Source organism: Dioscorea cayenensis, chromosome 18 (genome assembly GCF_009730915.1).
Source record: "Dioscorea cayenensis subsp. rotundata cultivar TDr96_F1 chromosome 18, TDr96_F1_v2_PseudoChromosome.rev07_lg8_w22 25.fasta, whole genome shotgun sequence".
Classification (NCBI taxonomy): domain Eukaryota; kingdom Viridiplantae; phylum Streptophyta; class Magnoliopsida; order Dioscoreales; family Dioscoreaceae; genus Dioscorea; species Dioscorea cayenensis.
In genome coordinates this window covers 24,193,944-24,266,032 of record NC_052488.1, presented here as the reverse complement: position 1 = coordinate 24,266,032, position 72,089 = coordinate 24,193,944, and the positions used below count along the sequence as shown (strand labels likewise).

At 36.6% G+C, this 72,089-nt stretch overlaps 4 protein-coding genes across 4 annotated transcripts; 2 read left to right on the top strand and 2 right to left on the bottom strand.

The window, feature by feature from the left end:
* The first annotated feature begins 27,804 nt into the window (after nt 1–27,804).
* On the top strand, nt 27,805–33,989 carry LOC120281928 (mannose-specific lectin 2-like). The gene is made up of 2 exons (XM_039288620.1): nt 27,805–27,861; nt 32,829–33,989. Exon 2 carries the CDS (start codon nt 33,517–33,519, stop codon nt 33,985–33,987), a length of 471 nt encoding a protein of 156 aa, XP_039144554.1. The 5' UTR covers nt 27,805–27,861; nt 32,829–33,516; the 3' UTR covers nt 33,988–33,989.
* Nucleotides 33,990–35,137: 1,148 nt separating this feature from the next.
* Nucleotides 35,138–36,359, bottom strand: LOC120282378. Its single transcript, XM_039289184.1, has 3 exons — nt 36,319–36,359; nt 36,141–36,245; nt 35,138–35,426 (listed from the first exon to the last, which is right to left on the bottom strand). Exons 1-3 carry the CDS (start codon nt 36,322–36,324, stop codon nt 35,235–35,237), a joined length of 303 nt encoding a protein of 100 aa, XP_039145118.1. The 5' UTR covers nt 36,325–36,359; the 3' UTR covers nt 35,138–35,234.
* Nucleotides 36,360–38,455: 2,096 nt separating this feature from the next.
* Nucleotides 38,456–38,803, bottom strand: LOC120283007 (mannose-specific lectin-like). Its single transcript, XM_039289832.1, has one exon. The coding sequence runs from the start codon at nt 38,801–38,803 to the stop codon at nt 38,456–38,458; it is 348 nt and encodes a 115-aa protein (XP_039145766.1).
* Nucleotides 38,804–49,226: 10,423 nt separating this feature from the next.
* On the top strand, nt 49,227–50,030 carry LOC120283006 (mannose-specific lectin CEA-like). The gene has a single exon (XM_039289831.1). The coding sequence runs from the start codon at nt 49,227–49,229 to the stop codon at nt 50,028–50,030; it is 804 nt and encodes a 267-aa protein (XP_039145765.1).
* The last annotated feature ends 22,059 nt before the right edge of the window (nt 50,031–72,089 follow it).

Genomic DNA, 72,089 nt, shown 5'->3' with positions numbered 1-72,089 from the left:
CGTTTCTAAATCAAATTACTACCTGTCACATGAATAAAATTTAAGTGTTCGTTTATTAAAAAACATCGTTATATATTCTAAGTTGAAACTTGAACCTTTGTTTTAATAAAGCGGCCGTTTCAGCAAACAGCCTGCAGATGAAAGTTTGCTTATACATCGTTAATAATACAAAACTGTGTATACTAGCATGGGGGGGTTAAAAGAACATACGTTAAGGGGCGTTCGTTTCCCTCTGAAGTGGGGAAAGAGTGGATTGAAAACTTCATTTTTATGTTCTTTTCCTCTGAAGTGGAGGTGGCCACTTCCACCACTTGATCCCAACAAATGCAGGTGGGTTTTAACTCCTGACCGCGGAAATTTTTTACAATAGAGTGGGGAAGTAGGCCTATAAAGCCCCTTCAGCTGGCTTCGAAACCCTCTTGAACTCACATTGAAGTGGAGCTCTCTCTCGCCACTCCAGCCAGGCGGGCCCTTTCGTTGGTGAAAGGCAGTGCCGTGATCCAGGATCCACCCGACGTGGCGGAGACATTCTCTCACTCGGCAGCAGCAGCTAGATCTCTTTTCTCCGTGACCTTACTCAGGCGCGGGCTGCGTGACGGATAGATCTTTCCTCAAGCGTCCCTTTATTGATTAGGTCTACATGTTGGAGCGAAACAAAGCGAGAACAGAATATAAAAGAAACCGAGTTCATTGGTTCCGAGAGCTAGGGGTTCGATCGCGGCCCCGTAGGAAATTCGGTGTTCTTCTCTCCACAATTTTACAGGATGAATATATATATATATATATATAAGAGGCTTGAGGAAAAGGAAACTCCCTATTACAATGGAAATTTCTACAAATACCCCTCACAAATTTCCAAAATAACACGAGGATGTTTAATATATTCGAGGGCTCCACCTTTGACTCAACAATCTCCCACCCAGGTAGTCTGTCCAATTCTGACTTGATCTTGAAAGGAAACACGGTGAGCAATGGCGACGAGCCGCCAATCATGATTACTCAGGCAGTGAAACTTTCGTAACGGTTTATCGGCAATAACTACCTTGGTTAACACATACTCCCGTTTGGATTTTCTTGCTGCGGAATCTTCAGTGACCTTTATCTTAATAAAGTGAGATGAAATGATACATAGCTATATATGCGGTTCTTGAATGAAATCTTTAGATTCTAACAGATAGATATACGCTTTATTTTGTCATAATCTATTCTCACACTCTCTGATTACGCTACGAAATTTTGTAACGGATCGTCTCCTTTTAAAACACATGTGTGACGTACTACTGCTTGACATGAAGGCTGACTGACTTTCTGATTAATCAGTAGCGGTCTAGTTGATGTATAGATATACAGCCAGTACTTTTCTATTATACATGTCTCAATGGAAGTGACATCCTAAACGCCCTAGGTTTCGAAACTTGGCATGTGAAACAAATCGTGCTGCTCCCGTGTTGCTTCGAATATCTTAGATCCATAGCGCTTTGATCTTACATTTCCAGACTACTAAATTGAATCTACCATTCATTTCGTGGCAAATGTCGGCTTATACGCTTTCTGTATCAATTGCCGATACATTTGAAGCGTAGGTAGCCTTCCTCATATAATCTCTTCTTACATCTTAATTGGTATTCTTTTACTCGATTTAAAATGACTTCCCAAAGGGTGTACTTCCTGATTTGGCTTCGTTCGTATTGAATCTACTTTAGAACTTTCTTCACACGTCTCCATTGTGAGGCTTGATATACCACATTAGCCGCTATCTCTAATGATTCTCATACGAAGGATTTGATTTTGTTTGGAACTCCCAGATCTAACCATTTACCATTGTTTTGACAATTGTTTCTTGAATGGGTGATCTCACGATCTTTAGACCACGGTGGGCATATCATCTAAAATACGCCCATTAAGATGATGTAGGAATTGTCGAAGAACTTGATAGCAACAATGATCGACTTCGTCTCTTGGACTCGATTTAAATGCATGCAGCCCTCCAATTTCTTGTACCGTTATCTTGGAACATTTTGAGGGCCATCTGACTCTTTCTGGGATGGACCAGTTCTCACCTTTGAACAACCCAGACCCTTACAGTTCAGGCATAAATGTCTTCATCAGTGGCCGCGAAGGCTGTTGTCTTCACGTCTAGCGCTCAGAGATGTAAATTCTCTGCAACTCTGATTCCAAGCACTAGTCTAGCCGTTGATATCTTCCTGGCGCGGAGAAAATATCTACGAGTGATGATACCCTGTAAACTGGAACCCGCTTTATGCTTCTAATCATGCCCATATCGTTTCTACCATCCTTGTTCATTCTCTGTTCAATTATACCCACTTGTTGTGCAAAGCCTTCTTGATTACTTTGGTAACTCGATCAGTTCCATGTTTTGATTCCCTGACAGGAATCCATCCTAGTCCTCCATTTAGCTAACTCAGCTTCCTTGAATTCTTGTCTTGCAAGCTTAAATCATAACATTGGTTTACCACCATCGATTGAAGTTATTTGATGATGGTGAATAGCATTCAGAATCTAATGTTCTGGAGGATCTGCAGACCCATTCTTGGTGTACTCACAGTATTGACTGTGGATCTGCAGTCTCACTGCTCTTCTTAAACCATTTTGAATAGTACTTCCCGATTGATTCATCTAAGTTGACAACCTCAGTTTCTTGATGCATGACGTGTGATCGGTTGACTGTCCTTATAGCCGGATTCGTTAGATATCACATTTATACTTGATGATTTTTACATTTTGTTGCATTCAGAATATAATAGCATTCTCATCATGTATCGATGAAAAACATTTTTAGACATCGAGTTTACTTGAGCTAGAATCAAGTAGCAGACATAAGATGCGCTTAAAAACTTTTAGATGCTTAAAACTAACTTCTTTACGCTCAAACCTCCTCGGAATTCTAAACTCTATATGGGCCAGTACTCGATTTATTAAATTAGCGGCGATTGCTATGACGTATTAAAATTTTGGTAACTTGACGTAACAGCCTCACTACACCCTACTTTGCTTTCGTTTGAGGTTACATTCATGCTACGCCACACCATTACATTTGTGGTGTTCCGAGGGAATAGTCTTCTCCATCTTAATTCCTACATGCTTATGATACTCACTGAACCCTTCATTCGTCTCCTCCATTGCTCGATCTTAAGCATTTTTGCACTCAGAACTGTTTACATCTCAGCCATGGCTTACATGTGAGTCCTAGATAAATCCACGATTTATTTTTCAAAATAAACCCACACCTTTACCGCAGGTCATGATAGTTATAGTACCTTGAACCTCAGTGATCTGATCGGTGGGGAGTCCCCATAAATCCCGGTGTGCACTAATTCTAATTTTCGTGTGAGTCACCGCGGTTTTCAAAGAATAGCACTTCCCGCTTTCCCTAAGATGGGAATTTTCACCACGTATCAAAATTAATAGACTTTATTTACGGTAGCTTCCCTGCGGCATCAACATCTTGATCCTTTCCTAACTTTCGTATGACCCGAGCTGTGATGCCATAGGTTTTGCATCAATACTTACTTGATGCTTTGCAAGCTATCTTTTTGGACATGAGGGTCATATATGGGGTCACCGATCTTTTCCATGAGCCCATTTTCTGGCTCACTTTGTAACTGCTTCGGTACCACCGGCCAGCGAGGTTGTGTCCTTCATCGTGTTTGCTCAGCAGTCGGAGGATTCCTCCTGATCACAGACCTTGTCACGAACCTTCTCCAATGACGGATAGATCCATTTGGTTGATGATATCCGACTTCTCCCCACTTACAACATCCAGAAATTTGAACCATCGATCCAAATATACCTTCAAAATCGCTGCGTTATGTACAATTTTGCTTGTGGGATATCTCGGTGTTGAGTGGTATGAAATGAAGGCTCCCAGGTCAAAACCCAATCATCAAGTGGGCTATCTATTGCAGTAATCGTCACATGTATCTCTTACATTCTGACGTTACCAGCGAGAATCATCTTAAATTCTAACTTCTTTTAGGGCTTTTCGTTGGTTCTGAGGCCTATTTTCCACAATTCGACGTATTTGTACGGGGCGGACTGATCTAGATTTGCCTGTTTTACAGTTGAAATTTTGGATTTTTGATCTACCCAGGTTACAGGCTTTTGTTAATATTTCCTCTTGTCGAGATTTAGGGGCGAGCCGGATCCACGAAGTTTCACTGCATCTAACTGCGAATCTACTCGGTACGAAACTAGATCCTAGTATATCATTGTACTTCGAGCTTTTCCTTGTGGTGCTTCTTATCGTCCTCGACACTTCCATTCGGCAAGCGGAGGCATTGACATTCGTCCATCAAAACCAATTTTCCTGGGCAATGATTGATTTGTGATATTTGAGAGTCGTTGGTGTTACTTCTTGGTCGTTTCTGCCCGTCTTAATTGACAATTTCTTCGCCGGATACACGCTTTGTTGTTTGCGGCGGCTTTTCCTTTTTATACCGGACAGCGCCCGGCCGGATGCTGTGAGATGTACTCATGGCGACGGTATATACGGCGGACCCAGCCAGGTGTCGAAGCAGCTCCAGTTGCACATGCAGCCGAAGAACCCAATCTCGGCGCTGTCGTCTACGGTTTTATCCCCGAAGGGTGATGTAATTTCTTTGCATCAGGATAATCTTCATTCTGCATTATCGATATCACAGTGTGCCATCGAACTTTCTACTCGGATACTTTCCTGCTTCCTACCGTTTCCATCAAAACAAAAACAAACCTTTCTGCAATTTTGACTGGAACTAAGAAGCAAGGCAAGAATAGAGATAACAACGAAAAACAGTTGTTGGTTCACTGGCCCAAGGTTCGTCCAGCAGGTGTAGAAGTAATTTGATGTTTTCTTCTCCCTCAAAGGAAATAACTTTTTCTGAGGATGAATATATATATATATATATATAGAGAAGCAGGGAAAAAAGAAAAACTATTACAATGGAAATTTCTAAAATACCCCCTAAAATTTCGAATAACCACAGGGTGTTTAATATAATCGAGGAGCTCCGCCTGACTCAACGGTGTGTTCTTATTTTCTTTGGATCGAGGTTTCGAAGGTTAGGACTTTTTGAATGAATTATTATAATGACTTTCTTCATTGGTACATCTCTCGCTTGATGCGCAAATTGTATTGCTTTTAATTGTGTTCCTTTTTGAGATTTAAAGTTGAGGTTTTGATACTTTGTGGTTTCAGACTTTTAATCGGATCTTTAGTTTGTGGAATTTATATTTGTATTGTTACATTTATAATGTACCGAGGATGATAATTGAAGTGGAATTACTCGCTTGGGTTTACTCCGTGAGGAATCCTGCTTATAAATTTGATATATTGATGAGTACATTTGGATAGATATGATATATATATATATATATATGCTATTCTCCTCTTTACATTTAATTGAATGCTTTGGTGGTGCTTATATCTTCTAGGAATGGGGGTGGGGCGGGGAATCACACGTTCCAGGTGGGGTCCCAGTGCCACCCCGGCCAGGAGGCGAGTTCCCATGAAGCGGGGAGGCGGAAAATTCCTCGCTAAGCCCAGAGTAGGCAGAGACGAGGAGCCAAGTGGGGCCCATGAAGATTCCTCAAAGAATATATTATATATTTTAATATATTTATTAAAGATTTATTCGGCGTTAACGTATGTATATTATATATATATATAATGATAAATATTTATTTATTAATATTTTGTTATTATTATGGGCTATGATTATTTAGTGTTTTATTAGCTATTTAAATTTATATATTTCATTAAAACATATTTATTTAATAAAATCTTAAATTATTTTAATAATTATTATATAATATATATCTGAAAATTAAAATTGGCTTACAATTTTCAAATTTCTAATATTCACAAAACTAATTATTTATTTAATTTAAATAGATTGGATAATCTAGGTAATTGTAATTTATTAATTTTTTTATTCATCCATGTGTTGCTACGTATAAGCATTATATTTTTTTATTCAAATATGGGCTATACAGATTTTTCATCGTCGTTATATTTTTTATTTCGATTGTATACTAACGTCTTTAAGCGTGTATACTTATTAAATCGTTAAATGTTATGATTATTTATAAAAATTTTATATTAATGTTTTAGGCGGGGATTAGTGGGACTGACGATCCCATGAGGAGGATTTCATGGGAATTTTAGAATCACACTTGAAGTGGAGAGGGATGGGGACGGGATGCGTTCGCCCGCCCGCCCTTTGCCCCATTCCTAATCACTACTTGGTAATGGTTGAATTGGATCAAACTAATCTGTCTTGAGCGCAATCCTTCTTTAATATAATTAATACTTATCTCGATTACTCAGAAGGAACTAAATTTTAATATAATCCTTGGCATAAAATTAATACTCTATGATCTCATTTATCCCTTGTGGTTTCTACATTAAAAATTTCTACTGTATTAAAATATTATAAACCGACAATTCTACATTAAAATGGGATAATCAACATATAGTTGTGATCAGATTTACTTTATCTTTAGCGGTTGGAATTGATTCTTCTGCTCTGTCATGACCAAACAATTTGCTAACTTGGGCATGCATTAGCCTGAAACGGCCACCTCGATTGGTTATTAATTATTGGAATATTGAGCAAAGACAATCTCTAAACACAAGCCGTGGACATTGTATTACCTTGGTCTATTCTTCGAAAATACTAAAATACTCAAACTTAGGTTGATGGTCCTACTTTTTTTTTTTTTTTTTTTAATTCCTCCGATACATTAATGAAAATAAATGATATGACTTCTTTGACTTTTCCATTAGATTCATGCATATAGTCGACAGCAGAATAACATATATATATATATATATGCCTAATTTAATTACAGATTAAGTGCATGTTTACATCGTTAGTTCTTATGTGGTTGGGGTTCGGACATGCATGTTGATTAGTTTCTGATGAGGAGAGCTCTATTTAGGTCTTGTATTTAGTTTTATTGCTAATTAGTTTATTTTAATGACATTTTTAATAAATAGGTTTATAATGGCTGATAACAATCTATCAGTTAATTTACATGACATTCTGTATTTGGTAACCATGAGTGCGTCATTTCGTCCCATGTTATCTAGCAAGCCAAAATGACAGATCTTTCTGCCGGGAACCTTCACTTACGTTAGAGATATTACAATGAAAGCGCGCCGCATGGCGGAATATTAGATGGGCATGCCTGAATTCCAATGATGAATATCACGAATGTCTAAGGATACTTTTCCTCGGTTTGCACTATATTAAGGGGCGTAGTGCAGCCAGGGGATGCCATCCACGTGTGAGTACAGAGGAACAAGTGGCACTTTTTTTACACATAGTAGACTTCATACAAAAACAGGGCAATTCAAATTGATTTCTATTAGATCGATCTGAGCGGTGAGCAAATATTTTAATGATGTCCTCCAAGCTATTTGTAGCATCCGACATTTGATTGTGAAGGAAACAACCGGAGACGTCAAATACACTGCGATAGAGAGATGGGCACGATTTTATCAACCTCAAGGTGTGATGTATTTCTTTCCCATTAAATTCAAATTAGTAATTATTTTATCCAGTCATCCTAATTAACTTTTAGTCTCGAGGATTGCATTGGATTTGTTGATGGCACTCGGCTATAGATGCATGGGTAAGTGCAGGATCTCATGAGTAAATTCGGAGTCGCAAAGGGCATCACACAAAAGCGTTCTTCTGCGTGATGATTTGGATTTAAAATATTTACAAGAAAGCATTATTAAAATTTAATAAATAATATTTAACATCAAAATATATGAACATATATAATTATTTAAACTTGTGGGTTTAAAAATTAAAATAAAATATAAAACATAAAAATTAATTTAAATTTGATATTTAATAGTAAAAATATAAAAGTTTTGGTGATTTTTAATTATAAAATTAATTATAATATTTTTCATACACTTCCCGCATTTAGTCGAAATGAGCAGTATTGTATGGAAAGTCGTTTGGAGTGGCATCGCTCCCACACGAAATGAGACGCATGAAGTGAGGAAAACTTTGTCAACACGTGGAGTAATCTCTGTCTGAGGGCTCGGGAAGTGGTGGAAGTCATATCACCTACCACTTCGGGGAGTGATATTTCCCACTTCCTTCCAGTTCACATGAATGAACACCTATATTTCGAAAAACATACTACACGTTACATGATATATAAAGAGGAAGGGCACTACGGCAAACTAGGATCCCTAATCACGTACATGCTGCACACCTAAAACTGACTACTCCTGCCAATATTTGACTTTGCTACTACCATATTGACGTGATAAGCATGAAATTAAAAGTCCTAATCAGTGGCGGAGCCAAAAATTATGTAGATGGGGGAAGGGGGGGGGTTGAATTACAAATTTTAAAATAATTAATTAATAAAATTTTTAAATTATAAAATACATTTAAATTTTTTATAACAATAAGTAAAATCTAAGAGAAATAATTAAAGTTAATTAATATATCAAAATATATATACTTTTATCAAAATTTGGATTTTTTTTATGATTCTGACTCAGAGGCGGCTTAAGATAACTAGAGGTTTTGAAATGTTTGTTTATCTTTTCATATACTACTAAACTCATAAAAAGTACAAGCTTTTATTTATAATTAAAAGAAATAAATATTATATTAAGTTTGGAGAAATAAATGTATAAAAAGCCATTACAAAGATCATAATAGAATTTTGAAAAGTTAGTTAAAGAAGATATGACTGATTAAGTATTAAAATAAAATATTTAATATTTTTAAAATCTAAAAATTAACTCAGATTAAATTACATTGATTAAATATTAAATTAAAATATTTTTTTTATAATAATTATTGATAGTCTTTCAAAATTTGATTTGTTTAATTATTATTAAAAATATCATTCATTTAAATAATTTTTTAAAAATTTAATTTTTATAAATTATTTACATTTAAGATCTTAGTAATTACAAAATAAACTAATATTTAAATATTTTTGAAAAATAATAATTTTCATGTAAACTTCTATATAAATTAATCATAATTTAAAATAAAATAATTTATTTACTAAATGAAAACTTTAATATTTCTCCAATCCCTAAATCAATGCACATTAATCAATTATACATATTTTTACAAATTTTCTCAAAATATTTAAAAATAGCAAACTTAACATAAAAATATCTAATAAATGAGAAATAAAAAAAATTAAATCAAATCATTCAACTGAAAAAAATAAAAAATAATGAAATATACAAATATACAGATATATAAAGATAAAAAATTATAAAATATATTTATATATATCTAAAAAAATAAAAAATAAATAAAAACAAAAACTTCGAATTAATGGGCCGCGGAAGGGAGGGGCCTAATCACGTACATACTCAAGCACACTTACACTGCCTGCAACAACCTACTAAATAACAAATGACTTTACTGATAGGCATGAATGGTCTTAATCAAGCACACTTAATTAATTACACTGACTGCAACAGTGCAACCAGCTACTAGCATACAACTTTACTGACTACCATACCGATTGGATACAACACAGTAGGATTTATGCGTATACTCCATGTAGCTGCAGCTCCATACAGACCCATGCTTCGGTGTGGTACCATGCTTTGGTGCGGCTCTTTAGTCATCTTCAACCTGATAGTCTCCTGGGGGTTTACTTCACAAGTTCAGTGCAAGAGACTAATGCAGAAGGAGAATACTTGTTCTTCTACTGTCTTTCTCTCAACTATTAAAAGGCTTTCAAAAAGAAACATATATGCTAATACTAGATGTTCGTGCACTACATGCACGTATAAACAGAACAGACCTTTTAATAACTATCCTTAAACACCAAAACGAGACAGCCAATCCTAAGTCGACACAGCACTGGAGTGTCATGATGCACTTCTTACGGTGCATCTTGATCCATCCCTTCAGATATCTCTCTCTATTATGTCTTCATTTAACTCGCAGCCGGCATTGCTTCACAGCTACTAATCACAGCCAACACAACTAACATTGAAGCCCATCTGTAGTGTTGTATAACGATGAAAACGTGGCTTGGGATGGGACTATGACATGTAGGTTTTGCATCCCCGCTTTATTGTTAAAACCTAAGCACATGCGCTCTATATGTCTGTGACTATGAAATTAATAAATCAATTTCCTGCGTTGGTTAAGTGGATCTTTTCCACGGTTAGTTTGCCACAAGTGCACCAAACTTGAGTAAACAAGCACGAACGGTCATGCAGGGTTGGGGAATGCATGTGGGGCAGGTGGGAAGAGAGGGATCACGTGGAGAAGTCACCAGAGTTTAATGAGCATGAAGCTATTGCATATAAATATATAATAAATGGACGTGCTGGTAAATGCAGAAGCAATTTAACGCGGAAAGATTATTTTTCCATGTGCGCTTGTCCGTTGTCTGGCTACCATCTTAAATTGTGATTTTTTTTTTCTTTTCAAATTTTCAAAATATTTAATAAGTGTGTTGGTTAACGAGTAACCTACAGTTGGAGCTACGCACACCTCATATATATATATATATATACACACACTATACTATTCCTCATATATATATATATAATGGATAAGCTAATCAGTTATTAAAACAAAAACACAAATAATACGTCTATCACACAACTACAGCTGGAAGTTAAAATGAAGTATTTACGATGACAAGGAGAGAAAATTAAAATAAAGTAAAATACTATTCATCAACATGGTATTTTTATATTTGGTAATACGTCGAGATTCCCATTGAATTATTGTAAGAATTTATTATAAATTTATAAGGAAACAAAATTAAGAAGGGCAAAGAAGTTATCATAAACTCTAAATTTTTTCAGAGATATTTAATAAAATTGAAACAATACAGATGTGTCACTAAGATGCCGTACTATATCTATAGTCTTGTCAGAGATATCGGATAAAATTGGAGCACTGATTCGTGAGTGTCCATGAGATGTTACTAAGTATACTATATTTAGAACCATTTATAAAATTGGATTAATACAATTATACAAAGATGTCAGTGACTCTAGGCTGATTCACTGCCTACCATTAATTGATAATTTATGAGGGCTAGAGAAATCACAAGATGGTATGGCCCCAACCCAATAGATAAAGGATATGGATGATTGCCATAAAGGGTTGTAAAAGTCGCAAGAGATCACTTCGCCCGGAACTCCATATATGATTTTTATACATCAGACCATGCATGTGCTTCTTGATTTGAATATTATTATTGGGACTGTATTAGGTGGACATGACTTGCATGCAATGGTAAACCATATAAAAAGAGAGAGAGAGAGAGAGAAGTGGTTTGTAAATCAAGCAGCAGTCACAGACTGTAAGTTAAGAAGCTCTCAAGAACAATGGCAACAATCCAGCAGGTCCTCCAAATCCTCCAAACCCTTCTGCTTCTCTTTAGCATTCAGCTCGGCTTCCTCATCTGCTCTGGTTTAGGTTCCACTACAAGAAAATTTTCAAATCGGCACGGTAAAATTAGCACGGAAACAAAATCTTGACAAATTTGTTATAACATTTGATACGGAATTAAGAAACCGTGTCAAATATGTGAATTTTTTTAAAAATAGTTTTTAATTCCATGCCTAATACCGTGCCAAATATATAAATTTAATAATTTTTCATACGATTACTAAAACATATTTTTTTAAAAACATAATTATATTATTACCATGTTAAATATCGAGTCTAAAACCCATGAAATATAATAATATATTAATCTGAGTCCAAATACTAGCACTAATAATATAATATATAATAATATACTAAGATGGTGCATGAAATACTGCGCTAAATAATATAAAATATAATAATATACTAATATTGTCATAGCTAAAAATATAAATATAATAATATATTAACACCGTCATCTAAATACTGTGACTAAAAATATAAATATAAGTAAATTATTAATACCGTGATAAATACAGATACAAAAAAATACAAATATAATAAATTGATTAATATCGTATCAACATAAGTATTAAAAATTAAAAATATATTAATATATTAAAACCGTCCCAAATACGGTGCCAAAAACATAAATATATTAATATATTAAAACCGTCCCAAATACAGTGCTAAAAACATAAATATATTTATATATTATTACCGTGCCAAATTCGGTGCCAAAAATATAAATATAATAATTTACACTATTCACACCAAGCAAGCTCTAAGCCCTCTTTAATTAATCTTTCCACTAAACCCTTGTTATCTATTTAATCTCCAAATTATTTCCTAAGCATGGCATGAATAATGGCATGTGGTGGTAAAAGGATAAGAAAAGAAGTGCCCGGTCTTTTCAGTGACAGTCTTGTTAATTTATTATTATATTTTTCAAACACTTAAAAAAAAAAATCGAAAGCGCGTCAAAGCAACAATCCCAATTTTCTAAAATTTTAAATTTTGTGGAAAAAAAATACATGCATATTTTGCATGATATATAAAGAGTCAAGACTTAAGAGATGGATGGGAATTATCAACAAGAGGACCAAGTACCTAGTGTCCAGTGAATTATTGCAAACCCTATTTACGTGCATTAAAAACATATGAATTGGTTCGTAGTATATGTTCCCAGAGAAGTTTACATCAATAAGTATATATATGTATATATATATAATCATATTCATGCCAACAGTAAAAAATTGTTTACTTTCCAATTACATAGGGAATGACAATGTTTGGTGTTGACTTTCTTTCAAACACTCACTCTATATATTTCTCCTTTAATGTTTTAATATAATATAATATATGTTTGAGTGAAGAGTGAAAAGAAAACACAGCTTTTAATATAACACAGCTTTTTCTTTTTCTTTTTCTTTTATTCTTCTTCTTCTCTCCTGTCACGCCCCGAGCCCGAGGCATTGACAAACGACCGTATACCCATAAGGTCGAGACCCAATGGACATACAAGGCCTCAAAATCTGTCTCACAAAAATAAGATATAACAAGGTACTAACATCACAAGAACATAAGAATTTAAGGGATATAATAACTAGGTTCACAACTAAGATTCATGAAAATTAAAAATGCAAGGTTCAAAGCTTAAACAAATAACAGTTCGAAGTTTTCGACAGAAAGACTATTTACATGATAACCAACTGGTGTTTCGCTCAACGGTCCCCGCTAAGCTATCCACCACACACTTACTCCTAATCTGAAAAAGATAAGAACCACTATTTATGAGCTTGATGCACCTCGATGAAGCAACCACTAAAAAAATATAGGGATCACAAAAACTCAATAATTTCACAAAACATGCTTAAAGTGTAATATTGTACAATAATAATAGAAATAAAAACTTCGATGTCGTAGTATTTTAAACAAACATAATTTTTTTCCAAGTGAAAGAGTATATATGTCCCCCAAATAACTAATGCTGAAACAAAACCACGAATTCATATATTTAAACTCGGTGACTCGAGTCGGATTGTCGAGTTCATTTATTTACCCTCGGTGACCCGAGCAAGATTTTTCGGAGGCCGTTATTCTCCACCGACGGAACGGTGCAAAACAAGTTTCTTATCGAGTCGAAATGCACAGTCGACATGGTCAATGTTTAACCCCCGATGCGACGAGTTGTGCAAAGTTAATTTGGGGACTATACGTCAATATATCAAAATATGTCATATCCAAAAATCATTGTCAATGCAAAAATAGAGAAATTCGGTGATCCCCTTTTTCTAATGAAAAATAATTCCAATTATTATCAAATATTAATAACTTAACCAAATAGATAACTAAATCACAATATCTTCCTAATTTAATCCATAAAAACAATTAAGGAATATAGTTTACGTAAGCCTAGATGACTCACCCAATAATTAATCAAATAATTGATTAAGTATAAAAATAATCCATCATCGAGTTCATGGTTAAGAATTTGAATAATAATTATGAAAAACAATTTAATAATTCTCAAGTAATAAATGTTTCGTATTTTCAAAAATAAAAACAAAATGAGTAGATTATATAATAACTAATCGAATGGTTGTTGACTGAGCATGACATCCTTAATTAAATTATCGATATTAATCTATTAAATAAACAAACAAATACATGCAAAAATTTGTAACCTTTTGCCAAGTAAAAGTATTCACGATGAGTTAAAAATCAAAAAAATATTGAATTAATACATCATCAAAGTAATGGCTCTCAAATAAATCTTAGATCCGTAATTAATTAAGTATAGAATCAAATAAGTCGCAATTAGATAATTAGAAATCTAAGTTTTGAAATAAGGATAGATATAGTATTTTAAATCCCAAAACATTTAAATATAATATCATGAATGGTTTTAACAATAAAACCCAAAGTTATTAAATAATTATGTTGATGATTTACAAGAATCGTAAATTATATATATCTATATATATAATATAGGTTTATACGTGATTTACTTACCCGAAAATCCCCTAAGCTATAGAACCCAAATGAACACTAAAAATCAATCGAACAAAGGCCCTAAAACATGAACATTACACTTTGACTTAGATATCCCAGCTTGAATAAAACCCAGATCATTAACTAGCAATTCACATGGCTTTGAGATACTAAACAAGCAAGTTTCAAAAATAATCTATGACCAAAGTCAACCCTGCTAAGAAAATAAAATTATAGTTGCTAAAAATTTCTATTCCCAATAGGACTGTACTAAGAATTAAATCTCATAATGACAGTAAAGCTTATAGCTTATAACCACCGACCATTACAGCATGTATATATGTACATCTACACCCACAAATAATTGGACGTGGTGACAGGATTGGAGAATCATTCCAACATTCATTTAATATATATATATATATATATATATGCATGTAAACAGAATGCAAGGCTTTAACTAAGTATGTGCATTCAATGGATAGCATGGTTATCCTTAACCTAATAATAATCTTATTGACAAATTCTACTTACCTTGAACATACAATGCGATTGCTAGAATTGCTTTTCAGAAACTTTTCCATTCTTCCATCAATCATTAGTCAACAATAAAATTAAGCAACCAATATACTAACATCAATGTAAAATTCTGACAATTATGCAATACGTCTAATTCCCATAAAAACCCACTTTTCCATTCTAAACACTGAAAATAGTTAAACCCTAAGAAAATATCAAGACATACAAACTCTTATGCACATACAGTATAATCTATCGATTCAATGGATTAGAGTGTCATAACCACTTAAGGAAGGGAAAATACCTGATGACTTTTGAAGGGTAAAACCAGGTACTCTTCTGACTACTCTTCAAACCCTAGAACCATTTAACCCAAAAGGAAACCCTAAGAATTACGGAATCAAAACAAGAACTAAAATAAATAGATCAAAGAAGGGGAAAAACTTACCACAAATACTTCTAGATGAGTACTCGACATGGAAGATTTCCTCGCCCTTGCTACACACCCCCAAGGTTGGACAACGAACGAAAGAGGAAGGCTACGAATTATCTAATTTTAGGAATTTTAATTTATCCCGTAACCACTAGCGGTTGCCAGGAACGTGGGGGCTCACGATCTCTGAAAGATAAGGTTGGTTTCGGACTTTAAATTAAATTTAAAAAGATAAAAAATTTAAATAACAAGTGGGGTCCACATCTCCCCTGTAAATCCCTAACCCTAATCTTCACCATCACCATGGACGCTGCTCCTCGAGCTCCCGACCCCGGCCCCAACTATCTTGCTCACCAACCCTAATCCCCAACCCTCATTGAAGCTTCCTCACAGTTGGCATTGTCTCTTTCCTGTTTTTTTATCTCACTATTCGCTTCTCTCTTCTTCGAAGCCTCGAATCTCTCTCCATTTGGCGAGCGAGCGAGAGAGAAGGCACCCGAGAGAGAAGGCACCGAAGGATTTAATCTATGCTTGCATCTCCGAATGTGTTGATCGGCCTCTCAGGCTCCAAATCTTTCTCATTAGTCACTAAGGTATTCCCCCTCCAATCATTCAATTAGCAAGCTAAGTTTCAAATTCATTCAACATTTTATTGCTCTTGAAGAATCTTAAATGAAGCTTCCAAACAATTCCAATCTATCAAAGATTTGATTGTTCGTGGGGTGTGTTTATAGACCTTTTGGTTTTTGCTTTTGTTTGTTGTTACCAAAAATCCCATTGTTTAGAATTTGCTAATTTACAACCGATGTATCTACCTTTTTTTATATCTCGTAGCTTCGGTTAGGGTGCTTATTCTCTTGGCATCGGATAGCATATTCTATTTGCTACATTTAAGTCCAAGAAAAGAGCCATTTCAGCATTTTATATTGGATCCAGCTATTCTAGATGGTATAAGTATCAATGAATTAATTTTTGATCCCTTTTCTTATAAACTTCACTATATTTCTTTTCGTTGTGTTGCAGAATCCAATACTGTGCACATAGGGTGCTGCCATCTTAGCTCTTTTTATGATATATCATGAGAGTGGCCGAGTATTTACATTTGATCTTGCTTTTCTAAAAACTATATTATTGAATTAGTTCTTTTCGAAGAACATAAAAAATAGTCTTTTGGCTTAGTGGCTGGAGCCCGACAACCACTAGTAGACCTTGTGCTTGTTGCTTAATTCCTTTTAGTGGCTTTTGCACGGTTTGTGCTTAAATGTGATATTGTTATCTGGATGCATTCAACCGGCCATATTAAGTGTGTTTTATTCAACAAGCTTGTGGTAACAACTCATATGATGTGGCAATAATGTGGCCAGTGTCTTAGCAACTCTTCTGGAGGTTGTTTGTTTCAAACTTTTCTTCTCATTAGTTATTCTAGTTTCTTATTTAAGTTTGTAATCCATTTTCCTACTTCTTGTTGTAGTGACTACTTGATGTCTTTTATATTATTTTATTTTTGTTTTTTTTGCATTTGTGATAGGAGTTTAGGTTCCTCAAAAATTGCATTAACCACTATATTTTCTTGGAAAATCCTTTTGATAAAATGTCATGTCCTTTACTTTATTGTAAATCTGAAAAGAAATTTTATGCCTTGAGTTAAATATAGGGAGGCAATGGAGTAGCATGATGCCTTTAAATAAACTGTCTTTATGCCATTTATATGTCTGCCCATATGTCTTCAATGTCATTCCATCTTTCCTTCTTGTTATGTCTCTTGAAATCGTGCGTATCAAACAGACACTTGGACTCTTTCTCAAACTCAACTACTCAAATGTCAAAATTTCAATCGGGATCGATCGGAGTTCAATCCGGGAGTTACACTAGACTCAATAATATGATATAAAAAATATTACAATAATGAACAACGTGATATAAAATATGATTATATTAGTACAATTGTATAAATAACATAATTAATTAAATATAACAATTAAAGTTATATCGTACTCAAATAAAAACGTATCAATCAAAATAAAATAATAATAATAAATAATTAAATGATAAGAATAAATAAATTTATTATCCCTTTATTTTTAAGAAAATTGTGATTTATTCATTTTATTTAAATAAATAAATAAATTTAAATATAGTTAGTGAAATATATAGTATTAAAATTTATACCATATTTAAATAAATACATATCAATCAAAATAAAATTATTACAATTAAATAATAATCATAATTAAACTACAACAATTCCATAAAAAATAATATTACTCAAAATAATACCGTTATTTCAGGCAGCAAATAACAGTAGCTTTAATCCTCACTATTAGTGAGACGCAGACGCATCAACCATTCACCGTCTAATATTCCCCTGTATGCTATTCCAATTGGTTTATCCAAGTTGAGTTGGTCCGAGTCTAATAATTAATTAACACTAGCGACAATTTTTAAATTAGAGCGGATAGAATCGGTCAAAAAACAAAATTTGAGAGAATAGCATACAGATTTGAGGGGTGATCACAATTTCATACTAGCATTCAGATAAATTTAGAGATAACACAACACAACCATAACTAATGTCTACGTGCCTTGCATGAAGGCTTACATTCGAGGACATGAACAACAAAAACACCATCACTAATTCAAAAACCAGGGAACCAACTCAACTGAACAAAGACCATGTCAAATGCCACTTCATACTCCATGTCATGCTACCATAAGTGCGACTTCGAGTTATGAAAATTTTACGATCATTGTTGAATGCCCGTTCATTTTGCACTCCTTCCTCTGCCTATAACTCGGCTTCTTACTCGACCTCTGCACGATACTTAAACACCTTCTTTAGCATTTGATGTCTCCCCTTCACTTGAAATACACCTTCAAGCCTCTCAACCGATCTATTTATGTTTAGCCTTTCTTCATGTGCCTCGTAGAGAACGACTTAACTCGCCAATTGTTAGAGTTGTTAGGGTCTCTAGATTCCACAATCAGCTGCCACTATGTGATCAAATCGTGCAGTTAAACTCCTCGGCAGTTTCGCTACTACGATCCGGTCGGAAACATTGTCTCCATAAAACCTCATCGGTTAACAATTCCCACCATTCTTGAGACATAATTATGCAGAGTCTCGTTGCTTCTCATGTATGACATTTCAAACTCTTGCCTCAGAGTTCCAAGCCTCACCATTATCACCTTCGGGGAGGGTCGAAATGCATTCTGCAGGGTAATCATGTCCACGCTTTTTTGGACGTAGTGGCAGAAGCTATTCTTGAAAGTACACTGTCGAGGCAAGGTTTGTTGGATTAAATATAGTGCTTTTTGCATCCTTCTTCGTATTTTTCCCACGAGTCGAGTTTTCTTCATCCGGATCGAGCATAACCCTTTTCAACCAGGTCCCATAGGTCCTCTGCTCTAAATAGGGTCTTCATCATAATGCTAGGCGCATGAACAACTAAATACTAAGAAGAATATTTGAACTCCAGAATCCTTTACTACTTCTCTCTCTACACGTCTCTCTAACATTGTGGTATCCGAGCTGGGTTGTGAGCAACCATGTCGAGAAATGGCAACAACATGAGCAGTTCACAACCATCTTTGCCAATTTTTAAAGGGGGAATGCTATGAGTATTGGAGCATAAAAATGAAGACCTTGTTTAAATCCCGGGAATCATGGGATCTAGTTGAACAAGGGTATGCTGATCCAGATGAAGATGAAGGCAGGTTGAAGGAGAACCGGAAGCGTGATTCGAAGGCACTCTTCTTCATCCAGCAGGCTGTGCACGAGACAATTTTCTCTCGAATTGCAGCTGCTGCCACGTCCAAAGAAGCGTGGACAATACTCCAGACAGAATTCCAAGGCTCGTCTCGAGTAATTGCTGTGAAACTCCAAACATTGAGGCAGGAGTTTGAGACCTTACAAATGAAAGCAAATGAAGCAGTACATGATTTTCTGTCAAGGGTGTTGGTCATCGTCAACCAGATGCGTGTGTACAGTGAACAAATGGCTGATCATGTAGTTGTAGCCAAAGTGTTGAGGAGTCTCACATCTAAATTCAATCACGTAGTAGCTGCGATAGAAGAGTCTAAGGACCTGTCGCATCTCACCCTTGATGAACTGAGTGGGTCTTTGCAAGCTCACGAAGCTAGGATCAATAGGCATATTGAGAAATCCGAGGAAAAAGCATTTCAAGTAAAGAGTGAAGTTTCAACTACGAAGGAAGTTGAAAAGAATACAAGCAGAGGATATAGCCGAGGTGCATTCAGAGGCAGGCATCGTGGCAGAGGAAGAGGAAGAAGTATGGAGTCAAGACAATCTTTCAATAATCACCGAATTAATAGAAGCAATGTTCAGTGCCATATATGTAAAAAATATGGACACATGAAAACTGATTGCTGGTTTAAAGACAAAAGCGCAAATGTGGCTGAAGAGAATGAAGTAAGTAATTTGTTTATGGCTAACTATGATGCTAATGATGAAGCAGATAGTATATGGCTTGTGGATAGTGGTTGCTCAAACCATATGACAAGCTTGAAGAGCTTGTTCAAGGAGTTGGATGAAACACAAAAGCAAACGGTGAGGCTTGGCGATAATAAAGAAGTGCAAGTCAAAGGAAGAGGGGTTGTGGCTATCAAAACAACTCAAAACACTATCAAGCTCCTACATGATGTGCAGTACGTGCCGAGCATTGCACACAACCTATTAAGTATAGGTCAATTACTATCAAATGGATACTCCATTCTATTTGATAATGAAGCTTGCATCATTCAAGACAAGAATACAGGGTGCAGTTGGCAAGTGTGCGAATGACCAAAAATAGAATGTTTCCCTTGGAAGTCTCAAACATGGAGGCTCACAGTTTGGTCACAAGTGGAACCTAGCAGCTAACGGATTCTGTTCGTTGGCATCTGCGTTATGGCCACTTAAATATAAGAGGATTGATGTTGTTGCACCATCGAAATATGGTTAAAGGGCTTCCCAACATTAACAAGCTTGATCTCTGCGAAGGGTGTGTCTATGGAAAGCAAACAAGACGATCATTTCCTTCTGGAGAAGCCTGGAGAGCTGCCTCTCCACTCGAACTTGTGCATGCCGACTTGTGTGGACCCATGCAGACTCCCTCTCTTGGTGGAAGCATCTATTTCTTTTTACTTACCGACGATTATACCCGGATGAGCTGGGTGTACTTCCTCAAGGCCAAATAAGAAGCCTTAGATCATTTTAAAAAGTTCAAGGCACTCATGGAGCGACAGAGTGGGAACTACATTAAAGTCTTGCGCACCGACAGAGGTGGCAAGTTCATTTCAAAAGACTTTCAAAGCTTCTGTGAAGAACAAGGGATTCACCGAGAGCTCACTGTACCCTACTCACCTGAACAAAATGGGATGGCAGATAGGAAGAACCGTACAGTTGTTGAGATGGCGCGAAGCTTGTTGAAGGGGAAGGAGCTTCCGAATCGTTTCTGGGCCGAAGCGGTTGCTAGTGCTGTGTACCTTCTTAACATCTCTCCAACCAAAGCGGTAGCAAATCAAACCCCTTTCGAGGCCTGGCAAGGTATAAAACCTTCTGTAACTCATTTAAAAATTTTTGGTTCAATTGCATATGCACTTGTTCACCAGCAGTTGCGTCAAAAGCTGAATAAAAAATCAATCAAATGTATCTTCATGGGTTATTGCACTGAGTCCAAGGCGTACAGGGTGTATGATCCTCTCATGGATAAAATACTTGTCAGTAGAAGTGTGATATTTAATGAGGAAGCCAAATGGGTTTGGAACATTGATGAAGAAGCATCACAGAAAATACCTCTAGATGCCATTCCAAGTCCTAATGCAAATGATCCTGTCCCAACTTCATCATCAAATGGCCCAAGTTTAGCAGATTCTTCATCAAATGGTGTAAACTCATCATCAGAAGTTGCAAGTTCAGCAAACTCACAAAATTCACCAAGCATTGAAGCAATTGAAGAAGCACCAACAAGAAAAGTCCGATCCTTGAGTGAAATATACGCATCCTGCACCTTTGTGTTGAATGTTTCAGACCCAGTGATGTATGAAGAAGCAGCAGAGAAGACAGTATGGCAAGATGCAATGAAGGAGGAGTTCTTGACTATCCAAAAGAACCAAACGTGGGACCTTGTAGATCTGCCGGAAGGAAAGAAACCAATTGGGTTAAAGTGGGTATTCAAGACAAAATATAATTCTAATGGGAGCTTTCAGAAACACAAAGCCCGCTTAGTCGCTAAGGGGTATTCACAGCTCCAAGGAATTGATTTCGAAGAGACATTCTCACCTGTAGCTCGGTTTGAGCAGTGAGAACCTTCATAGCTGTAGCTGCTCAACTGGGATGGCCAATGTATCTGTTAATGGTGATGGGTGATTGAAGGTGACTAGGGGCGCCGGCATGGAGCAGCAAGGACGGCCGGCGACCATGCTTGGGATGGTGGATGCGTGAGCAGGAACCATCGTCGAAGAATGGAGAACGAGATGGGAGCACTCTGATCTTGAGGGGTATGAAGGTAATTTCATATGGGTCAGTGGGGATTATAATATAGTATCTTAAGTTTAAGGATTCAGACCAATGGGGTTTGAGATATTGTGTGTTGACTGGCCAATAGGGTGGTGTTTAATGAGAGACTTTTTGGTTGAAGTGTGTGGTTGCTATTAATATGTAAAAGGGCATTTTGAATGAAAAAAGAAGAAGGTTAAGAGTCAGTAAAAACTATCATCTCTCTCTCAATCTGTGTGTATCTTTTTGGTCTCCAAACTCTTCTTTCTTCTTGTTCTTCTTTGCAGGACCCTTCAAGGTGGTGCTGGTGAGGCTTGCTACTCTCCAACAGTGTGGTATCAGAGCGTTTATTGGAGACGATGGCAACTGAGAGTCCGGTGAGCCTGTCACAGCCTTGTGTTCCCGTCTTCAAAGGAGAAGACTATGGATGATGGTAGCTGAGGATGAAAACCGTTTTTCGGTCTCAAGAGCTTTGGGAGCTCGTTGAGAAGGGTGTGCCAGAAGGAGAAGATGAAGCAAGAGCGAGGGATACCAAGAAGAAGGATGCAAAGACACTTTGCCTCATCCAACAAGCGATCGAGCGAGTCTATTCTCGACCGGATTGAGGAGGCGGAGACAGCCCATGCTGCGTGGGAGATAGTGAAGAACCTGTATCAGGGAACGTTGAAGATGATGACCGTGAGAAAAGCGGTGCTGAGGCAAAGCTTGAGACACTCCAAATGGAGGATGGTGAGGTATTCAAGCTTACCTATCGAGAGTGGTGGTGATTGTGAATCGGTAAAAAGCCCTTGGACACAAACTCTCGAGGTCGAGTGGTGTCCAAAGTTCTCAGCGACTTTGGCTCCAAAGTTTGACTATGTGGCAGTAGCCATGGAGGAGTCCAGAGACATGACAACTTTAACACTTGATGAACTTGGTGGTTCTCTCCAAGCTCATGAAGTCAGAGTGAATAGATCATTGGGGGTGAAAAGGAGGAAAAAGCACTCGCTCAGAAGACCCGAGAGCACAACCTCGGGTGTCAAGGAGAAAGGGTTGTCTTGTGCTAGCCTGTGATGGAGTCCCACCAGAGGAAGGGGGAGAGGCTTCATCGTGAGGAAGAGGAAGGGCGAGGGAGCGCACGAGGATGGAATGGAGACAACAAGAGCAACATATGGTGCTTTAAGCAGTAAAAATTTGGACACATGAAAGTCGAATGCCGAGAGAGAGGGAAGCAAGCAGAGACCGGAGCCTCTATGGTTGCAGAAGAGCAAAGATCTAATTACTTGTTTATGGCCAGTTGTGCAACCATGAAGCCCTCAAATGGTGTGTGGTTGGTGGACAGCGGGTGTTCTAACCACATGACGGGAGATAGAAGTTTGTTTGTCAATCTTGATGAGTCTCAGAAAACCTTAGTTCGTCTTGGCAATGACAAGGAAATGGTTGTGCTTGGAGTGGGCACGGTGACTCTAGTTGCAGGTGACGGGAAGCTCAAGCAACTGCAGGGGGTGCAGTTGGTCCCAGGACTCGCTCACAACCTACTAAGTGTAGGACAGCTTCTGTCCAGAGGGTTCTCAGTCAACTTCCATGAAAGAAGATGTGAGATCAAGGATGAGAAAACCGATGATATGGTGACTGTGATACAGAAGGGAGACAATAACTTGTTCCCTCTGGATCTCACCAAAATTGGGAGAATTAATGTGGCTCTGAATGAACATACTTCGTTTGAGCGCTGGCACCAACGATTTGGGCATTTGAACTATAGAAGTCTGGGGTCTTTGGCATTGAAGGAGATGGCTGTGGGATTGCCCGAAGTAAAGGATGGCCCTCAGTGTGAAGTTTGTGCAATTGGGAAGCAAGCAAGGAAGGCATTTCCCGCAGTGAAGACAAGGAGAACCTCAGCCTGTTTGCAGCTTGTTCACATGGATTTGTGCGGCCCCATGAGTGTAGAATCTCTGGGAGGTAACAAGTTTTTCTTTTTACTTGTAGATGATTTTAGTAGGAAATGCTGGGTATATTTCTTGAAGACAAAAGGTGAGGCTTTTGAGCACTTTCGGAAGTTCCATGCGCTGGTCGAGAGGGAAACAGGAAGGAAGCTCAAGGTGCTAAGAAGCGATCGGGGGGGAGAATTCACGTCGCAAGCCTTCAATGGATACTGTGAGGAGCTCGGCATTAGAAGGGAGTTCTCAGCGCCCTACACACCACAACAAAACGGTGTGGTGGAGCGCAAGAACAGAACGGTCGTTGAGATGGCAAGGTGCTTACTCAAATGTGGTGGCCTCCCGGCTGCTCAAGTGGGCAGTCGCTACGTCGGTATACTCGATCAACCAGGCGCCAACACAAGCAATGGGTGACAAAACTCCTTATGAATTGTGGCATGGAGAAAAACCAAATGTAAGCCATCTAAAAGTCTTTGGTTGTATTGCTTTCGTTCTCACCCCTTCACGAAGCTGCAAAAATTGGATGAGAAGGCTGAGAAGCGGTGTTTGTGGGCTATTGTCCAGAATCTAAAGCTTACAAAGTCTACAACCCCCTGACATCCAAGGTTACTATTAGTCGAGATGTAACATTCCATGAGAGTTCTCGATGGGTGTGGGATTCAAACAATTGTGGACCCGTTATGACCATTGAAGATCCAGAAGACAAAGAGAGTGAAGACACAGGCAATGAAGGTGGTGGAGAGGCACAAGGAGGAGCAACATCTAGTGGAGGTCTTTCAAGTACCAGTGAAAGGATAACAAATTCTATTTCACCAGAAGAGTCCACAGATAGTTCACCACCAAGGAGAATGAGGTCCCTAACAGATATCTATAACAATTGCAACTTCGCTCTCCATGTGACTGAACCTCATAATTATAGGGAAGCAACAAGGCATCGGGAGTGGCGAGGAGGCCATGGATGCGAGCTGGCGACCATTCGAGAATAACAATACGTGGGACCTGACTGAGCTCCCAGTTGGGAAGAAGGCAGTTGGACTGAAATGGGTGTACAAGGTCAAATACAATTCTAATGGTGAAGTACTGAGACACAAAGCGAGGTTCGTGGCCAAGGGATACGTCCAGCAGCACGGTCTAGACTACGAGGAGGTCTTCTCACGGTTGCAAGACTTGAGGCAGTAAGACTTATCCTTGTTCTGCCGCTCCAAAACACGACGACCAAAGTGTACCCGCTTTGATGTTAAATCAACATTTCTCAATGGAGAAATTGCTGAGAAGGTCTACGTTGTACAACCTGAAGGATATTCAATTGAAGGGAAAGAACACATGGTGTATCGATTGAGAAAAGCTCTCTACGGGCTTAAGCAAGCGCCGAGAGCATGGTATGGGAAGATCGATGCTCATTTCAAACAGCATGGGTATGAAAGAAATGAAACTGAGCATACATTGTACAAGAAGAAAGCACAGGATGGGAATTGTATACTGATCAGTCTCTATGTTGACGACATTGTGTATACAAGTGGGTCACAGGACCAGATCAATCAATTCAGAGAAGAAATGATGAAAACATTCGACATGTCTGATCTGGGTTTGATGAAGTTCTTTCTTGGTTTGGAAGTACATCAATTACCTGATGGGATCTTCATTACACAGAGAAGATATGTAGAGGATTTGCTAACCCAACTCAACATGAAGCAATGCAAGATAGCTGATACACAGTTGGGAGTTAATGACAAGCTATTTATTGCAGAAGAAGGAGAGTACACTGATCCTAGAATATACAGGAGCCTAATTGGGAAGTTATTGTACATTGTGCACACTAGGCCAGACATTTGCTATTCTGTTAATCTTTTATCAAGGTTTATGGGCAAGCCTGCTAATGATCACCTAACAGCAGCAAAGAGAGTTGTCAGGTACCTTGCAGGGACATCAAATTATGGCTTGTTTTATCCTCAGGAGAATGATGGATGCTTGGAGGGCTTCACAGACAGTGATTGGGGAGGTTCCTTGAGTGACCGAAAGAGCACTTCTGGGATGTTCTTCAGATTGGGTTCAAGTGTAGTAGCCTGGGGATCTCGGAAGCAAGATGTCGTGGCATTATCCACAACAGAGGCGGAGTACATTGCTGCTACATCTGCAGCATGCCAGCTGATATGGCTCAGAAGAATTCTCAATGATTGTGAGAAAGATCCGTCTAAAACGAGTGTCCTGTGGTGCGATAATCAATCCACAATTGCTGTGGCGAAGAATCCGGCTCTTCACGGAAGGGCCAAGCACATTGATGTGCGGCTTCACTTCATTCGAAGCTTGGTAATGGAAGGGACGGATCACCCTCCAAAGACTCAGCAACACCAAGGACCGACTCATGGACATCTTCACAAAGCCCTTGCCGCCAGAGAAGCACAAGGAGATCCGAGCTCAAATGGGAGTTCGCACGCTTCAATCAAGGGGGAGTGTTAATGGTGATGGGTGATTGAAGGTGACTAGGGGCGCCGGCATGGAGCAGCAGGGACGACCGGCGACCATGCTTGGGATGGTGGTACGTGAATGTAACCATCGTCGAAGAATGGAGAATGAGATGGGGCAATCGTCATCGAGGGGTATGAAGGTAATTTCATATGGGTCGCTGGGGATTATAATATAGTATCTTAAGTTTAAGGATTCCGACCAATGGGGTTTGAGATATGTGTGTTGACCGCCAATAGGGTGGTGTTTAATGAGAGACTTTTTGGTTGAAGTGTGTGGTTGCTATTAATATGTAAAAAAAGGCATTTTTGAATGAAAAAGAAGAAGGTTAAGAGTCAGTAAAAACTATCATCTCTCTCTCAATCTGTGTGTATCTTTTTGGTCTCCAAACTCTTCTTTCTTCTTGTTCTTCTTTGCAGGACCCTTCAAGGTGGTGCTGGTGAGGCTTGCTACTCTCCAACAGTATCAACTCGATGTGAAAGCTGCCTTCTTGAATGGGGAGTTATTGGAAGAAGTTTATGTAAGCCAACCTGAAGGATTCATTGTTCATGGAGATGAAGACAAGGTTTATCGATTGAAGAAAGCCTTGTATGGTCTAAAACAAGCTCCAAGAGCCTGGTTTAGTAAAATTGATGAGCACTTCATACATATTGGATTTGAGAAATGTGATAGTGAACCAACACTATACAAGAGGAAGCATGGTGATGATTTAATGATAGCATGCTTGTACGTGGATGATATTGTATACACTGGATCATCACAAGCTCTTATAGATGAGTTTAAGTGTGAGATGATGAAGGCTTTCGAAATGACGGATCTCGGGTTGCTGCATTATTTCCTCGGTTTGGAAATCAAACAAGGAATACATGGTGTGTTTATCTCTCAACGTAAGTATGCCGAAGACTTGCTTAAGAGGTTCTGTATGCAAGGTTGTAAAAAGGCCATAACACCCATGAATACAAGTGAAAAGTTAGAAGCAAATGATGGTTCTGGTCATGCTGATGCAAAGAAGTACAGGAGCATGGTAGGAGGCTTGATTTATCTTGCACATACTCGACCCGATATTATGTTCTCTGTTGGAGTTCTTTCAAGGTTTATGAACTCTCCATCTAAACACCATCTTGGTGTTGCAAAGAGGGTCTTTAGGTATATAGCAGGAACCACAGAGTTTGGCTTGTTTTATAAACAAGTTTCAAGCTTCAAATTGCTTGGCTTCACGGATAGTGATTGGGGTGGATCGTTGGATGACAGAAGTGTTAGAGAATACTCAGAAACTTTTTATCAGAAGTCTCGAGGAGAAGATTGCTCAGGAGTCTCAAGGTTTTGGCTCAAATATTGAGCTTTGGTGCAAGCTGTTCACGTGCATGGAGTTGTATGAAATTGTGTGCTCAGATTGGACATGGGAAGCTAGTTGTTTCCTAGTGCATTATGTTATCCTAGCTAGCATTTGCTTTTTTTACTTTTTAGTTGTATGCGTTGTCATCTTCTGGTTGGGAGTGTGTTCTTTTGCTTTTTGCTTTTTCTCTTCTTATATGTAATGGTAGTGGAGTAAGAAAGGTCAACAAAAAGTTATTTTCATCGTGTTGAAGTTTGTTTTCTGGTTATCATCTTCTAAGAGCTGTGAGTGTAAACAAGTGTGAGGTTTGAGTGTCCGAATTTTTATCGGTGGTATCGTAGATACGGGATGGCCGATCGTAGCTCATCTTCACACAACTCACAAGCCAACGTTCCTATTTTTCAAAGGTGACAACTATAACTGCATGGAGTCTCATGATGAAAAACCATGTTCGGGATCAATGAAACTTTTGGAATGTGGTGGAGGACGGACTCAAAGAGGAAGAAGAGGAGAATAGGAACAATGATAGCATTGACAAGGATGCCAAAGCTCTATTCTTGATTCAGCAAGCCCTTGATGCGAGGATTCTCATCCGAATCTCCTCAGCTTCAACAGCAAAAGAGGCTTGGGAGATATTGAAGACAGAGTTTCAAGGAAACTCGATGTTATCTCGATGAAGGTACATGCACTACAAATGAATTTACTGAAATGAAGATAAAGCATGTCTGAAAATGTGCAAGACTACATCACCCGAGTCTTGGACATTGTCTACCGTGATTAGATTGCTTGAAGAGGAGGTACCGACAAGGTTGTTGTCTCCAAGATCCCTAAGAAGCCTTGCACCTAGGTTTAAGCATGTGGTCTCCCTCAATTATTGAAGCTAAAGGATCTTAAAAACACTATCGGTAGAAGTGTTGAGTGGTTCTCTCAAGACACATGAGTCCATGTTAGCTTTGACTCCGGATGATGAAGAGGAAAAAGCATTTCATGTCTGGTTCCAAAGTGAGGTGAACTCATTCAATGGAGGACGAGGACGCGGGAGCAGCCCTTCGGAGGGCTGTCGAGGGACGAGGAAGGACTGGAGGATGGCATGGAAGCTCAAGTGAAAGCTCAAATCAAGCACTTGATGACACTAGAAGATATAAGCAAGGAGTGCAATGCCATATATGTAAAAAGTACGGGCACATGAAGGCACAGTGCTGGTTTAGAAACAAGGGGGCGAATGTTGCAAGTGAAGAGGAAAAGACACCAGAAGAAGGCTCACTCTTTGTGATGAATGCCGGGCTTGGATGTGAAGAACAAACGGCGGCAATAATAGTCCGCTTCTCGACAGTACATTCAAATCACATGACCGGGAGATCGAGACCTTTTCAAACAACTTGATGATACACCTAAGCAAAAGGTTCGACTTGGAGATGGGAAGACTCTTGAAGTTGAGGGAATAGGTACCGTTTCTCTTCATGCAAGTTGTGGAAGAAAGAACGACATCAAAGGAGTGCGTTTGTGCCTCACCGGCACACAACCTTCTTAGCGTAGGGACAACCGATGTCCTCTCGGATATTCCGTGTTGTTTGAAGATGAAGAATGCATTATTAGAGACAAGAAGACCACCAAGGAGATTGCAAGGGTAAAAATGATCGCTGGGAGGCTTTTTCCATTTGATATGGAGGATGTTGGTGCGACTCAAGTGACTCAAGGGGTGATAGAGAAATCCAAGCTATGGCACAAGCGGTGTGGGCATATAAATTCAAATAGTCTCAAACAAATGGCTCAATGAGGGCACTTGTTGAAGACCTTCCTAATATATCACATGTTGAGGCATGTGAAGCGTGTGCACTAGGAAAAACAACACCGAATCGCATATCCAAAAACATGAGGCTAAGAGAGCACAACAACCACTTGAACTCGTGCATGGAGATCTCGTCGGACCCATGCAGGCACCTACACTTAGGGGTAATGTATATTTCTTCTTACTAACCGATGACAATACTCGCTTTCAGTTGGGTATATTTTATGCAAAACAAATCAGAAGCCTTGGAGCACTTCAAAGGATTCAAGCAACGTCTCGAGAAGCAGCTCGGACTTCCACTCAAGGCCTTTCGGAGTGACAGAGGTGGAGAGTTCGTGTCTCGAGAGTTTGATGGTTTTTGTAATGATCACGGGATCATGCGACAATTAACTGCTCCATACTCGCCTCAGCAGAACGGTGTTGCCGAGAGAAAAAACCGAATCACATGGGAGATGGCAAGGACCATGCTCATGGAGAAAAAGATGCCGGGTTGCTTTTATGGGGAGAAGCGAGAGCTCAGCTGTTCATATTCTCAACCCAGAGCTCCTACTATCGCACTAGAAAACCAAACACCATATGAAGTATTGTTTGGGAAGAAGCCAACCGTGAAACACTATCGGGTGTTCGGTTGTGTTGGGTTTATGTTAACACTCACTCATTCTCGTAGGGAAGTTTGACCCGAAATCAACCAAGTGCATTTTTCATTGGCTACTCGGAGGAGTCAAAAAGCCTCATGTAATGTTGGATCCTACCACTTGGAAAGTCTTCATCAGCCGTGATGTCTCATTCCATGAAGAAGCCATGTATGATTGGCCAGATGTTAACACATCCACTCAAAAACTAGTGTTCCTTGATAATGAGACTGATGACTTGACTTATCTACATCCATCCAACCACTCAAGTGACTCAACTTCTAGTTCACCGGAGTCATCACTCAATCAAAGCTCGGGATGAGACAACACCAGATGAGGTATAGATCCTTGGATGATATTTATACTTCATGCTCTTTTTGCTCTAAGTGTCACGGATCCATACACATACAATGAAGCCATGAAAAGCCAAGAATGGAGGGATGCCATGAGTGAAGAAATCAGCTCAATTTTAAAGAACAACACTTGGGAATTGGTTGCACCACCGGAGGGAGTCAAGCCGCTGGGTTTAAAGTGGATTTTCAAATCCAAATATAACCCGGATGGATCATCGAACAAGAGAAAGGCTCGAATAGTTGCCAAAGGTTATTCTCAACTAGAAGGAGTCGATTTCACTGAAAGTGTTCTCACCAGTAGCTCGCATGGAGACAATCCGATTGTTTCTTGCCGTTGGAGCTCAACAAAGGTGGCATGTGTATCAACTAGATATCAAATCGGCATTCCTAAACGGTGAGCTAAAGGAGGAGGTGTTTGTGACTCAACCTGAAGGATATGAAGTCGAAGGAAAGAAAAACTATGTTTATCGTTTGAGGAAGGCTCTCTATGGGCTTCGTCAAGCTCCGAGAGCCTGGTATTCCAAAATAGATGAGTTCTTCTTGCAGTTGGGCTTTGTGCGCAGTGAGAATGAACCAACTCTGTTGGGGGGACTTAATGCTTCACTTAAGACCCCTTTCGAAAGCACTAACACACCCGTAGATGTCCCAATAACCTGTCAAGGTTAGTCTCCAAAACACATGCAAAGATAGGACTATAATAGAGAAAGAAAGATAAACACACACAAACCACGATGATAGAATTACGTGGAGTTCAGCACTCTCGCCTTACGCTCTCACGTGGGTCGGGAATTGAAATCCACTATGAAGAATATCTCTGATGGCTTGAACAACTCTCAAACTCGTCTCAAGAAGAAAACAATAAGAAAATCCTGAGTTATATATACCTCATATCCAACTCGATGAGAGATAATCTTATTAGCATATATTATATGCTAATATATCCTTATATACTAACATAATAATATATGCTAATATATCCTTATATACTAACATAATAATATATATGCTAATATATCTATATAACATAAGTCAACATGTGACTAACACGCACATGCCCACAAAGCCACTCATAGTTATTTCTTATCATTGTTTCTCTTCACAAACTCTCTACAAAAAAATGAAAGGAACTAGTGATGTTCTACTCCTGTGCATGTACGTAGACGACATTGTCTACATGAGCTCTTCAGGTGAGATGTTAGCTGAATTCAAAAGTGCAATGCTGAGCACATTTGAAATGTCGGACCTTGGGTTACTTAATTATTTCCTTGGCTTAGAAGTCAAACAGCAAAAGGGGTCCATTTTCATCTCACAGAGAAGATATGCTGAAGGGTTGTTGAAGAAATATGGAATGCTTCATTGCAAGTCCATCTCTAACCCTATGAACACTAACGAGAAGTTGCGTCGAGATGATGGCTCAGGTATTGCGAATGCTCAACGTTATAGAAGTATGATTGGAGGTCTTCTATACTTGTCGCACACCCGACCTGACCTCACATATGTTGTAGGAGTTGTGTCCAGGTTCATGCAAAGCCCTACTATGCACCATCTAGGAGCGGTGAAGCGTATATTTCACTATGTCTCTGGAACGATGGGACATGGTTTGCTATATGAGTGTGTGAGTAACCCCAAGCTCACTGGCTTCACAGATAGTGATTGGAGTGGTTCGTCAGATGATCGAAAGAGCACAACTGGATGGGTATTTACTATGGGTTCAGCGGCTGTTTCCTGGTGCTCAAAGAAGCAAGACATCATAGCATTGTCAAGCACCGAAGCCGAGTACGTCTCAGCCACCTCCGCAGCTTGTCAAGGAGTATGGATGCGTCGGGTTCTCGGAGATATGAATCAAGCTCAAATAAGTCCAACCGTGATATATTGTGATAATCGTTCTGCCATTTCAATTGCTAAAAATCCAATCTTGCACGGAAGGACCAAACACATTGAAACAAGGTTCCATTTCATCCGTGGACTTGTGAACGACGGTTTAATTGAGTTGATCCATTGTCGAACAGAAGAACAAGCAGCTGATGTGTTTACAAAACCACTATCAACCCAAAAGCACGAGGACTTCAGGGGAGTGCTTGGTGTGAGGAGTTTCTGAGTATAAGGGGCATGTTAGAGAATACTCAGAAACTTTTTATCAGAAGTCTCGAGGAGAAGATTGCTCAGGAGTCTCAAGGTTTTGGCTCAAATATTGAGCTTTGGTGCAAGCTGTTCACGTGCATGGAGTTGTATGAAATTGTGTGCTCAGATTGGACATGGGAAGCTAGTTGTTTCCTAGTGCATTATGTTATCCTAGCTAGCATTTGCTTTTTTTTACTTTTTAGTTGTATGCGTTGTCATCTTCTGGTTGGGAGTGTGTTCTTTTGCTTTTTGCTTTTTCTCTTCTTATATGTAATGGTAGTGGAGTAAGAAAGGTCAACAAAAAGTTATTTTCATCATGTTGAAGTTTGTTTTCTGGTTATCATCTTCTAAGAGCTGTGAGTGTAAACAAGTGTGAGGTTTGAGTGTCTGAATTTTATCAAGTACTACTGGCAATGTTTTTAGCTTGGGTTCAGCAGTTATTACATGGTGTTCTCGGAAACAGGAGATCACGGCTCTCTCGACGACCGAAGCGGAGTATGTTGCAGCAACAAGTGCAGCTTGTCAAGCTGTTTGGCTTAGAAGATTGCTCTCTGATTTGGGGCAAGCACAGACTGATCCTACAAAGGTATATTGTGACAATAGATCAACCATTGCAATTGCAAAAAACCCAGTCCTACATGGGAGAATAAAGCATATAGAAATCAGATTTCACTTCATTAGAGATCTGATAGCAAAAGGCTTAATAGTTTTGAACTTCTGCAGCACTGAAGATCAAATGGCCGATATCTTCACGAAGGCGCTCTCAGTTCAGAAGCATTCTTATTTCAGAACAATGCTGGGCGTATGCAGCTTTAATTAAGGGAGAGTGTTGAGGTTTAAATAAAGCTAGTAATGTTGCAGTTATGCATGGGAGTTTGTGTTAATAAGCATGTGTTTTTTATATTTGAGTCTATGTCAATAAATTGGTCTCATAAGACTTAGTCTAGTACTGTTAGAGAAACTTGGTCAAACGTTGTTGGACTGTTGCCTTGTAATGCGTGTAAGCATCCCTTGTTTTGTGTGTGGACCGTTCCAAGATGAAAGCTATATGAAGGCATAGTAATCATGCAAATAATAAGAAGAATATTTGAACTCCAGAATCCTTTACTACTTCTCTCTCTACACTTCTCTCTAACAGTTGGTTGGACTTGGACGAAGACCACTGAGTCAGTGCTCTACTCCGGTGATGTAGCACCAATCGGAACCACGATCGTTAATGGGAACAATGAACTCACACTGCTGGACGACTGCAACCTGGTGCTCAACGGCGACGGAGCCACAAAATGGCAGACTGGTGTCACTGACAGAACCATGCATGACTGTTACGCTAACTTGGAAGCTAATGGTGAGTTGAGAGTGAAGCATTGGGGTGGTGATGTTCTCTGGACTAACAGAGTGGCTTCACCCAGCACGTATTCGGAGTTTGTTCTCGTGCTGCAAACCAACGCCATGCTCACTGTCTATGGCCCTGTAATCTGGTCTAATGTCATCTCCAGCGCTGTTTCCGGCAAGATTGACACGGTCACTGCCGACTAACTATGGGCTTTTAATGTGTCCAACAACCTCTGTATGCCGTGGCTACCAATTTTCTTTTAAGAAAATAAGGATGTTAAGAATGTTGGATTATTTTACTACCATATATGTGCGTCCATGGCGTCAACCGTCTTTTTTAAAGTACAAACTGCAAGAAATAAACAAGATGTATTTACCCACAACTCGTATATTTCAGGGTTTTTTTTTTATATGACTTAATAACACTAAAATTTACAACAAAATAAATTCTCTCAAAAACAAGCATTTCTTGACAATTTACATTATTTGACAAGCGTCCATTCCCTGATTTTTGGCCAGGTAATGCACAATGAACTGTGGTTTGAAAATTAAAGAGAAACAAATGCTGCTTTGGGAACACTGTTCACAAGCACCACAGTAACATAGTAATACATATTCATAATTGGAAAATTCTTGAGCATGCTTAATATAAACTGTCATTGATCTGATCCCGTAGTAGAAACACAGAGGATGAAGATTGAATGGAATCATAGGAAACTTACAGCTGAATGGAGACAAAACTTTCTTGCTTCATTTTCATAAGCTCGTTCTCTATATTTCGGAAAACTGGTCTATACCTGCACGAGGAAGACATGGTTTAGTCACCCATGACACAGCCTTTACTAACAATCAGACGACAGGTTCAGAGGATGATAAAAAGCATTACAGTCTCGCAAGGTTGTTATAAGATTGCACTGAACGTCTGAGTTCGGCTGTAAGTTTCATAACCTCCGCTGACAGTGTTTCCGCCCTACTCTGTTCTTTAGCAATCTGGCCCTACAAATGATCACCAGATAATATACAAGCATATGATCAGATAAATGTTGGATTCCATGCACAACTAAGCTTCAAATAGTACCAAACACCAAACTTTCCCTCCAAATAGCTCAGAAATATCATGCCAAAGTTTCTTTGAGACCTTTAGCAGAACTATAGATTGGCCACACAATACCATTCCACTTCAACATATATGTAGCTGTTTTTATTGGCATACACATTAATATTAGGTGGGTCAGAGATCACTCAAGTCCGCATATACGGCCATGAATAACAAACATATGACATCCGCACAACATTTCTACATACACTACCGATCAAATAAAAGGAAAGTTGGGAGCAAATAGAATATAATTTAATGCAGGAGAAGAAAAACAGAGTGCTGAAATTCATATAAATTAAACCAGCAATACGTTACGTTGAGAACAATTAGAATAAACTTTCAAGCTTCAGCTCTAAAAACTGACCTTGAGTAACTGATATTCAACTGCAGATGCAGGAGAGGTGGACATGTTCCCAACAATTTTCTCAGTATCAGGATATGAAGGGATATTTCCATCACTTGATTGCAATGGGTTAACTTGCTCTGATCTCATTTTATCAAGAAGGTGGCGAAGCTCTTCATTCTGCTTCAGGCAATCTTTCACCTGTCAATTTCAATATTAAAAACATCCAAGTGTTGATGAATACCTCCCATCTAGCCAACATTATTCCATTCTAAACCATAGCACCAAATTGAATGGCATTAATTCTTAGAACCAAATAAACTGAGGCCTTCTCCAAGCAAGCATGGGGCCAGAAGGTAAGGTGAAGTTTCAAGGTCCTTCATCACAAAGTAGTGGCAGAAAATTATTTTCATGGACAACCCACCCTAAGTTATGCTAACTGAATGAAAATTAAGATCATAAAGTGAGCCATGGCAGCAAGTAATTACATTATGTGATTATAGATTCATATAAGTGGACCAAATAAATAAATTTTGTTTTAAAAAAAACAGTATCCATAAATGTCCAGAAGACAACATAAAAGGGGTAAATAATACTTTTGCACATATATCAACCTCAAACACATTACAAAACAAAGAATGATGCATGCTTCTATGACTATTGTCTAAGGCACAATCGGTGAGAACTACCAAAGGCACTATTTGCAAACTACCTAATGATAAGTATAATTAACTACGTTTACCAAGTGAGCAAGGCTGTGATACCATAGCATAAGCTTTTGATATGGCATAAAGTAGATAAACCAGATAACAACAAAAAAAGAAAATGAAACGGTCAACAAGATATCGAAAAATGATCCCAAAACCAAAAGTAATTACTTCAAATCAAGCTATGCCAGCATGCCAAGTAGTGTACCTGATTTTCCCATTGCATGGCAGCAGACATGGCATCCTGATATGAAGTTGCCATATTGGAATTCTCTTCAAAGAGCCTTTCTATCTCTGATGATTGTGAGTCAATCTGCCATATATGAACCTGAGTAGTCCTGTCACCTCTTTTCTATTTTGCAACACATTGATGAAGGATAGCTTACCTCCATTAGTAATTTTTGTCAACTGTTTTCAAGTCTTTCAACCATCGCTGCCATATCATGTAACTGCTGGTCATATCTCTCCTTGTATTGCTGCAGAGGATGGCATAACAGTCCTGATATATCATACATTAATCTTTGAAGACCAAACTTGGAAGATTGAAGACTAAGTTTGGCAAGTTTCATGAAAACGCACAAGGACGTGCGCCCCTTGCGAGGGGACTGCGTGATGAGGACCTGAGGAGGTAGACTAGTTGCCGGCAATCGGGATCGGGAGATTTGGCTGCATCGACTCGGACTAAGCATGACCGAGAGGTTGATGGGTCTTGAGGTCGTCCATAGCGTAACCATAACTCGATCAAGTCGCTGATCGGTCATGTTGCAACTTATGTTACAACAGGAGTTGCAACAGCTAATTTCGGAAGGTTTTAAATTAGTAGCCGCGGAGATTCTAAAAGAGGTATGTGCTATACTTGGGACGTTCAGGCGTCTATATAAGCTACCTTGCTCGTAGATTGTATGAGTGACTCTTGACTGACTCTTGGAGGAGAGTGTGTGAGCACCAGACAATCTAGAGAGGGTAGTGATCTTTATTGTTGAGAGTGTGAGTAACAAGTGTTTGTACTCATCTATTTTTACCTCTTTTAGTGGATTGTTTATCTCCGAGCTTGTCCCCCAAACGTAGGCGAGTGGGCCTTGACCCAGGGTTACTCAACGTTGTGTGTCTCCTTGTGTTTGTTTGTGTGCTCTTTCTTTATTGGTTGTGTGAGACTTCTATGAGTGCTTAAGTGTTACCTAATACCCACAAACCACACCGGAGGAACTAATAATAACATTCAGAATAGGTTCATAAGAAGTATTAGATGACCTTTGGCTTTCAACAATTTACGGAATCAGATCTCAAGGTGTTTGTTCCCCGATCCGAAAAGAAGGTATAATTGTAACAAGCTATAGATGCACATGGAGCATCATATGGGCAACTACATAATTAATAGCAACTAACATGCCTTCAGAATGATGAATGTTTGTGTGTTTGATTAATATAGTTTTTTTTTTGTTGATTTAATTTGTTTCAATTGTGATTTTAAACCGTATTTGTGATGATTTTAGTAAATGTTATATTCATTTGTAGGGAACATTGAAGTTGAAACAAAGGAAAAAGGATAGTAATAAATTTCAAAAGTTCATCAATTTTCATGTTTGAACTAGGATTTGTCATTTGTTTGCACATAATTTGTACAATTGTCTTTAAATGACAATAGACTTGAGGAACAATAGTTTGGTTCGGTGTAATTAGAAATTTAAATGCCAAACAATCATTTAATAATTGATAAGGTAAATATCTAGTCCATTCAATTTTAGATATAATAAATATAAGGGCCTATGAATGATCTTGTTCTTGTTTTATAAACTTTAAAAGATATCCAAAGAGAGTTTAGCCTAGTGGCACCCAAGTTCTCCTACATACGGCAAGATAAGGCATCAAGTCTCTTCAGAATGAGGGTGTATGAAATACTTTAAAAAACCCACTCACACAGATAACTTATACATTTATTCCCACTGGGGAAAAAAAACTTTAAAGCCTCTAAAGCCTCATATCTAACTCTTGCCAAGGAGGGATTCAACTTAGATTGATTCAAACCAGAAACAACAGACCTAAATTAAATTAAATCTTTTTTCAAAAGAACTTAGACTACTATATATGAAAATTCAAATAATTAATTAGAGTACATAGAGCCATCTTATTATTTCCCTGTAAAGAAAAAAAAAATATGAATGACAACTTCATGAACTCATATATGATCTCAGGATTACAGATTTAACTATATGTTTATGCTTTTGTAATTAAATATTACCTTATTTAGTATTTATTTGACATATATACCTCTGCTATAATGTGAAATTACACATATGCTTTTGCAAAGCTTGTTCTTTTCACATAGATATGTATATCTGAAAATGTGAGAATTTTGTGTAATATAACTTTTATTATAATTTAATACTATTTTAATGAAAGACAAGTATGACTTCCTTTATGCCTTAAATATTTTTAAGCATTGAGGGCATCAGCTACGACGTAACGTGCTTATTTATCCGTTAATACATGAGGCTCTCGATCAGTACTGATCCTCATCATCACTTAATTGTTGACAACCATGGATATAATACCAGATGCCTTGGCTTCTTTGGTAGGTTTATTAGCAGGCAAAGCACCGAAGATGATGGCCTTACTTTCGATGAACATAGCACCAGAGAAACCGATGTTGGTGTTGGTTGCCCAGTGTGCGGGGCCATAGAGAACAAGATTGCGATCTTTTTTCATGATGAGGACGTAGGTGGCTTCTGCTAAGTTGGGGTTGCTCGCCCACACGGCGGTGTTACTGTCGTTATAAATGACCAGGTTTCCATCACACTGGAGTGTGATGTAGCACCTGCTCCCCCTACCATAAGTTTGGGAAGCCCATATTGGTTCGCCATGGTCATACATGACTGCGTTGCAGTCCTGCATAATGAAAGTGTAGCTTTTCCAAACAAGAGTGATATGGAGAAAACTCAAAGACACTAGCAAGAACCTGAAGATCAATGGAAAAGAACACAAGATGGAAGAGAAATCCAAGAAAACACACTCAAAACACACTTTATTCCTTAAGTCCTCCAGTACAAGTCATTAGTTCCTATATGTTTACATTCATGGCCAAGATTAAACTAAACCTAGGCCCAATTTCTTACAAGTTACAACCAATCCAACAGTTCAGATATAAATACTTATAATGACCCTCTTAAGATGTTCCACCAGATCAACTTAGGCCAATATCCACCTCATTAACTACCTCTTGACTCAAATATAACTACCTCTAATTCATCCAAAACTTCTCTGTTTTTTATTAATTCCCCAATATCAACAAAACCTTAGCAACACCCAACTCCTTTCACAGCAACTCTTTCACAACCACATTTCTATATCAACACTTCTACATCAGTATTTCTACTTCTCCATATCAAAGGGATTTCCCGGTCTTCACGGTTTTGGCAAATTATGATTATAGCTGTGCAAAGATGTCACGTCCCAGCCCCACAAGCAGACCCGCTAATAGATCAACCGCATCTAATGGGATTGGGCCCCACAGGGTGTAAGGCCTCAAATTTGACCTGGTCAAAGTCAACCCTAACAAGCAAAATATAAACAGTAATACATAACCACATATAGAATAACAGGAATCAAAATAATACAAGTATGAGCTTTAGGAGCCCTACAGAATACAAAGTTATACAAACGGTCTACAGACCCAAAATATGCAAACAGAATACTGTTGGGTAATATCGCAAAAATCAAATAACATTAAAAGAGCATGTGGAAGCAATAATATATTTGCGATATATATTCTAATTGTTTTAATGAGCACTGTAATTTAATTAAAAGGCGTAGGAAATTACCTCTTAATGTTTTTCTTTCCTTTGATGCACCAAATTTATCTCTCGGATTGTCGTAGATCTCCTAGCGCCGAATGAAAGTTCCACGCCTCTAGATCACACGCCGGAATTAAGAGACAATCTCCTCTTCTTCTCAAAATAGCGGCTAGGGTTAGAGAGGAAGAGAGAGCTAGGGGATTTTCTCACTAGAGAATTAATTGAGTCAATTCTATAGTTGGAGAGGAGTCATATTTATAGAAACTTCATAAAACATGATAAATATTATTCAATTATGAGTTCTATTTGAAATATGAACCTTCATAACATGATAAACATCATTCAATTATGAAGTCCTATTCAAAAATATGAACCTTCATAATATGATAAACATTACCATAGAAGTTCTATTAGAAATATGAGTCCTAATCTAACTAAAAACCACTTTTTATCTTTTGAGTCCTCATAATTTTTGATTATCTATTCGACTCCATCGAATTTAAATCAAAAATTTAAACTTAAGACAAAAAAACCCTAGATAAATTTACAATTTCACTCATCCCATGAAGTAAAATTGTAAATTGACAATTTCTACATTGTACTCAAAAACAAGACCCGATTCTTTATCCCTTTAAGTGTGACTCCTTAGGTTCGTTTCGATTGGCAATGGGAGGATACCAAAGGACGTGGGTAACACCTAGCCAGCCCCGTGGCCCCACATCGTAGCCCAATTAAACACGAATGAGTAGATCATTACGAACCTTTCCGATTATGATTACCATATGTGTATAAACCTTTCGTTCTTGTATCCCAACCGAGTGAGAGCCATGGTAATTGTCAAACTCACTGAACTCGATTATATGCAAATAACTATAGTGGGGTGAGATTACCAAACTACCCTTCGTGTCCCACACGATTAGTTTGACTGCGTTGACCAAGGTCTTCTAATCTCACATACTTATAGTCGCATAGAATACTGACTCGTTTACTTCCGAGAGAACGAATTCCTTCTTGGTGATCACTCACAACTGCTACCTGCCCGACAAAGTCGCACTTAGAGGTCGACCCTACCAAAAGGTGAACTGAGCCTAACAACTCTAGTAACAGACTAGACATCACAAGTACATTGTGATCATGATACCTCAGGTCTAAGGTCCACTAATATGATCATAACCAACAATCCCAATCATTGACTGTCAAAGAGTAAAACCCATGTCATTGGATTGTTGCGAATCATGTTCGAATACACCAATTCCCAATGATGTATTTATGACATATGCTCTCACTATTCCATAGTGTTCAACTAGCATTATTTGTCAAAGTATATGTCATACAAATCCTTACGAACCTTTAACGGCCAATTAAAGATTCTCTAATTTGCGAACTATTTAAGTGTATAAGTACCAAACTCTTCTAGTGCTCTTCTCTCTATCTTACAAAGAGTAGAAGATTTAACTTAATACACATGGACTATGATATTCAAAACTAATTATAATACCATCACAAGATTTATATGAACATCAAAATAAATGCCTATTAAATAAGAATGTATAATACAAATGAAATGCCCTAATACAAGTATCCTCGATGGCATTGGAGGGCATAATCATAACAAATACAAGTCTTACTCACACAAGGAAGTTCACTACAAAGATACTACAAGAGCAAGAAATACGACTCCCAGACACACCCCTATCCTAGACTCGATCTTCTCCTGCGATAACAGAATTCACAGAGTGTATGAGCAACGAGGGCCCAGTATGATCGCAGAAATACAGATAATGCAGATATTGCAGTATAATTAATAATAATTCACACAAATGCAGAAAATGCTCAGAATACAGAAATAATCAAAAATACAAAAACACCAAAAAACAGTCATGTACATCTCCCTGACTGATAATAGAAATCAACAGCAAAAGGCTACATCATCGACTGTGAAGTCAGAATAGAACAAAACAGAATATCAACAGCCGAAGCCGGATCTTCGACCTCAGTCGGGGGGTAGCGCTACTACAGAAAACATGTGCACATGACTAGGACTTACTCCTCCTAGCTGGGCGAGCCAGAAATGAAGATGTACTAAAACCGCAAAAATTCAGAATACGTACAAAGAAAATACCACAGAAATAATGCAGAAAATAAAGTAAATAAATAACTAAAATAAGTAACAAGTAAATAAATAAATAAATCAAATTACAGAATAATAAAATAATTAAATAAATAATAATTGTCAGAAATATGTTGAGTGCGAGAGCCTACCTGACTCCGAGCTACAAAGTCGGGTTCACCAAGTCCCACGAACTAAAGCTCGCTATAAAAATCTAACCCAACAAAATAAACTACACTCAGAAATGATTTTGGGCCGGGCCTAACTTACAACTATAGCCCAAGCTAACTTAGCAATTAAAAGATCTCAAAGTTAGCAAAGCAACAGAACAGCCATGCACATTTAAAGACGCATAGTCAAATATTACAACTAATGTGAATGATTTAAGAAGGAAGGGCAATGCTTCGAAATAAAAACACCTAACATGCTGAGCTCCCTTTCCAACTAGATAAAGCTAGTACAATTGCATGCCTAGAATGAACGCCCAGTACGTATATTAGCAACTAACTGTTTTCAAAAGAATTAAAGAGTTAAGCCAACCAAAATCAACTATAAATATATATATATATATACTTCAGAAAAGCTCTGTAATAAGACACCATCACATAAAAAAAAATCTCAAAACTAACAATCATTAACACATGCTCAACATATATATATATATATATACCTAACATACAAATATAAATATAAAACTCTATTTCCAATAAAAGTAAAGAAAAACACACACTAGAATGAAATCATCATGCAGTGGTGGAATTCCCAACGAAAAAGAGAATTTTTTTATAACGAAGAAATGCATGCATACATATATGTATACCTATATATCAACAATCATATACCAACCCAAGACACTGTCCAGCAGATGAACCATGCGGTAAAGATACAAACATGCAGAATTCTCAAGAGGTAGTCTTGCCGGCAAAAAAAATAAAAAATTCCAGTTACAAGCTAAACATATTCAGCATCTAAACATCTCTACGCAAGGTATTATAAAGCTACAGAAACAACTTAACAACAAAGTACTCCATGCTAGTGAACACAGAAAGAAGCAATGATCCAACCTTACATCAAAGAGAAAAAACAAAAACACTGAATGGCTACAGCAAAGGCCACCAAAACAACAAGCTTCATCCACAAACACCCAAGATGCTAATCTGAAGCTTGAAGAAGGATTAATCGGTAAAACTCCAACCTCTGTTGCGGCTGCCGAAACCAAGGTGTTGCGACCTGGAGATTCTCCACACGGCTACCTCTTCAGTCTGAAAACTCCAAGGAGCGGTTGCTATATACAAGAAGAAAAAGAAGAAGTTGATCATCTCTGTAGTCAAAACAACTCAAAATAAAGCAGCAGCCCGAACAACGCCTTGACCAGATCAAAAGATTTCGAAAAAAAAGCTGACAAAAAGGGGACAGCTGGCGATTCTTCGATCAACTCAGTCAAGGGCGTCCAACTCTCCGGTCAACTTGGTCAAAGTGAGAAACTGGCGAACATTACAAAAGAGGAGTCACAACAAGATGCAAATAGTGAGAACACTGAGAAGCAATTATGCTCTTAGAATGACCATGGTGTTTTTAATTGTATCTAATTATATCAACTCGCGGAACTACACTTGAGATTCTCTCTTGGTACAACATCCATTTATAGATAGATTCTCAGTCATAAGGGTGTACCGTTGCTTTCCATGAATTGATCATATGAAGGTGCTTACCATTTTAATTTGTGTGAAAATTGCCCGAATATGGCACGTTCAATATCCTTTCCTGTATGAAAAAATCTATGCCAAACGGATATGCTTATCTATTCCCAATACTCCCTCGCCTCCCATTCAAAATTAACCCATCCCATCAGTTTGGTAAGAACCTAATGTCAGTTATTCTAGTTTTGGTATCTGTTTTTTTGATAAAGCAGTGATTTTTTTTTAAAATGTGAGTTTTTTTATTATTTTTTTCATTTTTATGCACTATATTTATAGAACATTAATTATTTTTTAAAACTATTAAATTATAATAATATATACGTTTATCACAACAACTTGGGATTCATCCTTTTCAAAAAAAATAAATAAATAAATAAAACTTGTGAATTATCTATTAATAAGAAAAAGTTATGCCACAAAAGAATTTAATAATGTAGACAAGCTTTAAATTGATGAGAGCTAGCTAACAAAGCTCAATATGTTTTTGGTCAAGCCAAATCAAAACGTCATTAAGCTCAAAGACATAATATATATATATATAAGTTGCATGCGTGAGTCGTGACTTACTCAAAACACCATCAAAAGGTTATCATGACAAACTAAGAGACGATTCAAAGAGGAACGCTAGTAAAAATAAAGCACAATGCAGTACAAAAATCACTTCAAAATTAAACAACACAACATTCCACTATCAACAGCTCACCAATCAGAGCAAATTTATACACCCAAGGGACAAAGCAATAAACATAATTGTCAGCAATCCCCCGATGCTTAAGAAACAAAAAGAATCCTACACTCACTTACTCATCCAAACACCAGCTAATTCCATGATAACAGAAACTTATCGCCACCAATATATTTGTAAATATTTTAGAACAATCTCCATATTAGAACATTACCAGGAAAACAAGAAAATTGAACATAGACATATAGTATTTAAGCTCCATAACCTTCCTAATTTAACTGAATACTTCATCCACAACTACAAAGCTCGGGGGGGGGGGTGATATCACTTTTAAGACTTCCGTGTTCATTTGTCAGAAAGTGAGAATAGAACTGAAAGATTTAGGTGTTGGATAAAGTTCTATAAGTTCAAAAAAGACTTTCGAAGTGAAAAGTAGTTTTTATAGATTGACTCACTTCAGTAAAAAAATATTGAAGTGGGTTTAGTTCAAAATCCACTTCAGCACAAATGAACACTAGAAGTGGGGGAAGTCAAACCACTTCCCCTCACTTCCCCCCACTTTCTCTGAAATGAACGCCTCCTCATTATTTGTACATAAATAAAAGTTCAAACAATTAAATAGAGGAACAAGTATTAAAGGCCTAAAAAAATAACTCAATTAAGAAAGGAGATCAAGGGAAAAAAGGAAAGAGATAAAAATAAAGGAAGTATTTGAGCATAAGTCACTTTTGTTTATTTTAATCAAAGGGAGAAATTCAATAAAAACATGTGGTATAAATCAAAGATACAATGGTTTTGTGGGCCCCACTATATTTTTTTTAATTCTAATGTTAGATTCTGCAGTTACATTTTTTTATTTTATACTTTACGTTTCAATTAATTTTTTTTCAAACTCTACCCACCTCTTCGCCTCCTTCTGTTTTAGTTTTGTCGTTTAAGAAAAGTTAAATCTAGTGTCTCTCCTTGATTACATGGGGTGTCGGGATGAGGAAGAGAGAAGGATCTCACCGTAAGGATTTATTTCACTATTATTCAGATAAAGTTCTGATTTATTTTATTTCTGCTCTTTCTTATTGTTACATTATTCTAGTTAGGCTTAGGGTTTGGTGAGAATGTTGAATTGTTTTCTTTGAGAGTAAGATTCGGAAATTTCATATTAGCATAGCAGAGATCCCTCTTTAATTTTGGGAGAGTTAGAGACAAAATTTGGAAGAGATCAAAATAGAAAAATTGTAGATTGAGGTGTTATTTAGCTTACTGCCAAATTCTAGAATTTTTGCACAAGTACTTGTAAATTATAAGCTCTAAATGCAGGTGATGTGGTCAAGATTTCTGTGCAGCCATGATCCGTTTTTAATTTATATCATGATCGTAAGTTCTTATTTAGATTTATATTTATATAAGAAAGTTGTAGAAGATGACTTTATATTTGTCTCTGCTAAATTTTAGAATTTTTACCCCTGTAATTTGTGAGATATGATCATATTTATGCAGATGTGCTCAATGGCATTTCAGCAAGAAGTATTAAGATTGATCAGAGAATTTGATGATCTTAGAAGTTGAATCAAAACTCATGTTTATTATAAAAGTTGTACATATTGATGTTAACTAAAAATTTGAAAAATTTCAGATTTTAGACGCCTGTATTTAATGAGATATAATTTTATTAGTAAACTATCTCGGATGGGATGTCTGTGCAGAACATCAAGATTGATGGGTATTTTTGATGGTCATAAAGATTGAATTGGGTAAGGTGAAAAATAGAAAATTTGTTTATTATTAAGTTATCTGGTTGTCCATAAAATATCTCTAACTTTGTAGTTATTGATTGAGATATATGCATGTTTAAATGGGATATGTCAAAATTTCTTGTATGTATGAACAGCCGGACATTCAAATAAATGCTATGCATTGAGTAATGCTCTAAACTATGTGAATTTTGGATATGTCATAGCTTTGACTGTCTAATATTCTTATAAATTATAATTTGGTGATTTGAGAAAAGATAGACAAACTTATGTTTGATTTAATACTCATGGGTCATGATAGAATTTGAATATGACCTTTAGAATGGTTAAATGCTATTATACCCTTGAAAATAACCAATATTTGGGAGAGTAAAGTGATAGCTTGATCTTTTGCATTTGTATCCTTATTTCAACTTTCTTACTTGTGTTAAATAGGTTTTTGATATCCTTGGAAATTATTCTCAAATATAGTGCATTCTGAGGAAATTTGTTTGATTTGGATTTGGAGTTTTTGGGCGTTAATCAGGTAAGTACACAAATATAAATTATATTATATATATAACCTGAAAAATTTTGGATTTCTAGACTTCTGAAAGTTCTAAAAGAAAAGAAGTTATGCAATTATTACAATGGGTAAATTACCTAAATAGTCCCTAAACTACGGGGTTGTTCCTATTTGGTCACTGAAATTCAAAAAAATTCAATTGCGTCCCTAAACTAAATATTTTCTTCCAATCAATTCCTTCTGGCGAACGGCTTTACCGGCAAGCTAATGTGGCTCGCCGCGTTCTTGGTAACTTTCCGCATCAGCTTGCCTAGTTGGCCGATGAGGTTAGTAATTCTAAAAATATTTTGATAAGTATAAAATCTTTCTAATAATAGCATCTTAAACACAGATTATCCTATCATAGCTTAAAATAATTTTTGTTCGATGAAGAGAGTCTTAAATGTTGCATTAATCCATCTGGAATGCTATGCCACTCATGCACTCGAGAACTATCTATCATTCAATGCCATCCATCAAGCAATTACCATATCCCCAATAATATTGAGAGCACATAGGAAATATAGACAATTAGATATCTATCTTAGAAATTTCTTTCCCTAATAGAAACTGTCGTTGAATTTAACTGTGGGACTCTCATTAAAATAACCAGATTTTTATTCCATCACCCGAAGACCCAACAAAAAAAAAAGGCAGGTAATGCTCACCTCCAAACTTGATTTCATAAGACAAAAATCAATACCAAAATCACCTTGTTCTTCAGGTTTTCAAAACAACTTGATAGAAATCAATACCAAAATTAGACACCAAGGTTATTCTAGGGCAGGGAAAAAGAAGAGGATAGGCTTCGGGAAAATATATGAATTCTGGCTCGGGTCACCGAGGGTAAATATATGAATTCTGTTACCTTGTTTTGGCAATTGTTGTTTGGGGGAGGACCTATATGCTCAGTTTTTGATATATGTGTTTATTTGAAATAAATTTGATTAGTGATTTTGTTTTTATAAATTATGAATTTTGTAAATGATCCCTATACTTTTAGTGTGTGCTTACTATGTTGTGAAGCTCATAAATGTTGTTGATATCTCTTTTTAGATTAGTAGTAGAGTTGAGTGACAGATAACTTAGGGGGAATCATTAGGCAATCGCCGAATAATTAGCTTGTAATAAGTTCCGTTTATTGTAGGTTTATGTTTTATTTGAATAAGTTTGTAATGTTTTTGCAAAACACTTAGTCTAATTCTTTGTTCTGTTTTGGATCAAGTTTTGAGGACTTATATGTCTACTTGGCTTCGGCATTCTAGGTGTATGGCCGTTTATAAGCATCCCGGGTTGCTAGAGCATCTTAATTATAAATGATTTGGATATTATAAGTCTAAATACATGAACAAAAAAAAAAAGATATATGGAGACGATCAATATACCAAGGTTGCAATTTACATCTAGGTAATTACTATATCAAGGTTGCTAGGGCATCTTAATTGCAAAAGTGAATACGTACGCGTGGTACTCAGAGAGAGGTTATGATATGCATAATAAGGTATTTACCTCATAATTATAAGCAATATACTCTCTTTCCGTTTATTTTTACTTGTCACATTTTGAAAATTTTCTATGTTCCTTTTTACTTGTTCATTTAAAAATTTTGAGCAATATTAAATATTATTTTCCAAATTTACCCTTTATATTTAATGTATTTCAACAACTTTCAATGAATTATATTCAACTATACATTTTTCAAAGTATTTTTAAATTGGGTAATATTGGAAAGTTAATATAATTATTATAAATTTTAGGTTATCAATTAACTTTAACTAATTTTTTTAATCGGTGTGAATTAGGAAAAATTGACAAGTAAAAAGAAACGGAGGGAATATTATCTTAAAAACTTACGGAAGATATACGAAAGGTATTAACTAGAAATGTGCATGAATTTATTGTGTAATTCTTGAGATTGGCAAAGAGGAATCTATTGCAAAAGTTAAGAAGACAACAAAGTATGTAGGTGATTTAAATTTTGCTATTTGTGAAAAAATTGGAGTGCATATTGTCTTGAGCATTCATATAATTTAGTTGTTGATTCAAGAGAAACACTGTGTTGAAGCATATAAGAGGAACTCGAGAAAGTCAACTTAATAGGGTATGAATTTTAATTCTTTTCTTATTAGAAATTAAACGTTAATTGATCGATCTATTGTTAAGTTTTATTTTTTGACCCAATAAAATATTCAAGAGTAAAAATTAAAACGAGTTGAAGAATCATTTATTTATTTATTTTCTAAAAGGTCATATCCCATAAATAATGAATTTCACACAGAATTGTTTGAAAGACATAGATGATAATGTACAATCCAATTTATTATCAGAATACTAATGAATTATGTTTGTGGTATGAAGAGAAAGTAAAGGTTTATTCAATATCGTAGGTAGTTAGCTAGGTTGAAGGCCTTTTACTAGCTGTTTACTGGTGCCTGTAATTTTCTGGTGATGGTGACTTATTCCATGTGTACATATGCAAATATTACTGTCGTTAAACTACAAGTTTTTTTTTTTTTAAAAAAAAAGTTTTTCAAAGAGAAATAAATAAATTAAATAAGTTAAATCTAAGGCACGTGCTAGCTGGTCAGTTGATCGGAATTGCAAAGCTGTATATTGAGCTTGCTATAGTTTTGAAGATCTATAAATAAGTATGAGGCTTCAAACACAAGTAGGCACAAAGCAAGCAAGAGAAAAACAAAGAAAAAAAAAAAGCTAAATGGCATCAAGGGCCATCCTCATCCTTTCCCTGTGTGCCACCCTTGGGATCCTTGCACCAGCATGCAAGGCCACTGAATTCGTTCTCTACTCAAACCCTGCCACTGTCCTCGTCCCGGGCCAAAACTTCTCATATGACATGACCCCCATCGGCCTCCCTTACGGTCCAGCGGATCTGGTCATGCGGAAGGACTGCAACCTGGTGAGCCACTACAAAGGTGAATTTGCCTGGGCTAGCAACACAAGCGGAGCTGCAGACTACTGCTACCTCGCGGTCAGCAACTACGGCGCTGCGGTCATCAAGGGCAACTACCACTACCCAGTCTGGACCAGCCCCATCACCAGCAACATCTCCGGTGACTACGTTCTAATCCTTCAGTGGAACGGCGGGCTCGCCACCTACGGCCCCAGCATCTGGTCCAGCACTAACAAAGCAGAGTTCGGCAGCATTGAGATCAAGAACGAGACCAAGGACTACGTGGTCTACTCGTATTCAGTGCTGCCAATTGGACCCATAGCCACGTATAAGGACTTTCATCTGGTCCTTGAAGACAGCTGCAACCTTGTCCTCCGCCGCACTGATTCTGGCAAGGTGTTGTGGCAGACCAACAAGTACAGTGACTCCCATGACTGCTTCGTCACTCTTGATGGCAACGGCGAGCTGTTTGTCAAGCATAGACGCCGGGAGATACTGTGGAGATCCAATTCCAGGTCTACACCAGGCCTTTACGTGTTTGTGCTGCGTTATGATGCTCGTCTTGTCATCTATGGCTCTCAGATTTGGACTACCAAACCCTTCTGGTAATTAACAGCCAGACCCTGTGCATGGAATTAAGCACCTAAGTTTGCTAGTTGAATGAAATAAAATGTGTGGGATCACCTCTTTATCTTTTACCATGAACTGCATATGCTTGCGTGTTACCCTAGCTTGCTGCCTGCTTCATATATCTATCAACTTATTATAATAATAAAAATTATAATAATTGAATTCAACAAAATCGTGTAATAAATGGTCATGTGAACATCAAAAAGATGAACAAAAACAAAATGACTTGTATAACTTGATGAACTTGTTTTACCAAAGCTAGTTTTATCAAAGCTGAAAATACCATCACTCGTCTTTCATAATCATGTTTTGTTAGAAGCACTTATAAATATACTGTAAATTTTTTGTTACAATATAAGTAGGTGATTTGATTGGATTTAATATTGTTACATAATTTTTTTATATACAAAAATATTTTTATATTTTTATATGAATTGTGCAAAAACTAAATTTCAAAATGAGTCTTCTAATTTTTATTTAAATTAAATTTTATTTAAATACAAAGTGTTTACTAACCTTACCAAAATTTATTAGAACTCAGTGAAGAATAAATTTAAAAAAAAAAGAGTAACAATAAGAATAGATTAAAAAATCTTAGTTTATAATAAAAAAATAAATATTAAATTAATTTCTATAAAAGTACACTAGTTTATTTTGAAAGACTATTAATGAGATAGAGAGAAAAATAGGAATTTTAAAAAATTAATTCAGATTATAGAAGATTGATTAATCATTAAATTAAAAATTAGACACCTTAATTTATTATAATAAATATATTTATTGTAATTATAATTATGAGAGTTTAAAAAAAAAATATATGGTTTTAAAATTAATGACTTTATAAATGTGTGTGAAGTTTCAAATTTTTATATTTGAAAACACAGGAGGATTCCCACTTAAAAATATCATCATGTAATTTTGTATTTCCAAATGGACTTTTTAATCTGAAAAATTGTTTGACGAGATGTATTTAAGGTATAACCTAATTATAGGATATTACTTTTTTCCTTTTTTTTTTATGTATTTCATTAAGGTGATATCATTTTGATTATTTTTTTATTTTTTTAATTTTTTTATTAATATAATTTCTAATGATGCTTTTTATTTTTATTCATTAAGTATTTTAATTATTTTTAAATTGTATATGTATATGATCATAAAAATATATAAAAAAAACTAAAATATCTTCATGTGAAGCTGACATGAAATTTGGATGGGATCCTCAAATTTTGGGATTTTGACTTAAGACCAAATCCCCTAGAATAATTTTTGAAAGATAATAATATCACTCGAGTTATAATTTAGGAGTTTGAAGTCTCAACAAATAAACATCACTTTAATCGACCTTTTGCCATTGTACAAACTCTTGCCATCCAAGATGATGAATATTTTGTTATTAAAATAGATAGCTCATGGTTTATATTAAAAATAATAATTAATATGAAAATGATTAAATAAAAAATGACAATTAAAGAAAAAAATTTCAACGAATGATTTTGTGGGATCATTCAACCTCTTATTCATCAAGAATCACAATATTTTTGTGTTAAAATTTACAAGGTGCTTGTTTATTTAAAAAATCCCTTAATTCCTATGACTTAAACTAAGATTCTGTTTTAATAATGGCAGCCATTCTACAAACTGGTTTCGAAGTACAGTGCGCAATGAGATTTTCAAAGTCATATATGAAAAACACACGCATTGGTGATGCATATATATGCAAGTAAAAATTGGATTAACTAACTGAGCCACGAATTTTGGATCCCGTGCACTGTGAGTTAACGAAAAGTCAGACACCGACACAGAGATAGAGAGAGAACTGTAGAGTTATGATCACGCAAAAAGCAATTAGGACATTCATTTTATCGTAAGTGGAGGAAGTTTGAAAAGTCGTCACTCTCCAAGAGAGAAACGATATCACTTCCGCGACTCTATGATATTTATTCGTCGAAATCGAAAAATAAAATCGGGCATGATTTGTGTGGCTTGGATAAAGCTTTCTACGAGTTTAAAAAGATTTAAAAAGTCGAAAAGAAGTTAGCTTTTTATAAATTGACTCACTTCCCCCTATTTTCAGTAAAAAATATTGAAGTGGGCTTAGTTTAAAATTCACTGTCGAAAAGTGGGGAAATGACACTTCCCCACTTCAACACTAAAGTAAATACCGTAAGTGGGAAAAAATTAGACCACTCTCTCATTTTTTTCACGAAATGAACGCCCTTTAGAGCTCGCTTGATTCATGCAGAATGTAAAAAGATACTACTGCTTGTATCAGCAGTGGTAGAATCTTGACTGGTATGTAATACCACATTACCAACTTATAAATATTACCAAGAAGGTTGGCAATTCTATTATCACCAAATTTCGTAGATCTCATCCTGGATCATCGTGTAATCTTATAACTTTTTATATTTTTAACAAATCGATTAACATGACGACTAATACTGACTAATGAACTATTACCGATAATAATAGCTTTCCAACCAAATACTGGTTATATCAAATTACTCGTAATATTTTCAACAATATAAAATTTTTCACTCATATTATTACGTTAATCTTATATGCGATAATATATCATTACCACGAAGACTGAACGTAGAGCAAGTGACAATTAAAAAAACATACAAAAAAACGATAGTAACTTGGTCACGCAGTATGATTATTTTGATTAACAATGCAAGTCTACCTAGCTCAGCACCATTTGTTTTGGGGCACGCCTCGTCTGTTGGAGCTGATAGCAATGTAGGTAGGATATTTATCGCTCGTTAATTGTTCCAGCACCGATCACGGGTTCGTGACATATAGGTTTCGCATCGCTACTTACAATCTCGTGAGCTCGATGGTTAGAGTATGCATGCATCGTTGCTCTAATGTTCAATAGTACTAGTACTAATAAATACTATAGATGTGTGAGATCAATTACTTCCAATCGAGGGTTGGTGGGGAGGAAACGGATTAAATGTGTGAGGCCGATTGGAATATGTGGGGAGGAAACCGATTAAATGTGGGAGGAAACAGATTAAATGTGTGAGGCTCGATTGGAATATGTGGTGAGGAAAAGGATTAAATGTGTGAGGCCGATTGAATATGTGGGTGAGGAAAAGGATTAAATGTGAGATCATTTACTTCCAATCGAGGGTAGTGGTGAGGGAAAATGATCCAAATAACGGACTTTTAATATATACTCTCCTCAGTCTGTCTTTTTTTAGTTGTTACGTTTTGGAACTCTTTTTTATTATTTTTTTATTTATCAAATAAAAAAATTTGTATATTACTAAATATTTATTAAATTTATTTTTTAATTTAATATAGTTAAAATTTTCAATAAATCACAATCAATTAAATATTAAATTATATACTTCACTAGTGGGGTTTTTAATATGAGTAGTTTTAAAAATTAATAAAATTTCTTATAAAATATAAGTAACCAACTAACTTTAAATATTTTTTTTTAATCATAAATTAAGTAAATATGACAAGTAAAAAGAAACAAATGACGCGCATACAATAATGTGCTAGGCAAATGTAGAAACAATTTAATGTGGAGAATTCATTTTTTTCTGGTGTCCGATTCATTATCTATTCGTTATATCTTTAGAATTTCTTCGGTTTTCAAATTTAAAAAGTACGTAATAAGTGATGTGGTTAGGATATTGAAAAAAATCAGAAGCGAACCTATAGTATGAACTATTCACACCTCATATATAAATATATATAGACTATACTACTATATTAAAATGAAAATGAAAGCACAACTAATGAAGTACTCATGATATATAATAAAGAAAAACATATTAATCAACATTTTAACATGTGGCGATATGTCAAAATTCCTATTGCATTATTGTAATAGCTAATTATAAATTTATGAGGACACAAAAAAAAACATATTAATCAGCATGTTATTTTAACATGTGGTACTATGACAAGACTCCCGTTGCATTATTGCAAGAGTTAATTATAAATTTATGAGGACACAAAAACAAGTCAAAAAAGCATATTAATCCAATATGTTATTTTAACATGTAGTGATATGTCAATATTCTCATTGCATTATTGTAAGATTTAATTATAAATTTATGAGGACATAAAAAAAAAAATCGATTTAGAGGAGACATTATTAATTCTAGTTTTTTTCATAGATAGATTTTTGGTGGAGTAATATGGCAGTACTAATTCTAGGCTATCATGAGATATTCAATTTAATTAGAATGATAAAGAAATATATAACCGAAATATCTATTTTTAAAAACATATATAAAATTAAAACAATACAAAGGTGTCAACCACACACAAGACATCAATTATGTCACGCATTAATTGAAAATTTATGAGCTAAGGCAAGAGATACCCTACCACAGGTCCACAAGGATATGGACTATATGGTTCTGACCATAGAGATAAAAAAAAAAACAGATGTGGATGATCGCCATTAATTAAGGCCCACATTTATATGCCATAATGGATTCTAGCTGAAAGTCTCACAAATGGAAGTGGACCACTTCGGAAGTTCATGACACCATTCACGTGCTTCTTGAGTTGTGTTATTTTGTGTGTTGTTTTATTGCAACTGTATGACGTGGATACGTCTCGCTTGCAACAACAACTCATCTCTTTACAATATAATTAACAATGTTTTGAAACCCGGACCGACCGGCCATGTTGACTGGTGGAACCAGGAACTGGCCAGCAGTCCGGTCCGGTTCTATATAGATCATTGACTAAGTGTTGACCCGGTCAAACCCATTAAAACCCACGAACCTGCTGGCTTTACTCTGACCCAGGGTTAACCCCTGCTCCATATAGGCCAAGACTGTCATCAAGAAAAATGGGAGTAGTCGGGGTTAGAGAGAAGGTGGAGATCGCAAATGGCAGTGACAATCTCACAGCTTGGTGTCTATGTAGATGAGATAAGCGATGCAAAGGGTGTGAGATTGGGAGTAGGAGATGCATTTGGAGAGATTGGAGATGGAGACCCGGAGATAGAAATGTAAGGAGGCGAGATAGGGTCGAGACTCGGAGAGAATGGCTAGAGGTGAAGATAAAGTTGAGAGGCCTGCAGTGGGCTGTCGGAGTTGCCAGAGAGAGTGCATCTCTTGTAAGCTCAGCGTGTGCAGCCTAACCAAAAATGTCTTCAACTATGCTGCTGCACACCGGTGGTCATATGTCAACAATAATAAAATATCGATAAAGGAAGAAGCTTTCAAGCACTCGAAAGCAATTATAATATGAATTGATGTGACGGTGATAATAATATGTATTATATATCTCTCTCTATATATATATATAATATCACATGTGAATTGGTGGGATGATAATTTTGCATATCATGTTCATGTTAAGTAACATATTGGCATATCATGTTTGAATTAAGTTTGGAATATATGGGTTTGGATAATTAATATTTGTATTAATATATATATATATATTACATCATCCGGTTCAACCAACCCGGGGCATCCTGCTCAACCAATCGACCCATGATCCGATTATTTGGCCTGGCTCACTTTGGGTCCTGGCTCGAAAAACATCGATAATTAAGGAGAGAAGTAGTGGTTTTGAAATCTAGACGCAGCCCACATACTCGTGAAGAAGCTAGTTCCAACTCCAATGGCGATACCAAGGTCCTTCAAACACTTCGACTCTTTAGCATTCAGCTCGGCGTCCTTATCTCCTCCTGGGTTTGGCTTCCAACTTCATGATCACCGCGGCCTACTGGCTGTAGAGGGCCAAAACCCCGACGTACAAGGAATACAACCTAACTATGCAATCGGATCGCAACCTTGTCCTTAAAAACGGGAGCACAAATGAATCTGGGAGACCACGACTAGTGGCTATGGGCGAGGGTGCCACCTCACCTCTCCCGAATGGCAAACTCTACCTCTACACTCTGAGACGTGTCACGCCCAACCCGACTTTTATGGACCCGGACACCGACAAACGCGTCAGACACCTCACAAGGCCGATACCAAGTAGAGCATACAAGGCCTCAAACTCGATTCAAAACAGTAACAAAAAAATCAAAAATCGTGGATTGCAAAAACAATATAAACTTATTCAAATAAAACCTAGGCCCACAACAATAAGGGACTTATTACAAGCTAAATAAAACGGCGATGGCCCAACGATCCTTGCTAAGCTATCTCGCCACCCGACCCTCTACTCCCGATCCGATATCAACAAAATTTATGAGCTCGACAAACTCAGAGAAGCAACCACTAAAAAAATATTGGGATCATTTACACAAAAATCATAATTTATCTAAATGAGAAAAATCGGAAACCGAATTATTTCAAGTAAACAAAGATGTCAAAACCGAGCATATAGGGTCCCCCAAAACAACTATCGCTAAAACAAAATTACAAAAATTCATATGTTTACCCTCGAAGACCCGAGACAAAAATTTAACAAAAAGTCATATTTTTTTACCCCTATGACTCCCTGAGCCAAAAATTATCAAAGGCCGATATTCTTCAACGACGGCAAAGCGGTGGGAAAACTATAGTTTCTAGATCAAAAATACGTGTCGACTACCTGGGTCGTTGTTTAACCCCCACCGCATGTGGTTATCAGCATAGTTAATCGGGGACTAGTTTTTATGTCAAAATACCGCATGCTCACAAAACAATAAACTAACAAAAATTGCGATTACAGCATAATACTGAATAATATGCCAAACAAAAATTTTTAGCAGTCTTATGATCCCATTTTATCATAGCAAAATAAACCGCTACTTGAATTCAAACATGAATAGTATAACTTATTAATAATAATTAATCATAAATTAACTAAAACATATCCGAAATTCATAATTGAATAATACATATTTAGATAAACTATTTAAATTTTTTTACAAATAAAAATAATCCGAATTAAAAATAAATATTTAAACCTTTCCGATAATTGTAATCCAAAAATAAAATATCATTAACTCAAAAATTTCAAATAATTTAAAGTAATTCCAAAAATAATAATAAGTAAATAATTCAAAATATATATTTCAAAATAATCAGTAATTTTCTTTAAAAATTCCAAAAGTTCATAAAACTTGAATTTTCAAGTATATACATATAATAAGATTTATATGTGGGATACTTACCTGATTATCGCCAAAAAAATACTCTCAAACCTTACACCTTTGGCATTTCCTATATTTGAGAAGAGATCCTATTAGCTTTCAAATAACAAATCGAGGCTAACAAACAATAATATTAAATAAAAAGATTTTTAGAAGGGTACAAATGCAAAAAGTTCAAAGTATTATTCTACACTCCCAAATATTGATTATTGTGAGGGTACAATAGCAATTACCCACTCTAGCTAAAAGCCATATCAATAATTCCAATATGATCAATGAGTACTAAAACCCTCATAACTTCACTCACACTTTTACAAATCACAAATTTCAAAATTCTAGGAATAATAGTAACACTATAACATATCCGAAATTCACATAATTTAGAGTACTACTCAATTTATAACATTCAATTGAATCTCTAACTATTTCTGCAACTTATAATTCAGACATATACTTTTAAAATATGCATATCTCTCAACCTACAACTCCAAAAGTAATGAAATTTTAGTGACAATTAGACAACTCACAAATGAACAACTTTCTTATTTTTAACCTCATCTAATTCAATCTCTATGATCATCAAAATTGGCCATGATTCTTCAAGTTCTGTACAGAAATATCATCCGAGACAATTATACTAAAAAGGCTATACCTCAATCAACTATACTTCACATTACATCAAATATATCATGCAAAAATCTCATCCTCGAGACGTGATTAAATCCATAAAAGCATCACGGTCAAAAGATCCTAAGAATATGCTTAGGTGCATACATCAAAAAGAGAAACAAAAACTCTTCCAAACTACAAATCGGGAACAAACCCTAGAAACTCAAGGGCTAAATCTAAGGATTAAAGGCTGAATCACAAATAAGAACAAATTTTTAGGGTTTAAGAAAGAAAGAAATCTAGAGCCAACCCAGCATTAATAATCATTAATATATATTATGCACAAAGCTCTAGGATCCTACCTTGAAAGAAGCGTAACAAACCTCAAAAAGAAGATCCACTAGTCCTCGCTGCCAAGACCACCACTGAAGGAAACGGAAATGAGGGCTAGGGGTTTTTTGCCTCACGACAATAGAAGATCATGGGTGGTGGAGATATAGTTAAGTCGTGATATTTGGTAACCGCAAGGATAAGAACAAGGGTTTTAAAAATCTTATAAATCAAACGGCCTCGATTGAAAAAGTTCTGCATCGACTGCCAGGATCTAATTTAAGGGACGGGGCCTCACAAAGACAGCCACGACATCCTGAACTACCCAGACAGTAGTCCCAAGATGGGACCCACGCCTCGTCCCTCCCAAGACGATGGTACCCTTCGAGATATACGTCCCCCAAGATTTGATGTACCAACTCTTCAACAAAGATGACCCACTCAAAGACCACCCTAACAGCTTTAGTCAATTGGGCTAAGGTCATCGATTCAGTGCAATACTCCGGTGATATAGTGTCACACCCACCCCTTCCACCGAGGTAAATGTGGCACCCATCAGTTAAAAATCCCTTTTAACTGGAAACTGACGCCTCTCAAAAATCAAATCAAACTTACAAATCACATTTTACAACTTTACACCAACTACAGGTTCAAATACATAAATATTATGAATACAATAACTCAAATTTGCGGGTACAACCGCTACAAGATCACAACACCAATGACAAGAAATAAAGAAAAGGGGGGGACCCACTGCAGTCATGGACTCAACCCTGACTAGCTCTATACTCGATCAGCAATCTAGGGTCCCTCGCCTCCCGCAAACTACAAAGACATCTCAATGGTTCAGAGTGGCTTAATAATTTCAAATATTTAAATACAAGATATATAAAGTATATAAATACCAACTTCTCAAATAATTTTTTTCCAACTTTTTCCAAAAATACCGTAATTCTAGCAAAATACAATCTTTAAAGAACTCTTGAAACTTAAATTCAACATAAATCAACATCAATTTGATTTTCTCAGAAAACACAAATTTTGTGAGAGTCTGGTCTCATCACAATTCAAAAAAATATAACATAAATCTCAAATTCAAAAATAAAGCAATACCCAACACTCACCCAAAGATAACATGGTTCAGAAAAACTCTCTAAAACCCTCGCCGGGGTCAGCGGGCTTAGGTTCAGAGCCGCCAAGGAACTCACGCCCCATCGCCGACCCATCTGGCTCACCCTGGCCGCGACCCCTGGCCACTCGATGAATATCCAGCCGTGGCTCTACACTCCCACCGAACCGGCCCTCGTGAGTAATCAACACCCTGTGTCCACCACGCCACCTCTAAAAGGTCAGCCTCGGGGACCCACTCATCGCAGAGTCGGGCCTTCAGCCCGTCACCATCAAAACCATCAAGTAAATACAAAGAATAATACCATCTCAGAGTAAATCATAACACGAGATCCTTTTCCGTGACAAGTATTCACATCACTGAAATAACCATTATTTTCCACAAAAGTCAACGCCAAAAGTATAACAACGATAACGCCAAGAAAGCCTCAGATCCACTGATACCATTCCCTATACCGTGAATGAAAACCAATTCTACTAACAACGCCGATAAAAACATCTTTAATATGCTCACATGGTTTCGCAAATCACTCCAAATCAAAGCATATATACCCATCAAAAAAATAAATACAAGAATTGAATAATTAAATCACATATACATGTATTTTCACTATTCACAACACGTATAATTATACAAAACTCGATGTATCAATACTGCTATCACGGCACATCGTAGGAAAAATAAATATAAGTATATTTCACCTTTATACTGCAATTAAACATGATAAAATGAAATACTTAAACATTTATTTCCAAAAATATCTAGCCATTAAACAATTATTTCAAAAATAATAATAATTAATCAATTATTTAAAATAATAGCCACTACCAACTCACCCGTGTCCTTGGGTTCCTCGCTAGACCCTGAACTCCCTCCCAAGACCGAACAACACCTAATAGAATAATAATAAAAAATAAATAACATATTTAAACAAAAAAAGAAAAATACAAGAACAATAATAGACTATCTATCGACCCACTCACTCCAATCTGCTCAAACCCCGACCAGATAACCAAATTGGTCTCCAATTACAATTAAGCCCAATTCAATTTGACTGCACTCATTCCTGACCAACCCCGAACCATCCTCAATTCCACCGAACCAAGCTCAAATTCACCGAACCAAACTCAATTTCACCGAACCAGTGCTTTAATTAAACCAACCAGCCTCAACCAACTCAATCTTATACAAATTCGTTAAACCAACTCTGGTTCGGCCCAAAACCCTTAGCCCAACATCCAAAACCAAACCCAAATCAACTTCAACTAATTTAATTCAACCAAACCATTCAAGTCCAACCACACTCAACTTGATTTAATCAAACCCTGACCAGATCAATTCAATCAAACCCAACCAATTCAATTCTCATCCAAACCCAATTCCAATTCAATTAAACGAACTTGGTTAAACCAAATCAAACTCAACTCAATCAATTCAATTCAATTCAACTCAACCAAATCAATTATAACTTGGTTTGATCCAACCAAATCAACTTGGCTAACTCAACCAATTCCAATCTAACCATCATCATTAACACCTTTAATCATCATCATCATCAACTTAATTAATCAAACTAAACCCCTAATCTCTGCTACAAAGAATCGCATACAAGAAACCGAAAAATCTCATCCTTCATTCAAGCTAGATTCATCACAAATACAATGATTTTTTTCAACACAAATCAAGCAACAATCATCTATAACCATTAAACATGTTTTTTTCCTACTCAAATCCATCATTATCTTCATCAAATCCATCAAATACACATATATACATGCATACATACACTCATTCATCAAAAAAATACACCAAGAAAAGCTCTTACCAACTAAAACCATCCCTCCCATGAGCCTCCTCCCACGATCTCCCATCCCCCACCTCAAATCTCCCATTTTTTTCTCCTCATTTCTTCATTTTTTTATTTTTATTTTTTTCTTCTCGCTATCAGAGTACAAAAGATGGAGAAGAAGATGAACAATTTCTCAAACCCTAGATTTTTTTCCTCTAAATTACATTTTCAGCTGAAATTCACTTTCAATCCCTCCAAATATATTTTCTTACAAAACAGTCCCTGAAAAAACTCACCAATGATCCCTGAATTATGAAATAGTATTCTCAAAAAGGTCCTTTCAAATTACCCAACGGTCCCCAGGTTATAACACAACATTTTTTTAAAAAGATCCCTTCCATCTTACCTTTCAGCTCCCTCGGTTTCCATAAACATTTCATGTCCACCCTTTTCATTTATTCTTTAACCCAAAAAATCTTTTAAAAAAGTTTTACACTTAGGTCCTTATTCTTTTCCACTGTGTTTCTCAACAAGACTTTACTCAGTAGAAAAATCTTATCGCAAATCGTAGTAATACCCTAAATATTTTTTTCCAAGAATTATCCAAAGGTTCGTGGGTATTACAATCCTTCCCCTTAAGAAAAATTTCGTCCTCGAAATTTCTTAGCATACATCAACTGATATCACCGAATTTCATTTATCGGTTCCAAGATCTCGCTTTCTCTTGCTACAAATATGCTTAATAGTAAATAATCACACCGCAAATCACTATATATCGACTCAACAAACAACATGCCAAACACACTTCTTTGGCATCTTCAAGTCAACTCATTTTTGATAAAAACAATTCACAAATATCTCAACCCACGATCCCGACTACAAGACACTACTCACCTCTTTGTCTCAAAATGTCAAAACCTACTATCACCCTCAATCCCAACACGCAACTTAGGTTTTTAACCCGATCGAGACTCTAAATACTTCTATCGGGCCCCTTAACTTTCTGCCTAATCACTACTAAACCTTTAAGTCTAGACACGACTTCTAAACTTAGGCTCAGATCACAACCCGCGATCTCTACCAAACCGGATATCTCAACCCACATACCGATACTCAAAAAGACGTCACACCCACCCCTTCCACTCGAGGTAGAACGTAGCACCCATCGCTTAAAAAAATCCCTTTTAACCGAAACCCGACGCTCTCAAAAAAATCAAATCAAACTTACAAAATCACATTTTTACAACTTTACACCAACTACAGTGTCTCAAATACATAAATATTATGAATACAATAACTCAAATTTATGGGTACAACCGCTTACAAGATCACAACACCAACGACAAGAAATAAAGAAAAGTGGGGGACCCATCCCAGCTATGGACTCAACCCCCGACTAGCTCTATACTCGATCAGCAATCTAGGGTCCCCGCTCCCTCGCAGCCTACAAAGACATTCAATGGCTTCAGAGTGGCTTAATAATTTCAAATATTTAAATACAAGATATATAAAGTATATAAATACCAACTTCTCAAATAATTTTTTTCCAACTTTTCCAAAAAATACCGTAATTCTAGCAAAAATACAATCTTTAAAGAACTCTTGAAACTTAAATTCAACATAAATCAACATCAATTTGATTTTCCTGAAAACACAAATTTTGTGGAGAGTCCGGTCTCATCACAATTCAAAAAAATATAACATAAATCTCAAATTCAAAAATAAAGCAATACCCAACACTCACCCAAAGATAACATGGTTCTAGAAAAACTCTCTAAACCCCTCGCCGGGCACGGGCTTAGGTTCAGAGTCGCCAAGGAACTCACGCCCCATCGGCTGACCCATCTGGCTCACCGGCCCGACGACCCCTGCCACTCCGACTGAATATCCAACGTGGCTCTACACTCCCACCGAACCGCCCCTCGTAGTAATCAACACCCAGTCCACCACGCCACCTCTAAAGGTCGGCCCGTGGGGACCCACTATCGCAGTAGTCGGGCCTCAGCCCGTCACCATCAAAACCATCAAGTAAATACAGAATAATACCATCTCAGATAAATCATAACACGTGATCCTTTTCCGTGACAAGTATTCACATCACTGGAAATAACCATTATTTTCCACAAAAGTCAACGCCAAAAGTATAACAACGCATAACGCCAAGAAAGCCCGTGATTCATCTATACCATTCCTATACCGAGAACGAAAACCAATTCTACTAACAACGCCGATAAAAACATCTTTAATATGCTCACATGGTTTCGCAAATCACTCCAAATCAAAGCATATATACCCATCAAAAAAATAAATACAAGAATTGAATAATTAAATCACATATACATGTATTTTCACTATTCACAACACGTATAATTATACAAAAACTCGACGTATCAATACTATTATCACGAGCACATCGTAGGAAAAATAAATATAAGTATATTTTCGACCTTTATACGTAATTAAACATGATAAAAATGAAATACTTAAACATTTATTTCCAAAATACTAGCTCATTAAACAATTATTTCAAAATAATAATAATTAATCAATTATTTAAAAATAATAGCCACTACTAACTCACTCCTGTCCTCGGTTCCTCACAGACCCTGAACTCCCTCCCAAGACCCGAACAACACCTAATAGTAATAATAATAAAAATAAATAACATATTTAAACAAAAAGAAAAATACAAGAACAATAATAGATCTATCTATCGCCCACTCACTCCAATCTGCTCAAACCCTCGACTCAGATAACCAAATCGTCTCCAATTACAATTAAGCCAATTCAATTTGGACTGTACTCATTCCTGACCAACCCCGAACCATCCTCAATTCCACCGAACCAAGCTCAAATTCACTCGAACCAAACTCAATTTCATCTGAACCAGGTTTAATTAAACCAACCAGCCTTGAACCAACTCAATTTTTATACAAATTTCGTTGAACCAACTTGGTTCGCCCAAAACCCTTAGCCCAACATCCAAAACCAAAACCCAAATCAACTTCAACTAATTTAATTCAACCAAACCATTCAAGTCCAACCACACTCAACTTGATTTAATCAAACCCCCGACTCGGATCAATTCAATCAAACCCAACCAATTCAATTCTCATCCAAACCCAATTCCAATTCAATTAAATGAACTTGGTTAAACCAAATCAAACTCAACTCAATCAATTCAATTCAATTCAACTCAACCAAATCAATTATAACTTGGTTTGATCCAACCAAATCAACTTGGCTAACTCAACCAATTCCAATCTAACCATCATCATTAACACCTTAATCATCATCATCATCAACTTAATTAATCAAACCAAACCCTAATCTCGTGCTACAAGAATTGCACATAAGAAACCGAAAAATCTCATCCTTCATTCAAGCTTTTAGATTCATCACAAATACAACGATTTTTTTCAACACAAATCGAAGCAACAATCATCTATAACCATTAAACATGTTTTTTTCCTACTCAAATCCATCATTATCTTCATCAAATCCATCAAATACACATATATACATGCATACATACACTCATTCATCAAAAAAATACACCAAGAAAAGCTCTTACCAACTAAAACTATCCCTCCGTGAGCTCCTCCTCAGCGATCTCCCATCCCCCACCTCAAATCTCCCATTTTTTTCTCCTCATTTCTTCATTTTTTTTATTTTATTTTTTTCTTCTCGAGCTATCAGTAGCACAAAAGATGGAGAAGAAGATGAACAATTTCTCAAACCCTAGATTTTTTTCCCTCTAAATTACATTTTTCAGCCGAAATTCACTTTCAATCCCTCCAAATATATTTTTCTTACAAAAACAGTCCCTGAAAAACTCACCAATGATCCCCTGAATTATGAAATAGTATTCTCAAAAAGGTCCTTTCAAATTACCCAACGGTCCCCAGGTTATAACACAACATTTTTTTAAAAAGATCCCTTCCATCTTACCTTTCAGTCCCCTCGGTTTCCATAAACATTTCATGTCCACCCTTTTCATTTATTCTTTAACCCAAAAATCTTTTTAAAAAAGTTTTTACACTTTAGGTCCTTATTCTTTCCACTTGGGCTTTCTCAACAAGATTACTCTGTAGAAAAAAATCTTATCGCAACCGTAGTAATACCCTAAATATTTTTTTCCAAAGAATTATCCAAAGGTTCGTGGTATTACATATAGCTCCCCATCGAGCACCACCATCGTGAATGGTGGCGACAGGCTCACACCGCAAAGACGATCGCAACTCCGGTGCTCACCAAATGACTGTGAGTCACATAATGGCGCATCGCGAGCACCGACAACATTTTGCATGATCGCTTTCGCTAACCTCGAAACAAACGGTGAGTTTAGAGTGAAGCATCAGGGGTGGTGATATACTCCGACCAACGGAGCGGCCGCAAACCGCATGCGGAGTTTGTTCTTATCATGCGTGTCTAATGCGGATCTCAAAGCATCTATGGGCCTCGAAATCCGTTCGGGCTCTCGCGATCCGGCATCGCAAACCTAGCACCGATCATGGGATTGGGATGGTCACCGATAAGTAGCTACTAGCTAGCTAGCTAGCCTCCCTCCCGCTGCCATGGCTTTGTTGTGAGTTGTGATCTTATGCACGTGTGAAACAGTCTTCTAATTTGGCCATGAGTAATAAAGTTAACTTCTCGTAATTTTAAGTTTGCTTTTACTGTTCAACTTGAGCACATAAACAGGTTTTAAAAATACATATTATATATATATATATATATATGTATGTGTAGTTTTTAGAAGATGTCGACTTGGATGGTGCCACTCCACGCTGAATGAATTCACTCGGAAATGCACCTCACCGACTCTCTCAGTCCGCTTGATTTGTTAAGGAAAAACACATACAAAGACAAGTAGTTAGAGTATAATATAACTATTTTTACTGTTTTATATTTGATTTTTGTTGAACAGTATAAAATTTTTTGTGTTGATTAATGTTTACTTTAGATAAGTACGAAACCCAAAATAATAAATTACAATAATATTTTTTTACTATTCTATACTTGTTTTATAATAAAAAAATATACAATAATATTTTATAAAAATCTTATCAAATTTTACGATATCTAACAATATAACAACAAATTAAAAAATCAATATAATTTTAAAAATATTTAATTCAAAACAAACAAACTTTTATTAATATCTTAATCCTAAAAAACAAATAAATTGATAGATAAATAAATAAATAAATATATATATATATATAAATTTTTAAATAGATGAATAAATAAATAAAATAAAATAAATAAATCATGTTATAACTTTTGTAATGAATGGTATAAATTTTAATTTTAAATAGGGACAATTTTATCATTAGTTGTCCTGCCCGAATTTTTCGTATCGTGATTTTGGTAGTACAAAAAATTAAAAAGTTGTGATGTACCGATTGGGTAGTTTGTGCTGTACTTCGGCCATATTTGTAAATCAAACACATAACAATAGAAGTTGTCTTGTCATGTCCCTTAAAATCATGCGTATCACACAGACCCTTGGACTCTTTCTCAAACTCAACTACTCAAATGTCAAAATTTCAATCGGGATCGATCGGAGTTCAATCCGGCAGTTACACTAGATTCTGTGGCAGACAAGGAGTTAATGGCTAACTCCAAGGTGGATGGTGGGGACCGCCAAAGATAGGAGAGCATCAAGACCAAATCGGATGTGTTAAATTCGCAAAAATATAAAGATTTTTATAATGTAGACGCTGGATGTCCGGGTAGTTATTGTCAGTGTCATGGGGAGGAATGTCATTGTAACTTGGTGAGAATAGTGTTCTCACGGGGAATGGTGAGCATTATTGTAAAAAGAACTCCCGATATATGTGCAACTAATGAAAGTAGTTTGGGTAGAGAAATATTATCTCCCCACTTCTATCCATCACTCGCTCTCTTACTTCTCTCTTCTTCTTCTTCTTCTTCTTCTCTTCCTTCCTTCCTCCTTCCTATCCGCTTTATCTCCTTCTCAATCGCGATCGCCTCTTCCCTCCTCATCTCCCAGCCAGAGAAGCGCTACATTGGTGCTTTCATTGACCTCGATGACCGACGGCGTGACCACCACAAGCACGCATGCGATGGACAACCAGTTCACAGCTCTAAACACTCGACACGATGACCTTCTCTCTCGTCTCGACGCCGTTTGCAGCACAATACAGCAACATTCAGACGCCTTTGACATGGACCAGAAGTCTTTGGCAGCCCAGCAATCCGTCATGGCCGATCTTATGGTCAAGATCTCCCGATTTGATCGACCTCCACCACCACCCCCACTCTTACCTTCACCTCCCACCCAAGCCATTCTTCCCTCTCCTCCTACTTCAACGCCTAGCCACACTACCCTCTCCGTTCCCACTCGTCTTCCAAAACTAGAAGTTCCGTTATTTTCTAGTGAGGATGTCTTATCTTGGATTTTCCAGATAGAACATTTTTTCGCCTTTCATAGTATCGCTGAGACACAAAAACTGGACATTGCGGCATTTTACATGACCGGGCCCACATTAAGATGGTATCATTGGTTATTTTCCATCGAACACCTCTCTTCCTGGACAGACCTTGCTCGACGAGCTGAGCAAAGTTTTGGCTCATCCTCCTTTGTCAACCACGAGGCTCAATTGTTTAAGCTTCGACAAACTTCATCTGTTACTACTTATCTCTCCGACTTTGAGTGTCTATCTACTTGAATCACGGGCTTGAGCGATACTAGCTTGCTCAATTGTTTTTTGTCAGGCTTGCGACCGGACATCCAAAGGGAACTTTATCTCCTCAAACCTCCATCTCTCTATGAGGCCATTGGCATGGCCAGACTTGTGGAAGATAATTGCAACTCCTCCCGGATTCCCTTCTCTTCTCCTCGACCGTATCAACCACACCAAACCGCACAGTTCCTACTCCTTCTGCCCTCCCTATTAAACGTCTCACTCCTTCTGAGATGGCGGCTCGACGGGAACGCGGCCTTTGTTTTAACTGTGATTCTAAGTTCACCCCTGGTTACCGATGTCAACCCCTGCAGTTTCTCTGTCTTTTGACTGAGGAAGTCAACGATGATACTTCCGTTCCGGATCCTGTTCCTCCTGTGGCACCCGAGCCATTAATCGACCCTACTCCGGACAGTGACGCTCCTTGTATTTCCTATCATGCTCTTAGTGGTTTCCAGGTCCCGTCCACACTCAAACTTGCGGAAACCCATAATTTTAAGCGGAAAACTCAAATTTTAAACGCAAATGTGCTATATGTTAAGTGAAAACTTATGTGGTTAAGCGAAAACAACAAATTTTAAGCAGAAACCCATAATTTTAAGCGGAAAAGTCAAATTTTAAACGCAAATGTGTTATATATTAAGTGAAAATTTATGTGGTTAAACAAAAACACGATATGTTAAATGAAAACTATATATTTTAAGCGGGAAGTACATGTTGTAAAATAGAATAAATTAACGGAGTAAGATGCATTAATTGAAAAGTAAACTGTGAGGATTGAAAAGTAAACTGTCAAAAAAAGGAGGGACTGTCTAGTAAATTCAAATGTAGAGGGTCTGTCTGGGATGTTTTGAAACTTTCATGGACTAAAAAATCATTTTCCCTTATTTTTAAGAAAATTGTGATTTATTCATTTTATTTAAATAAATAAATTTAAATATAGTTAGTGAAATATACAGTATTAAAATTTATACCATATTTAAATAAATACATATCAATCAAAATAAAATTATTATAATTAAATAATAATCATAATTAAACTACAACAATTCCATAAAAAATAGTATTACTCAAAATAATACTTTTATTTCAGGCAGCAAATTACAGCGCTTTAACCCTCACTATTAGCGAGAACGGAACGCATCAACCATTCACCGTCTAATATTCCTTTTTATGCTATTCCAATGGGTTTATCCAAGTTGAGTTGGTCCGAGTCTGATAATTAATTAACACTGGCGACAATTTCAAATTAGCGTGGATAGAATCAGTCAAAAACAAAATTTGAGAGAATAGCATACAGATTTGAGGGTGACAATTTCATACTCGCATTCAGATAAATTTAGAGATAACACAACACAACCATAACTAATGTCTACGTGCCATCAACAAATTTAATCAATTTTAATTCTTTTTTATTTGCATACGCAAAATGCTCATGTAATTTTTTTTAAATTTTAATGAATTTATATTTCTTGTATTATTTTTTTAAATTTATTATTTCTTATTAACTATAAAATATAAACTTAAATTAAAAAATTATTAATTTGAATAAAATATGAAATTATAAATAAAAAATAAAATAACAAAATAACAAAATAAAAAAATAAAAACAGAAAACCAGAAAAACACAAAATAAAAATTACAAAAAATAGCGTAGCTACAGTGACGCGCAATTACTTGCGCGTCACTATAGCACATCGGTGATTTGGAGCAAGAATTGGCGCTTGATTGGAGCCCATCCTGCGCCAAACCAAAGTTTTTATTTTAAATATAAAGCATGGTTGGAGATGCTATTAGGCCATCTCCAACCCTATAGCAAATTTGGCGTTTTAACCCAGATTTGGTGCAGGATTAACTCCAATCCTACGCCAAATCATTCACCAAATTTGAAAAACGCTACAGTGACACGCAAGAAGTTGTGCGTCACTGTAGCAACGCTATTTATTTTTTTATTTTACTTTTGAGTTTATTATTTTCTTCAATCTCTAGTTTATTTTTGTTTTCATTTTAAATTTTCAATTTATTTTTTTATATTTCAGTTTTAATTATCAGTTTAGCACGCTAAACTGACTACTCCTGCCAATATTTGGCTTTGCTACTACCATATTGACATGATAAGCATGAAAGGTCCTAATCACGTACATACTCAACCACACTTACACTGCCTGCAACAACCTACTAAATAACATACGACTTTACTGACTATCATGCTGACTTGATAGGCATGAATGGTCTTAATCAAGCACACTTAATTAATTACACTGACTGCAACAGTGCAACCAGCTACTAGCATACAACTTTACTGACTACCATACCGATTGGATATAACACAGTAGGATTTATGCGTATACTCCATGTAGCTGCAGCTCCATACAGACCCATGCTTTGGTGTGGTACCATGCTTTGGTGCGGCTCTTTAGTCATCTTCAACCTGATAGTCTCCTGGGGGTTTACTTCACAAGTTCAGTGCAAGAGACTAATGCAGAAGGAGAATACTTGTTCTTCTACTGACTTTCTCTCAACTATTAAAAGACTTTCAAAAAGAAACATATACGCTAATACTAGATGTTCGTGCACTACATGCACGTATAAACAGAACAGACCTTTTAATAACTATCCTTAAACACCAAAACGAGACAGCCAATCCTAAGTCGACACAGCACTGGAGTGTCATGATGCACTTCTTACGGTGCATCTTGATCCATCCCTTCAGATATCTCTCTCTATCATGTCTTCATTTAACTCGCTGCCGGCATTGCTTCACAGCTACTAATCACAGCCAACACAACTAACATTGAAGCCCATCTGTAGTGTTGTATAACGATGAAAACGTGGCTTGGGATGGGACTATGACATGTAGGTTTTGCATCCCCGCTTTATTGTTAAAACCTAAGCACATGCGCTCTATATGTCTGTGACTATGAAATTAATAAATCAATTTCCTGCGTTGGTTAAGTGGATCTCTTCCACGGTTAGTTTCCCACAAGTGCACCAAACTTGAGTAAACACGTACCAACGGTCATGCAGGGTTGGGGAATGCATGTGGGGCAGGTGGGAAGAGAGGGATCACGTGGAGAAGTCACCAGAGTTTAATGAGCATGAAGCTATTGCATATAAATATATAATAAATGGACGTGCTGGTAAATGCAGAAGCAATTTAACGCCCGAAAGATTATTTTTCCATGTGCGCTTGTCCGTTGTCTGGCTGCCATCTTAAATTGTGATTTTTTTTTTCTTTTCAAATTTTCAAAATATTTAATAAGTGTGTTGGTTAACGAGTAACCTACAGTTGGAGCTACGCACACCTCATATATATATATATATACACACACTATACTATTACTCATATATATAATGGATAAGCTAATCAGTTATTAAAACAAGAACACAAATAATACGTCTATCACACAACTACAGCTGAAAGTTAAAATGAAGTATTTACGATGACAAGGAGAGAAAATTAAAATAAAGTAAAATACTATTCATCAACATGGTATTTTTATATTTGGTAATACGTCGAGATTCCCATTGAATTATTGAAAGAATTTATTATAAATTTATAAGGAAACAAAATTAAGAAGGGCAAAGAAAATATCATAAACTCTAAATTTTTTTAGAGATATTTAATAACATTGAAACAACACAGATGTGTCACTAAGATGCCATACTATATCTATAGTCTTGTCAGAGATATCGGATAAAATTGGAGAGTGTCCATGAGATGTTACTAAGTATACTATATTTAGAACCATTTATAAAATTGGATTAATACAAAGATGTCAGTGACTCTAGGCATCACTTCACTGCCTACCATTAATTGATAATTTATGAGGGCTAGAGAAATCACAAGATGGTATGGCCCCAATAGATAAATAATATGGATGATTGCCATAAAGGGTTGTAAAAGTCGCAAGAGATCACTTCGCCCGGAACTCCATATATGATTTTATTACATCAGACCATGCATGTGCTTCTACCATATAAAGAGAGAGAGAGAGAGAGAGAGAGAGAGAGAGAGAAGTGGTTTGTAAGTTAAGAAGCTCTCAAGAACAATGGCAACAATTAGGTTATACCTTAAAAATATCATCATGTAATTTTGTATTTCCAAATGGATTTTTAAATCTGGAACATTGTTTCACGAGATGTATTTAAGGTATAACCTAATTATTGGATATTACTTTTTTCCTTTTTTTATGTATTTCATTACGGTGATATCATTTTGATTATTTTTTTATTTTTTTAATTTTTTTATTAATATAATTTCTAATGATGCTTTTTATTTTTATTCATTAAGTATTTTAATTATTTTTAAATTGTATATGTATATGATCATAAAAATATATATAAAAACTAAAAATATCTTCATGTGAAGCTGACATGAAATTTG

Bases quoted from the DNA above. Each gene is read 5' to 3' on its own strand.
- LOC120283007 (XM_039289832.1), bottom strand. From the start codon at position 38,803: ATGTATGACCATGGCGAACCAATATGGGCTTCCCAAACTTATGGTAGG.
- LOC120283006 (XM_039289831.1), top strand. From the start codon at position 49,227: ATGGCATCAAGGGCCATCCTCATCCTTTCCCTGTGTGCCACCCTTGGG.
- LOC120281928 (XM_039288620.1), top strand. From the start codon at position 33,517: ATGCAAATAATAAGAAGAATATTTGAACTCCAGAATCCTTTACTACTT.
- LOC120282378 (XM_039289184.1), bottom strand. The intron at 35,427-36,140 runs GTACACTACTTG...TGAAATTGACAG, and splicing joins CCATGCAATGGGAAAATCAG to GTGAAAGATTGCCTGAAGCA.